The following is a 68,476-nucleotide window of genomic DNA, read 5'->3' on the forward strand; positions in this document are numbered from 1 at the left end:
TGAATGGGGGAAGAGAAAAATGAGAACATGCATGGAGAAAAAAAGGAAGTGCAACAGATGGGAACATGCCCCCCCACCCCCCACCCCAACCCCAGGCACAAGGAAGAAGGTGGCCTGGAGGGTGAGGATGCAGGAGGAGGGTGGACCTGGTGAGGTGACTGCGATTCTCTCAGGAAACAAGAAGGAGGTCACTGCTGAGAGTGAGGATGAGGAAGGAGCTCTCGCAGGTTTGAAGAGAAGGTCTGATATGTCATCTGGGAGAATCAAGGGACCAGGGACACCCGCAAAGTTGCTGAGCAGCACTGTGGGTCCACTCCAAGTGAGTGGGCATGAAGTTAAGGCGAGGCCAGTTGGCATGGGTGTGTATTTTTCTCCGCCCATATTCCACTGCACAGATGCAGGCATTCGATAGGTGGAAACTTAGATTTTATAAGGACTGTGGTTTTGCCAGATGAGTATGGTGGAGTGGGGAGGTGTGTCATGAATGTGTGTGAGGGGGTGATCGTAATGGTCGGTCGAGGAATTTGATCTGTGTGAAGACATGAGGGGGCTGAGGAGTAGAGGAATGGTGTTGGAGGAAATTGTTGGAGTTGAGGTTTTGGAGGGAATCAACTAGAAAGGCAGGATACAAGGGATGGTGAATGAGATGCTTGAAGCTGAGGTTCTAAGAGGCTGTGGTGTTCTAAGAGGTGTAGGTGTGCCCAAGGGAGGGAGTGGCTGCGAGGAGGACAAGTTCATTGGAGAAGAGGAGGTCTGGGAACCCAAAGGATGGCCCGAGGGTCACCTACCTGGGTATGGAAATCACTGAGGATGATGAGAGAGGCAGCATGAGAGACAGCGAGCCAGGAGCTAAAGTCCTGGAGAAGTGAGCAGTAGTGATCATCAACCGATGAATACAAATGTGCTATGTCCATGCAGCGGAATATTATTTGGCCACAAAAAGGGATGAAAGACATCCTATAACCTGGATGAACCCTGAACAAACTGGTCACATGTTTTATGATTCCATTGATATGAAATGTCCAGAATGGGCAAATCCATAGAGACTGAAAGTAGCTCAAGGGTTGCTGCTGGTTGAAGGCAGGTGATTGCTAAAGGATATGGAGTTTCTTTTGGGGTGATGAGAAAGTTCTGGAATTAGACAGTGGTGACCATCCCACAACCTTGTGAATAAAAACCACTAAGTTGTATGAATATATCTCAATAAAGATGTTACTTTAAAAAAAATCTGGGGACACCTGGGTGGTTCAGTTGGTTAAGCGTTTGCCTTTGGCTCAGGTCATGATCCCCCATGTAGGCTCCCTGCTCAGCAGGAAGTCAGCTTCTCCTTCTCCCTCTGCCCCTTGTGTGCACTCGCTCTTGCTCTCTCTTGCGCATGCACGCTCTATCTTAAATAAATAAATAAAATCTTAAAAAAAAAATTAAAATTATAGGTGCCTGGGTGGCTCAGTCAGTTAAGTGTCTGCCTTTGGCTCAGGTCATGATCCCAGGGTCCTGGGATCGAGTCCCACATGGGCTCCCTGCTCAGCAGGGAGTCTGCTTCACCCTCTGACCCTCCCCCACTCATGCTCACTCTCTCAAATAAATAAATTAAAAATATATATATTTTTTAAAGCAGCATCTCATAGTGGATAGAGCACCAAAAAGAGCTGGGGACCTTGGCCACCACTATGAGCCCTGCAGTTGGGATTTTGAATCATGGGGAGCTTTGACCCCTCAGCCTGTCCTGTGGGCTCTACTTTCTTTCTTTCTTTTTTTTTTTTTCATTTTTATTTTTTTTTATTTTATTATGTTATGTTAGTCACCATACAATACATCATTGGTTTTTGATGTGGTGATCCATGATCCGTTGTTTTCATATAACACCCAGTGCTCCATGCAGTAGTGCCCTCCTTAATACCCATCACCAGGCTAACCAATCCCCCCTCCCCCCTCCCCTCTAAAACCCTGGTTGTTTCTCAGAGTCCATAGTCTCTCATGGTTCATCTCTCCCTCCGATTCCCCCCTCCTCATTTTTCCCTTCCTTCTCCTAACACCTTCCATGCTATTCCTTATGTTCCACAAATAAGTGAAACCGTATGATAATTGACTTTCTCTGCTTGACTTATTTCACTTAGCATAATCTCCTCCAGTCCCATCCATGTTGATGTAAAAGTTTGGGTATTCATCCTTTCTGATGGCTGAGTAATATTCCATTGTATATATGGACCACATGTTCTTTATCCATTCATCTGTTGAAGGGCATCTCGGCTCTTTCCACAGTTTGGCTATTGCGGACATTGCTGCTATGAACATTGGGGTGCATATGGTCCTTCTTTTCACTACATCTGTGTCTTTGGGGTAAATACCCAGGAGTGCAATTGCTGGGTCATAGGGTAGCTCTATTTTTAAATTTTTGAGGCACCTCCACACTGTTTTCCAAAGTGGCTGTACCAACCTGCATTCCCACCAACAGTGTAAGAGGGTTCCCCTTTCTCCACAACCTCTCCAACATTTGTTGTTTCTTTCCCTGTCCATTTTTGCCATTCTAACTGGTGTAAGGTGGTATCTCAATGTGGTTTTGATTTGGATTTCCCTGATGGCTAATGATGAACATTTTTTCATGTATCTGTTAGCCATTTGTATGTCTTCTTCAGAGAAGTGTCTTTTCATATCTTCTGCCCACTTTTTGACTTGGTTATTTGTTTTTTGGGTGTTGAGTTTGAGAAGTTCTTTATAGATCTTGGATACCAGCCCTTTATCTGTAGTGTCATTTGCAAATATCTTCTCCCATTCTGTGGGTTGCCTCTTTGTTTTGTTGACTGTTTCCTTTGCTGTGCAGAGGCTTTTTATCTTGATGAAGTCCCAAAAGTTCATTTTTGCTTTTGTTTCACTAGCTTTTGGAGATGTATCTTGAAAGAAGTTGCTGTGGCCGATGTCAAAGAGGTTACTGCCTATGTTCTCCTCTAAGATTTTGACGGATTCCTGTCTCACATTGAGGTCTTTCATCCACTTTGAGTTTATCTTTGTGAATGGTGTTAGAGAATGGTCGAGTTTCATTCTTCTGCATGTGGCTGTCCAATTTTCCCAGCACCATTTATTGAAGAGACTGTCTTTTTTCCATCGCATGTTTTTTCCTGCTTTGTCAAAGATTATTTGACCATAGAGTTGAGGGTCCATATCTGGGTTCTCTATTCTGTTCCATTGGTCTATATGTCTGTTTTTGTTGGGCTCTACTTTCACCCAAAACAGATCCACAACTCGCCCTCTTCAACCCCTCCATGGCCTCCGCTCTGATCCGACCCACTTCTTCTCCAGACTGTTCCCCTGAATCAGCCTCCTCACTGTCTTCCTGGCTCCTGCCCCGCCTCCCACAGTCTGTTTCCCACACCCACACCATGCAGCCACAGGGCTCCTGTGAATACCTGAGCCAGATCAGGGAAGCCTCCAGGGGCTCCACCTCAGAGGAAAAGTCAAAGTCCTCCCCCAACCCTGGAGGCCCCTCCATCCCCTCTTGGACTGGACTGCGCCTTTTCCCATCTCTGACAGCATCACTTACCATTTACCACCCCCCTCATTCTACTCCAGCCACAAAGCCGGTTCCTGGAACACACCAGGCACATTTTCACCTCAAGGCCTTTGCATTGGCTGTTCCCTCTGCTTGGAATGGTTGTCCTTTGGTATCCACATGACTTCCTCTCTCCCCTCCTTCAGATCTTTGCAAGAATGACACCTTCTCAGTGAGGCTTCCTCTGAATACCCTCTTCTCAAGCAAACTGCCCTCATACATTCCTCATCTTCCTTCTCTGTTTTTGTTTTTGTTTTTAACAATTTCGTTTATTAGAGAGAGAGCGCGGGCGTGAGCAGGCACGAGGGGGTGGAGAGAGGAGAAGCAGACTCCCTGCTGAGCAGGGAGCCAGACTTGGGGCTCAGGGCTCCATCCCAGGATTCTGGGACCATGACCTGAGAGGAAGGCAGACACTTAACTGACCAAGCCACCCAGGCGCCCCTGTTTTAATCTCTGAATAGCAGTTCTCACCACCTGATACCATATGTTTTACTTAAGTATTTCACCAGATTATAAGTATTTCACTAGAAATTTTCAATATCTTGTTCACCATTTTATCCCAGGTGCCCCCACTAGTGTTGGCTCAATGAATGACCCTAGGGTAGATGCTTAAAGTGATAAACACATACCTACTTCCAGCCCCCAAAGGGCCCGGATTCTAGCCAAGAGACAGAAATTAAATAACTAGGTGTTTTCACATGGCAGTAAGAGCAAAGAGGGAGACAAATGGGGAGCCATGATTATAACAGTGCATGGGGGTAACTAGGCTTGGATGGTCAGGAAGTGACATCTGAGTCATGGCCCGGCTGATGAGGAGCAAAAAGATCTGGGAGAATATTCTAGGCGGGGGGGTGGGGGTGGGGGGGTGCGGAGGGAGCCAGTGCAAAGTCAGGAATGGGCTTTGGGCATTTGATGAAAGGAAGTCATTGTGCCATGTCAAAAACAGGTGGGAAAGGGGTAGGCATGGAGGTGCCTACAAGGGTCAGATTATGTCTTGTAAGGAGGGTAGCGACTAGGTCTTCTTGTGGTGTATTTCAACTGGGTTTTCCCTTCTCTGGGCCTCAATTTTACCTTATCTGCGAAATGGGGGTAGGCCTGAGGTCCCCTCTGCTTCCAGACATTCTCAGCATCTCTCAAGACCACCCTAGAAGGCAGGTGCTATTACCATTCCCCTGTTGGATGATTAAAAAAAGAGGCCCCAAAAGGCTAACTCACTTTCCAAGGCCACAGAGCTAGTAAGTGCAGGGTCTCTACTTGAACTCAGCAGTCTGGCCCCAGAGCCGGTGGGCCCTTAACCAGCACGGCATACTGCAGCCCCCATAACCACAACAGGTACTGCAGGGCGGTGCTTACACGTCGCCGGCGGCAGACAAATCCCGCTATGGCTACTTACAAGCTGGGGGATCCTGGATTAGCCCCTTGTGTCCTCTGAGCCCATCTTCCCATCTGTACAGTGTGCGCCCCAACATTAACCTCAACTAACACAACACTTGGCTGACCAGGAAGAACGAGGCGTGACTGCCAAACAACTGCGTGACTTTCCGAGAAGGAAGGGGGAGGGGGGGGTGGTGGAATGAGAGGTTGGCGTGTTTGGGGAAAAGGGACGCGGAGCCCTAACGCCACGGTGCATCAGTCTTTCCATTCCTTTCTGGCGTTGTTTCCTCCATTCAACTGCGGAGCCACTCTCGATCTCTCCCCCCACTCCACCCCCTATTTTTTTTCCAGGCTGAAAAGAGGTCGTGGTCCCTTTAAGGCCCGCCCCTCCCTCCCCCAAAACTTCCCAGTGTCTGCTCTCTTTTCGATCCCGGACGGCCGGCCAGGCTCGCCGCCGAGCTGGTAGGGGCTGGGGGCGAGGGGTCGGGGAGGGGGGTCGGGGGGTGGGTGGGAGGCGCCGCCCGCCGCCCGAGCGCGAGGGGTGGGGGAGGGGCGGAGGCCGGGAGCGCGACGGTGCAGATAACGCGACGGCCCGGGCGCCCGCCGTGGGTGCGAGCCGGAGGGCGAGCGACCCGGGACGCTCCACGCCGAGGACCGTTCCGCCGCGTCCCCGCAGCGCGCGTCGGCGCGAGGGGCGTACGGGCCGGGCGCGGGGGCGGGGAGGGGAGGGGCCCCTCTCCCCCCTCCCCCCACCGCATTCCTCTGACGTCGGGACCTCGCGACCCCGCCCTTCAGTGGGGCCCGCCCCGCCCCTCGGCGCACCGATCACGTGTTGAAGGCGCTGCGCCGCCCCCCCACCTATGTTCCGCCTGCCTTTTCGGATCTTCCCAGTGTGACCGGGAACTGATTTAAATCTCCGTCCCCCGCTCTCAACTTTATCTCCCCAAATCTGCGAACCCACCAATCCTGTCTCACTCTCTTCGCGCCCCTGACCCCCATTTCAAACTTAGTTTCCACGAGGGCTCCTAGTTCGGGAGCCCCCTTTCACCGTTGGGAAGATTCCGAAGCATCTTTGGGGGAGTCGCCCTTATTTCTCACGACTCAGTCCTCTCTAAGCGCAGTGTCTCCCCTCCCACCCCCAAGAAGCAGCCCCATAATGCGGGATCCTGGCTCAGCTCGCGGCCCCGCCCCTAGGTTCCGGCTATTGGGCGTCGTTGGACCGGTCCCCAAGGCAGGCAGGCCCGCCGGACACTTAGAACACCAGGACTCCCCTTTGCAGAGCGCGAGCGCTGTGCCGGGTTCTGTACCTGGTGCCTGGTAGGGGAGCCAGCCTAAGGCTTAGGCAGGGATCCCCGCTCCCTTACCCACACAGGACTTCCCCGCTGGAAAAGGGACAGTCACCAGACCGTGACGAGCCGCAGAGGTCAGGGCTGTCGCGCGAAAACCACGGGCCTGCGTGGTCAGGGGTTACCATAGAGCAGGCTCGGGGTCGGGCCTGGTTGGGACAAGGAACGCTTTTCAGAGTGGAGACTGCTGCACGGACAAGAGGAGTGATTCCCCCGGTAGGAGGGGTGGCGGACAAAGGTTCTAGATGGAAGGGCCTGCACGGGCAAAGATCGAAAAGTGCGTGAGGGGTCCTTCCCTTTGTGCAAACTGAAAGACGCTCTTATGGCTGAATTTAGAGGTGGGGCGGAGCGGTGAAAGGACGCCGGCGAACTTGACAGGGTCCGAAGACCGTCAGCAGCGGCAAATGGTTTTCTACCGAAAGGGTTAAGTTTGGGTTATTAAAATTCCTCCGGCGTTGTGGGGGCTCGAGGTGGAGAGGAATAGGGTATAGCGGTGCGGACAGAGCCGAACTAGCAGCTGCCTCTCCGTCTCGGTCTAGCCCTCGGGCACTACACAGCACGTCAATAAATACTGGGGGTACGCCAGGCCTTCGCCGGTTTAGAGGGTTGCCCCGCCTCCAGAGACGCCCGAAAGCCTATTCGCGCCTGCGCTCTCGCCTCCGATCCTTTCCTAGACTGCGCCAAAGAGCGCCTGCCGGCTTGGGGAGGGCTTTCCTTTTTCACCCAATCAAAGACCACCGGTGGTCCTACGACCCTTTCCACTCTTCATTGACTAATCGGGTAGAGACGTAGAAGATGGGCATCTGCAGTAACCACTGGAGAGAGGCAAAAGGGAGGGGTTTCCTTTCCTCCTTGCGGAGTGGCGCGGGAAGGTAGTCGTTTTGACTGGAGCACTAAGAATTTTCGGTTTGATGGATTAGTGAGGAAGCCAATGAAAGTGGGAAGAAGGCGGGGCTTTTCGGGCGAGTGGGGAGCCTCGTTCCTATCAGATGCTCCAAGGAAGGCCAGGCAGGGCCAGAAATCCGACCTATCAAATTGGAGTTTATTTTAAGGCGGCGGGGTCAGCCAGATGACTGGCAGAAAGCGCTCGCCTATAAGGAGTGTCCCAGACAAATGAGGGCGGGCCCGTCTGAAGAACGGCGTGGGCTGTACCCAATAGGCGCGCAGGGCAGGCGGAGGCTTCCCCTCCCCCCTTGACGGGACCAGTGGCTCCCCCTATCGGGTGGGGGCGGCGAGTGACGGGCGTGTCCCTCCCCCAATGAGAGGCGGGGGGAGGCGGGTTCTGCGCCGCCATGTCGCGGAGGCTGCTGCCCCGGGCGGAGAAGCGGCGTCGGCGGCTGGAGCAGAGGCAGCAGCCGGACGAGCAGCGGAGGCGGTCGGGAGCGATGGTGAAGATGGCGGCGGCGGGCGGCGGAGGCGGCGGTGGCCGCTACTACGGCGGCGGCAGTGAGGGCGGCCGAGCCCCTAAGCGGCTCAAGACGGACAACGCTGGCGACCAGCACGGAGGCGGCGGCGGCGGCGGTGGAGGAGCCGGGGCGGCGGGTGGCGGCGGCGGGGTGAGGCCAGGGCCCTAGGTGCCGGGGACGGCCGTGAAGGGACGGAAAAATTTCCACCTTGAGGGTATTCATTTGAGGGGGGCGCCTCTGCGCACGCGCCCAGGCCCTCACGCCGTGACGGGGTGGGGGAGGGGCAGGCGTTGGGCAAACGGCGGGGTTTGCGCGAGGACAGGAGCTTGCGCGTGCGCGCTATTCAGAGCGGTGGGGGGGTGTGGGAGGCGGAGGAAGGAGCTCGCGCTGCGGGTGGCGCAGTGCGCAGGCGCCGCGGGCTTGAGTGTGGGGGGCCGGGCCGTTTTTTTCCTTTATCGTTTAATTCACTGCCGTCACGCGCAAGCGCACTTCTGCTTGGGCCTCGTGGGCGGCGGGGAGTGGGGGGGGGGAAGCACCGCGTGGGCGGGAACGGGTGGGCGGTGGCCTTTCCGCGCCTGAGTGGGGAATTCTGGCCGATCGCTGTTTAATTTTTATAATGTCATGGTTTGTGTCGACACAGAAGTTAATCTAATTTGAGGATATCCCCCCAGAACAGAATATATCCCCATTTTTGTGGGCTTTGAAAACCGGAAGAAAGGGGCTTGTGAAGGTCTTTTATGCCGTTTGGGAATTGAACTAAATTTTGGAACCATCACAAGTTTTCTTAAAACTTTCTGGGGTTAACTGGGTGCAGTTGGTTTGGTGAACAAAATGTTCCTGAGGGTGGGCGTTTTGGAAGGGATTCGACGTCTTTGGTCTCCTTGTCGGAAAGGACCGCCATTTGTTCCTCCTGGCTTGGAGCCTGTTCCCTCCTCCCTGCAAGTTCATGAAGTCCTCTCCCGTTCAGCCATTTGCAGGATTTTCCAGGGTTTGGTGGTGATTTCTAGCTATGATTTCTAGTGGTTTAAATTGTGGCAGGACTTGTTGCACACATTTTAAAACTACTTGAACTAAATCTTCCAACAGTTTTGTATGAGGTACAGGATGGTATTACAATTCGGGACTTGTAGAGCTGAGGTAAATTTGTTTAGGTCATATAGCTAGTGGTGGGGGAGGGGCTGGGATTAGAATTTATGGGCTATGGAACTCCAAACCGCTGAGCTGGTAACCAGCAGGCGGGTGTGCCTCCTGTGGTTTGTGTGGTTCGTTCCTGAAATAGAATCCACTTCTGCCCCGTTCCATGGGCTTCTGCTTGGTGGCTCTCAAACAGGAGGTTGGGCCCAGAGCCCAGGAGACATGGAGAAAGTTACTTTCCTCCTGATTCCAGAGGCTTCTCTCTGTGTGGGTGGAAAGATACTTCTTGGGAGGGAACCGTCTTGGTTTTTAGTGATGTGGGTTGGAGTTTCTTTTTTTTCTGAAGGACCTTTCTCATCTTGATTTTCCATAGTCGAGCCTAGGCAGTATTTTCTACTACAGATTTTTGTGGGTGGTTATAAAGACTAGAAGTGGCTATCACAGCTTTTAGGGCATGGGCTGTTTTACCATGATTGATCCTGGGGGTGAGTGGTGGGAACAGCAATGCTTGGCTGGGCTTGTTGCACAAGGGAAAGGGCAAAGAAACATTCCAAGAGAATGGTGTGATTCAGACTGCAGCAAAAAGCTGTTTGAGCCCTTCCTGCCAATGCTGTCCCCTTTCCATCCCAATCTTTTCTCCCATTTCCTTGACCAGTGGGAAGAGAAAAATTCTAGGAGGAGTATAAGGTATGTGGCATGCCTTGTTTTCCATTCTGCCTTCCTCAGAAGCTACAGCAAGAGGTATAGGCAAGTGGCCACCCACTCAGGGCCTGAGCACTGCTGGGCCAAAATCTTTTTGGGGTCATTGGTTTGTATTGCCATCCTTTGTTGTCTGTTCTGTGTGACACTTCAGTGTCTTATCTGATTGGGTCCTCAAAAGCACAGAGGGCAGTGGGCTACCATCTTGTACAGCAGGAAATGAAGTTGCGTTCTTGCTTCTTTTCTCAGGAGAACTACGATGACCCACACAAAACCCCTGCCTCCCCAGTTGTCCACATCAGGGGCCTGATTGACGGCGTGGTGGAAGCTGACCTTGTAGAGGCCTTGCAGGAATTTGGACCCATCAGGTACTCCAGTCAGAGGCCCCGGGTTGGACATAGAATTCAACTCCTTGGTGTACTGTGCGTCCTTAGTTTCTGTTGGAAGTGACATGGCCAGTTTGGCCCAGGGTCCCTTGGCTAGGTCCTGGGACGACTCCACTCTTATGTTTGGCCCTTATACTTTGGTCAGGTTATAGCAAGTTTCATGTCTTTTTTTTTTTTCTTTCCCCTGCCTCTAGCTTCTAATCTGCATTCTTTCGTTTATGTTAGGTATTGGGAATAGAGTAGCAAATGAAGTTTTCGGGCTCCTCCCAGATAGCTGCCCACCCAGAGTGATCAGTACTGTAATAGGAAAGCCCAGGAGCCTGCGGGAGGCATCTGACTCAGGGGAGGACGCCTCAGGAAGGAAGGCTTTCCAGAGGAAGTGATGCCGCAGCTACATCTCTTTTGCCTATTGTGCCACTTAGGGTGAGGGTGTTCAGGTCAGGAAACCATGGTGGAGGTACAGAGGAGTCCAGAGAGATGAGTCCATTCAGGGAAAGTTGAATGTCATCCTCTTGTCTGTGTTCCCCCGAGAGGACTGAAACGTGTGTTCTCTCTGCCAGCTATGTGGTAGTAATGCCTAAAAAGAGACAAGCGTTGGTGGAGTTTGAAGACGTGTTGGGGGCTTGCAACGCTGTGAACTACGCAGCCGACAACCAAATCTACATTGCTGGCCACCCAGCTTTTGTCAATTACTCTACCAGCCAGAAGATCTCCCGCCCCGGGGACTCGGATGACTCCCGGAGCGTCAACAGTGTGCTTCTCTTTACCATCCTGAACCCGATTTATTCCATTACCACGGTGCGTGCCAACAGGCCTTCTTTTAGATGGTTTTGTGAGCTCTCTCTTCCTCCCATCCTCTCCCCTGAACCACACTGACCTGCCAGTGCCCTTTCATCTTGCCTGTGTGCTTTTTATAGGATGTTCTTTACACTATCTGCAACCCTTGCGGTCCAGTCCAGAGAATTGTTATTTTCCGGAAGAATGGAGTCCAGGCCATGGTGGAATATCCTTTGTTGGGAAAGGGGTGTTCTTTGAGGTGAGGGCTCTCACAAGGCTCGGCAGGGCCCCATCCGTTCAACCAGCACAGAGCCCTAATGGCTGCCAGGTGCCAGATCCCTTCCTAGAGCCCCTCGTCTGATGGGAGGGATCGTTAATGAACAGTAAGGCATGTCGTGAAAGGTCAGAGTCTAAAGTGCCGTGGAGGGGAGGAGCGACTGGCAGATATGGCAGGGTGATACTCTGTTGCCATGAGGAGATAGGAGCTGGTATTCAGGGCGGAAGAACGGTCTCTGTAAAGGTCCTCAGGTCCTTAGTGTTGGAGATAGCAAACGGCCTGATGGCTAATGAAGGACAGAAGGTTCCCTGTGGGCGTTGGAAGCAGTGAGCAGGGCTTCTCAGGCAGTGCTGTGAAGCATGGTCAGGGTGCAGTGGGAAGCCACTGATGGAGTTCCAGGCAAGAATGTCATCTGGTTGATGTTTCAGAGATTGTCCAGGCTTAGTCAAAGCACAAGGCACGAGAGGGAGAAGTTTGGGCAAAGGGAAAGTGGCTTGGCCTGGGGTGGTGGCAGAGGGAGTTGCTGCCACCTCTGGGCTGGTGGGGTTGGGAGTGCAGATGACAGAGGAACTAGACAGTGACTGCCCACCCAGGGCAGCATTCCAGCCCCTCTCTGTGTGAGCGGCTAGTGACTGGCCAGTGAACTAACCCCAGAGCTCACATGCAGTATGGTCTTTGGGTGCTTCCTCATCCTCCTCCCTTTCTGGGACCGCTTGAAGCCTTTTCCAAAGAGCACCTGTCTGGGGGCTTTCCTTAACTTTACCCACATTTGATTCTGTGCAGAGTGCCCAGCGGGCCAAGGCCTCGCTCAATGGGGCTGACATTTACTCAGGCTGTTGCACTCTGAAGATTGAATACGCGAAGGTAGGTCTAGGAAATGACTACCCTTTGTCAGCTTCCAGGTGAGCTGGGGCCTGGCTAATTTCAAGCTTTATCTTGTCCCTGCAGCCCACACGCTTGAATGTGTTCAAGAATGATCAGGATACTTGGGACTACACAAACCCCAATCTCAGTGGACAAGGTAATCCTGATGGCAACTTTGTTCTAAACACACCCGCCTTGCCTTCACTCGACTAGTGCACTTCATTGACCCGGGCTCAGGGTTATGTAATGCCATTGGGCTCCCTGTGGACATGGGAGGGTCTGGGGGGTGCGGTCAGCTCTCGGAAAAGATGCTTCAGTGGGAGAGGGTGAATGAGAGGGCCTCTGTAGGTTCTAGCTGCTGCCGGGGGGGGGGCCCTTTGACGTGGCTGAGGGTATAGAGCGAGGGCAGAGGCTTGAACAGGGTTGGGGAGCAGGGCCTCGCTGAGCACAGGGCGTGGCGATGGCTTATAAACCAGTAGCGGCTCCCAGATGGATTCTGCTGCTGCCCTTCTAGGAGCCTGCCTAGAGTCACTGACTCTCCATTCTCACTGGGGCCAGGAATGGTTCTCTTGCTTGTTACTATCAAGAGGGTCTGCTGGGGGAAGGGCGGGGGCAGACTGGGGAGGTAACGAGGGCGCGCAGACCCTTGGAGCAGAGCCTTTGAGCAAGTTGACTTGTGGAGGTGAGACACCCTGGATTGGAGCAGGGCGGACACGCCACACCTCCCTTGTAGCGGGGACTCAACATCTCTGCGGGGGGCCCAAACGGACAACCCCCTTCCTAGACTCTCTCAAGAATGGTTTGCCTTGGATAGGAGGGAGAGGTGGAGGAGGATTGCCTTTGGAAAAGCAGCGGCACCCCCTCAGCAAGACCGTCCATCTCTGTCTGTCTTGGTCTGATACGTCGGACTAGGCCACGGGCTGAGGGAGGAGGCTGGTTGCTGACCTCTCACGGGCCTTGGGAGGCCAAAGGCCCCCATTCCTAGGCGGGCCTGTCTTGCTTGCCCTCGCAGCCGGGAAGCAGTGGGCGGGGTGGGCTAGACTCTCCCCAGGACCCTCACGGTGGGCGCTGTGGGCCTGGCCGCCCCTCCAGAGGTCAGAGGCAAATTGGTGATCGAGTGAATGTACCAGAGCGGGCAATGGCATTACATGACCGCTAACAGAAACATGGCAACCAACCATTTCTTCTCCAAGGAACATAAATAGAAGATGTGCAGACCGGCAGGGGCTAGTGGCAGGGGCTGGCTGTGCATTGGTTTTGATGCCTCTCAGCTCTGGCCGCCCCAAGACTGGGGGGCAAAAACGAGAGCTGAGGAGGTGGCCTGGAGTGAGGGCGGTGCTTCGCCACCCCTCGGGAACCATACTTCAGCGGCTCTGCCCCTGCACATTGCTCACCAACACACAGGGTAGAAACCACTAGCTCTTCCTGGAGAGGACAGAACACGCAGCCTCCACCACGTCCCCAGAAACAGCCGCAGACTTGAGCTCACTACATCAAGAACACCACACCGCGCTCCAAGGAACAGCTACAAGCACAGAGACAGAGGCAGACAGAGACAAAGAGAGAAAGAGACGCAACATGGCAGCAGACACTGCTTTTTTATTAAACATTAAAAAAAAAAAGGCAAAATCCAAGCAAACTCGAACCCGAGAATGTACACAGAAGTAGGAAACACAGAGAACAGAGCTCTCCCAGCCAGCCAGCGGCGCTCTTTTTGGAGAACGTTTCATAGACCGAAGTAGATTCCATGGGCCTCCAAGACAATAGGATCCTCTCTCCATTCCTCGCCATATGGGTTGTTTTTTTGTTTTTTGTTTTTAAGTCCTTTGGTTTGGGGAGGGCCTTTTTTTTGTTTTCTGTTTTGATATTTTTATTTTTTCCGCAGTCATCGGCTGCCAACATAATCTGCACCAACCGGAGATCAGAGACCAAAAAAAAAAAAACTTAAACCACAACAAAAAAAAAAATCAAAAAAACCAAAACAGACCTAAAACCAGACAGCCAAACAGCTCAGAGGTACACAGTTACCTGCTGGTGGGTAAGCGGGCGCGCTCCCAAGGCCAAAAGCGCGGGCATAGTGGGGCCAGTGGCACACTCCATACCCAGGAGACACGCACATGGAGCGCTACACAGCCAGAAGCACCGCACTGCAGCACACAAGTGTGAGGAGCTGACAACACGGAGGGACACTACCCACTTCATACACCTTTATTTTCCACTTTTCTGGTATCTTCTGAGGACAGAACATCTGTGAGCCATTTTTGATTTAATCAAAAACATTGACTTTTAAGACAATTCTTAAAAAAAAAAAATTGTAGCGGATGTGTACCGTAACTTGTATTTATGACTGTAAAACCATGTGATGCAGGGTCGCAGTGTATGTTTGATGGGACGCCATCTTTCAGAACTGTGCTAACTCACTGTTGAAGCGTCCAATGGTAAGAGAAAATACAGATTTGTTTTTTGTGACAAATGGACATTGTACTCTGTACTTCTGCTGTAAGTAGCCCTTTTCCATCTTTGTAATGACTGTTGGAAACAAAACCCAGGCCGGGTGGCAGGAAAGGGCAGTGGTCCCGAGCCCTGGGTTTTGGAGTCAGCCAGACCTGGGTTCAAATCCTGGCTCGGCGGCTAATTTTTGCTTTGTGACCTTGGGCCAAAGTGTCTTTTAACTGCTCAGTTAAAAGTTGAGTGCTCAGGTTCCTTATCTGTAAAACGGGGCTAAAATAGTACCTACCTCATAGGGTTGTTGTGAGGAATTTCTGAAGCGGTGATGTCTGTAAAGCGCTTCGCACAGTGTCTGCCACTCAAGCGCTAAATTCATGTAGCGACTATGCATTGCAGCTGGGGTCTGGGGTGGATCTGCGCCATTGTCGGGGTCTGAGAATGTCAATGCCTTGTACATGACTGTTCAATTGAACTGGTTCTGATGTTGCCCTGCTTGTCCTTTCCCACAGTCCCTCTCCTTGGGTTGGATGTGACTTGGGGGAGGGGGTGGGGGGTGGCTGGGAGGACCAGGGTTGAGAAAGAAGGGCCTAGAGAGTGGGGCCTAGAGCTCCTAGAACCTTGGAACTCTGGGGGCCAGATTTTATCTTCTTTCTGTCCTGCCTTCCCTTGGTGGTTTTCCCACTCTTAACTCCTCTCCCTTTATTTGGGAGTTCTAGAAATCTGTTCTTGGTCCTCCATAATGTAACAACTTCCGTAGCATCTGCAGGTTCCCCAGAGGACCTGAGAGCTCGGCTTCTCATTTGGGCCAGGGCAGGGGAGAGCCCGGAAGCTGGCCTCATTCTTCCCAGAGAACGGAAACCAGCCGCTTGGCATGGGCAGGGGAAGGGAAGTGGGCTCCAGCCTTGAGGCTTGGCTTCATGCCACAGGAAGGGTCATGCCACTTGAGTCAGGCCACAGGAAGGAGGCCCCAGCAGCTCCGGTGAGCAAGGGAGGGTTTGCCTCAGGCTTGCAGGAACTGAAGGTCTTTGAGATTAGCCTCTAGTCAGGAGGGTGATCCCCTCTGTTCCAGGTTAGCCTCTGACTGTTTTTTCTGTCCGCAGGTGATCCTGGCAGCAACCCTAACAAACGCCAGAGACAGCCCCCTCTCCTGGGAGATCACCCCGCAGAATATGGTGAGGGCAGGGGGTTCCCCTCCGTGGACTCCCGTGGCTCATGTGCCCCTGCCCGCCGCCCGCCGCGCAAATTCTCACCCGTCCTCCCTCTCTTTCCTTCCCACCCCCCAGGAGGGCCCCACGGTGGGTACCACAGCCATTACCATGATGAGGGCTACGGGCCCCCCCCACCCCCACACCAAGGGGGGAAGGATGGGCCCCCCAGGGGGGGGGTCACCGTCGGGGCCCAAGTCGCTACGGCCCCCAGTATGGGCACCCCCCACCCCCTCCCCCACCACCCGAGTATGGCCCCCACGCCGACAGCCCTGTGCTCATGGTCTATGGCTTGGATCAATCTAAGATGAACTGTGATCGGGTCTTCAATGTCTTCTGCTTGTATGGCAATGTGGAGAAGGTGAGCCTCTCTTAGGTCCGTTGCTTCCTTTATAGACCTAGCGGGCCGAGCCGCGCGCGTCACGGTGGGGGAAGGAGCCTGGCTGGCAGCAGGCTGGTTCCGAGAGGGTGACTCGCTGAAGCAGGCGCCCGGCTGCAGACGTTTTGTTTGGTCTTCACCGTGGGTGTTTTGTTGTTTCTTAATCGGGGCCGTTAACCAGGACTTCTTCACGTGGAAGTACTAATACTTAACATCAGACGAACGTGATTATAAAACTGAAATCTATTGTGGCCGAAGATCATCGTGTGAGGATTTTTTCAGAAAACTTAAGATGATCTGGCCACCCTGGGCCTTCCTGCCTTGCCTACGGGACAGGTGGCTGTTCACCTCTGACCAGGTGGCTTGTTGCTCTTGAACCAGCGGAGTCCCGGGAGCCTGTGTGCTCGCAGCCCTTGGCTTAGCCCGGGAGTCACAGTGGTGGCAGCCATAGTGCAGGTTAAGCCTGCCTTCCGTGCATCAGGCGCTGTGGAAAGGACTGGGCGCGTAGCAACTTGCTTGTTACTAGAATCCCTGATGAGACAAGTCGGGGCAGTGAAGGCAGGGTGGGTGAATAACTTGCCCAGGTTCCCAGACGTTTATGTGGAAGCAGGACCTCGTGCTAGAGATTTGGCTTCAGCGCCTTTTGTCACGGGTTGTTCGCTGCTTCCAGTCTTGTCACCCACGGTGGTGTTAAATGTCATGCCCACTCCGTAGCCCGTGTGCGTCTGTGTGTTCCCAGACAGATGTCGGTGGCAGGATCTGCCTTGTTTTCTCACTGTGCGCCACCTCCCCCGTTTTTGTTGTGCTTCATTAAGCGATGCACTCACGGGTCGTGTCCCCAGGTGAGAAAAACCCTGCCCGGCACGCTGAGCCCTTCCTGTGGGCCACACGTGCTGCTCAGTGCTCCTGATTCCTCATTCACAAGTGAGGGGGTGGAAGCCTCGCTCTCGAGCCAGGAGTTCCTTCCTTTTAACTAAAGGGGTGGGAGAAGCGTCCCTGGCCGCCGGGCAGTGGCACTGATCACAACTGCTCTCCTCAAGGTGAAATTCATGAAAAGCAAGCCGGGGGCCGCCATGGTGGAGATGGCTGATGGCTATGCTGTGGACCGGGCCATTACTCACCTCAACAACAATTTCATGTTCGGGCAGAAGCTGAATGTCTGGTAGGTACTCCGTCTCCTCAGGCTTGCGGGTGTTGGAGAGGAGCCGCCGGAAGAAGCAAGTGGGTTGGGGCCGCTCTGGAAAGGGCCCCACAGAGGAGCACAAGGAGGCCGGGTGCTTGTTCGGGCAGGGGTTGGGTGTGGCGGGAACGCTCCCCGGCGTTTGACTGAAGCAGTGGGAACAAGTGAGTTGGCCTCGCCTCAGCTGTGGAGCGATGCCCCCTGAGGCACCCAGCACCTTCAGACAGGAACGGGGCCACCATGGAGGGCTTGTGCTCTGGCCTGACAAAGAGCTCCCCTCCCCTGGTACAGTGTCTCCAAGCAACCGGCCATCATGCCCGGGCAGTCCTACGGGCTAGAAGACGGGTCCTGCAGTTATAAAGACTTCAGCGAATCCAGGAACAATCGGTTCTCTACTCCAGAGCAGGCAGCCAAGAACCGCATCCAGCACCCTAGCAACGTGCTACACTTCTTCAATGCCCCTCTGGAGGTGACTGAGGAGAACTTCTTCGAGGTGGGTGCTGTGGAGTGGGTCCCTCACCACGGCCATCTGAACGAGCCATTTATTTTAGTCTTTTTGAGGACCTACTGAGCCACAGCTCTGCCAGGCCCTGGGTTGGGCCCCGGGAATGCAGCAGGGACCAGGATAGGCTGAGAATGGTTCCGGAGCCCTGGCTGCAGTGCAGATGGCTGTACCGTTTGTGTTACTGATAAAGTAGGATGGCTGCTGTTTGCTGGAAAAGGTTTCTCCGTGTCTGGGTGAGAGAGGTGATCAGAATCCAGTCTCAGAGCATCGACGGGGTCAGGCCCTTCCGTGTCTCGATAACATCAGAAGGGAGGCTCCTGTTCAAGCCTCGTCAGACGAAACTGGGACACTGAGCGGGAGGAGGGCTGACTGGCAGGGTTGGACTTGAGACCTTGCTCGGGCCTGAGATGTTGCTCTTCAGTTCAGCAAACATTTGTTTAGTGCCACTACACCCAGATGGGGATTTTAAAAAGCAGTTTCTACTATAATGGTGGTAGTTAATGGTAGTAGAAACATAGAGTGGTGTTTCTGAACTTTTTTTGGGGGTCATGGGCGGGGAGGGGGGACCTTAGAGTATGTTCTGTGATCGAAGTTTAGAAACTCCAGAAAATGTAGTACTATTGTTTTGGGCTGCTTGAATCCTGCCATGTGGTTACTCCTGCTTCTGAATCTTTTTTGTGTCTTGCAGATCTGCGACGAGCTGGGAGTGAAACGGCCATCTTCTGTGAAAGTATTCTCAGGCAAAAGTGAGTAAACTCCCCCGCTGCCTTTCCCCATTCCTCGGTTGTAGGTGGGTGGCCCCCTGCTTCCTGCTCAGCTCATCCTAAAACTGACTTCGCCTTCTGATCAGGTGAACGCAGCTCCTCTGGGCTGCTGGAGTGGGAATCCAAGAGCGATGCCCTGGAGACTTTGGGCTTCCTGAATCATTACCAGATGAAAAACCCAAGTGAGTATCTGTGTGTCCTGTAGTTGTCCCCCTCATGGCCTAACGGTGGGCTGGCTTCAGGCCAGAGCCGTCCTTCCTTGCCATCAACATAGGGCCCCAGAGATCTCTTCACTGGTGCTGACATAGGCAGGTGGGACCTGGTCGCCAGGAGATTAGCCCGATGGTCCCCATGGGAGGGAGGGCCAGCCTGGCTGCTTGCCGCCACTCTGCCAGCTTGAGGGACTGGCGTTCTGTGCGTCAGAGGCTGGCTCAGATGGTACCCCGGAAAGGGGCTGATCTGGCCAGCGGGGAACACCTGCCCACTTAGGCCCTGGGCCAGCTGAGGAGCTGGGGATGGGATTCCCCATGGAATCAAAGGCAGGGGAGGGGAAGTGCCTTCAGTATTGGGCTTCTTTGTAAGTCTCACGTTGGGCAGTGACCAGTTAGATCCTCGGAGGCGAACTGCAGAAACGGACAGGGGCTGGGTGGTTGGTGCCTCCAGAGAGGGGGGGGCCCAGCCAAACCTCCCTTTGTTCTCCTTTGCAGATGGTCCATACCCTTACACTCTGAAGTTGTGTTTCTCCACCGCTCAGCACGCCTCCTAATAGGTGCCCAGGAAGAGTCCCATCTGAGCAGGAAAACATTTCTCTTTCCTTTATGCTGTTTTGTTTTGTTTCTTTTTTTTTTTTTTTTTCTTTTGCAAAAGTTCCTGTATTCCTTTTTTTTAAATGCTAGGTTAGTGGGCTTAACCATAACGGAAACGCTGAAGTCTGGAGGGGGAGGGGAGGGGGACCTGATATCTCCCAAGATTAACCTTCACTTTTTAAAAAATTATTGTACATGTGATTTTTTTTTTCCTGTTCCTACATTTGTGCTACCCGTGTACTCTTGGCACATTTCAATAAAATTGTTTGGAAAACAAACATTGCGCTTACTGGGATTCCAGGTTGTGTCTGCTTACCTCCCACCTGGTCTCCTGCCGAGGAGCAGGCAGGCTGGGACACAGCTTCAGGCCTTCGGGAGATGCAGGCCCAGCCCGGGAACACTGCTAGGAATTAAGGAGTCTGTTGAGGAAAATCTGGGAGGGCTGGTGGCATTCTTCATGGGCCCTGCCCAAGCAAGCTGAATCTAGTTGGAGAGTCACTTAAAAAGTAAATGGTGCTGAAAAGATTAAGAACTTCAAGAATTAAAAAAATGAGCTTTCATCCTGCCAAGTAAATACTCGCTTTTTTATAAAGCTGGAAAATAAAACCTCAGATAAAAGTGAAGATCTGCTTCCCAGTCCCTTTAACAATTTTTGGTGTGTTTCCGCACCCCCATAAAGTTCTTTTAACAAAACGCTTTATGCCGTACAGTGTTCTATATCCTATCACGCACACAGCTGCTTATCTTCACCCCTGTACAGTATCTTCATGGATATGTCCTCCTTTCCCTGGTCCTAAAGGTAAAATCTAATTTCTTGATACTGTAAACAGTACTGCTATGCATGCAAATGCCTCAAGCCAACTTCCCTGATACTGATCTGGAGGTCAATTCCTAGCAGTGGAATTGTGGAGTTAAAAGATAATTTGGGGCGTGGGGTTAAGGCATCAATGGCACTAGATCTCAGCTCAGGCCTTGGTCTCAGGGTTGTGAGTTCAAGCCCAGGGTTGGGTTTCACGCTGGGTGTGGAGTCTACTTAAAGATAACAATTGCAATGTGATACTTAATTGTGGGTAGATGGGAACTTTGGGTAGATGGTTGGGGTGGGCATGGGGGCACTGTAGGTGGAAGGTGCCTCCTTTAAGGACCTTGACTCATGCTGGAAGGGAGAGGCAGTCTGCAGAGAACCAGTGAGGACTGTTTACAGTGCCTTGTTCATGCATGTGCACCTGAAAACTCACTGGGATGCCTGGCTGGCTCAGTCCGTGGAGCGGGCAACTCTTGAGCTCAGGGTTGTGAGAGACTTCTTAAAATCTTAGAAAAGAAAAAACCACTTGGGGAATTTACAGTGAAGTTTTTAAACTCCGATTATTCACATCCGAAGTCACATGGCATTTATGGAATGAAGAAACTGCTTCGCCAGGGTAAGTTTCAAACAACCTCTGGAAGGGAGAAACCACAGTTGCCTTGCAGCCATAAACTTCCAAATCCTCTAGCATTTGTTTTCAAGCCAATCGTGGGTGTAAGAAAATGTTCTCATTTTGCCTCCCAACACCCAGTTGTCATCCCTTGTCAGCAGTTTTGAATCTCCTTCCAGAGATCCTCTTATGTATGTACTGTATTCTATGCACAGAGGGCCATATATAAACCATCTTTTTTACACCAACTGATCATGCTAAATGTACATCCTTAAATTTTCTTTGGGCGCGTAGCTGGCTCAATTGGTAGAACGTGCGACTTTTGATCTCGGGGGTGAGTTGCACCCCATGTTGGGTGTAGAGGTTACTTAAAAAAAATCCTAGGGGCATGGGGTGACTGGGTGATAGACACTGGGGAGGGTATGTGCTCTGGTAAGCGCTGTGAATTGTGCAAGACTGTTGAATCTCAGATCTGTACCTCTGAAACAAATAATGCAATATATGTTAAGAAAAAAAAGATAGCGGGGGGGAAATCGGAGGGGGAGACAAACCACGAGACGATGGACTCTGAAAAACAAACAGGGTTCTAGAGGGGAGGGGGGTGGGAGGATGGGTTAGCCTGGTGATGGGTATTCAAGAGGGCACATTCTGTATGGAGCACTGGGTGTTATGCACAATGAATCATGGAACACTACATCTAAAATTAATGATGTATGGTGATTAACATAACAATAAATAAATAAAAATCCTAGGGGCGCCTGGGTGGCTCAGTCATTAAGCGTCTGCCTTCGGCTCAGGTCGTGATCCCAGGGTCCTGGGATTGAGCTCTGCAGGGAGCCTGCTTCTCCCTCTCCCACTCCCCCTGCTTGTGTTCCCTCTCTTGCTGTGTCTGTCAAATAAAAAATAAAACCTTAAAAAAAAAATGCTAAAGAAATGTAAAATTGTTCCTCATGTTGGCATCTGCACAGTGGCTTTAGAGCTTCCCAGTGTATAGATTTTATAAACAGTTCTCTCTTGATGGAACTTACTGGGTCTGTTTTCCAAAAGAGCTTACACGCCTATGACATACTAAGAAGGCAAGGTATTTCCTACAATCCCATTTGCCTGGAGGCCTCTGTTCACCTTGGTGCACATCTCCCTAAAGAGCATACTTCAACAAGTTTATGGCACTTTCGATGTTCTTGGGTTAGCTGGCTTTTTCCAAAGTGGTTTTGTTTTTTAAAGAAATTATTATTATTATTATTATTTTTAAAGATTTTATTTATTTATTTGAGACAGAATGAGAGAGAGCACGTGAGAGGGGGGGAAGGTCAGAGGGAGAAGCAGGCTCCCTGCCCAGCAGGAAGCCCGATGCGGGACTAAAGAAATTATTTTAAGAACATGATCTTCAGGGGCGCCTCTCCCACTTCCCCTGCTCATGTTCCCTCTCTCGCTATGTCTCTCTCTTTCAAATAAATAAATAAAATCTTAAAAAAAAAAAAATCTTCAGAGCCACATAAATCCCCTCTTCAGCACTCCTGAAGCCCAGATAACCTTGAGCTAGTGACTTTCCCTTCCCCAAGCTCCAGTTTCCTCCGTGTAGGATCAAAAATAGTGCGACCTCTTGGTGGTGTGAGAGTTCAGATTATACGGAGAGCGCGCAATGTTGGCTCATCTATATTTTCATTCCCTTACAGGGATAAGCTCAGTACTAGCGAATTTTTTTCTTTTCAGTTAACAGGGTACAAGTGCATGATGACAAAACTGCGGTGTCTGCAGTTATTCTGCCATTATGTCCTTGAACATTGCAGCTGTTTTCAATTTTTCCACCATTATAAAACAGCGCTGTGATGAAACGTCCAGCAGCAATAATGGGCCAGGTTCCTACTGGGGCAAAGGCCCGGTTGCTAAGGGGGAGGTCGGCGAACCAAGAAGGCTATTTCCGGTTGCCCTTAGTAAAGATGGCGGGAAGACGGGCGTCACCGCTATCGGGCTGCGGCGTCGGTGCCCTCGCCAAACATGGTGGCGTCGTGCCCGCCCCCTTAGCTGCTTCCTGTCTGTTGGGTTAGTCCCCCTACCTACTAGTTTGCGATGGCGGCAGCGATGGCGGCTTTTCGCAGTCTCCGGAACCTGCTGATACGGCGTGAGTGACCTCGACCCCTGGAAGCCCGTTGCTCTGGCGTGCTGTCCTAGCCTCCGTAGGATGGGGTCCCGGTCTGAGCACCTTAAACACAGGGGTGCATATGCTCCCAACCGAAGAGCTCCCTAATTCTTTAAGCCTGTGTCTTGCAATTGGGTCGCTGACAGCTTGGTGTTCCCAATGTGGAGTCAGTCCCATGATCAAGGGTCTGAAGGAGGCCTCACACTGAGGCCACTGATAAGTGCACTCCTAATCTGAAAGTTTGTATCTCCCTAAACTGAGGTTTCTTAAGGACCTGTGTTCCCCAGTCTAACACCACTGAGATGAAATGTGTGCCTTATGATCTTGAAGGCACTGTGTCCCCAACTTGGGGTCATCAAAGGCTCTTCTTTCCTTTGCCTCCCCAGGAGTGATGGCTCCCACCCCCCAGGGTCTCAGCCTTAGCCTTCGCCCCATGAGCTCCATTGCTCAAGATGAGGCCTCCACAGCAGCCCCCAGAGAAGCGCCAGACCACAACTATGAGTCCCTTCAGGTGACAGTTGCTCAGAAACACATCCTGCATGTGCAGCTAAACCGGCCTGAGAAGAGGAATGCCATGAACAGAGCCTTCTGGAGGTAGGGCCTGCAGATCATGGAGGCCTGCCTGCAGGAGGAGGCAGGGGCTGAGGGAGTGGGCAGGGGTGGGATGTGGGCGACAGGTGACATGAGGGCAGGGGTACCCTTCCAAGACACAGCCTTTTTCTCCTTGCCCCTCCCAGAGAGATGGTGGAGTGCTTCAACAAGATAGCACAAGACCCTGACTGTCGGGCTGTGGTGATCTCTGGTGCAGGAAAATTGTTCACTGCAGGTACCGGGTACTCTCCACCCCTTCCAGTCTCCCCTGCTCCTGGCGATAGAGCAAGGCTTCTTCATTAGGGTTTCAACCAGCTCCTAACTTCCACTTTTATCTTTTTTTTTTTAATTTTTAAAAAATATTTTATTTATTTATTTGATAGAGAGGACACAGCGAGAGAGGGAACACAAGCAGGGGGAGTGGGAGAGGGAGAAGCGGGCTTCCCGCTGAGCAGGGAGCCCAATGCAGGCGGGGCTCAATCCCAGGACCCTGGGATCATGACCTGAGCCGAAGGCAGACCCCCAACGAACTGAGCCACCCAGGTGCCCTTTTTTTTTTTAATTTAAAACATTCAAGGGGCGATTGGGTGGCTCAGTCGTTAAGCGCCTGCCTTCGGCTCAGGTCATGATGCCAGGGTCCTGGGATCAAGCCCCACATCGGGCTCCCTGCTCAGTGGGGAGCCTGCTTCTGCCTCTCCCACTCCCCCTACTTGTGTTCCCTCTCTCGCTGTCTCTCTCTGTCCAATAAATAAAATCTTTAAAAAAAAAAGTTAAAAAAAACCCAAAACACTCAAATGCCAAAATGAGTCCAACAGAACATGACAGGATGATGGACTTTGAAGTCTGACCCATGGCCTTGACCAAGGCCCTTAACCTCTCAGTCTGTTTTGTTTTTGTTTTTAAGATGTATTTATTTATTTGAGAGAAAGAGAAGGCACAGAGGGAGAGGGAGAAGCAGACTCCCCGCTAAGCAGGGAGCCCAGTGCAGGCAGGGCTCAATCCCAGGACCCTGGGATCATGACCTGAGCCGAAGGCAGATGCTTAACGACTGAGCCACCCAGGCACCCCACCTAGTTTGTTTGTTTGTTTTTAATGTCACTAAAGTGTACTGTAACATGCTTTCATGTAATTACTCAACACACACAAACTGATTTCCAATTACATGTCTGTTAGAACTTTTAATTGTCCTACAGGTCTGTTCTTCAGACTGGATAGTTTCCATTGACCACATTCACTGAATCCTTTGTCATCTCTATTCTGCTGTGAAGCCCATCCAGTGATTTTTAAAATTTCAGATACTGTAGTTTTCGGTTCTCAAATTTCCATTTGGTTCTTTTTTTATATTTGCCATTTCTCTCCTGAAGTTTCATAGCTTGTTATTTGTCACAAGCATATTTTTCTTTGCACTGTTGATCATCATTCTATCCACTGCTTTAAAACTCTTGTCTCCTGATTCCAGCATCTGGGTCACCTTGGGGTCAGTTTCTGTTCATTATCTTTTCTCTTGAAAGACTGGGTCTCATTCTCCTGTTTGTTTGCATTTGGAATAAGTTTGGACTGTATTCCAGATACTGGGATATGGAAAGATGTTGTGGAAACTCTGGGTCCTATGTTGTACCTCCAAAGAATGTTGAGTTTCCTGTTTTAGCAGCTTAGTTGGAATCAGTTTTTAAATCTCTTGCTGGTCTGCATGCATGGTTCATGGGTCAGCAAGAGACTTGGGCAGAGGTTGTCCACAGAATTTGGGGCTCCCCTCTCTGGCTCTCTCTTTTCTGGAATTTCCCCCCTCACTTTCCAGCAGCGAGGGTCACCCTGGACTCTCTTTTCTGGTTCTTCAAGCACAACTTCCAGCCTCCCCTCAGTCTAGAATTTTTTTTTTTTTTAAGATTTTGTTTATTTATTTATTTGACAGAGAGAGACACAGCAAGAGAGGGAAAACAAGCAGGGGGAGTGGGAGAGGGAGAAGCAGGCTTCCCGCTGAGCTGGGAGCCCGATGCGGGGCTCCATCCCAGGACCCTGGGACCATGAGCTGAGCCGAAGGCAGACGCTTAACTGACTGAGCCACCCAGGTGCCCTAGATTTTTTAAAAACAGCTAACTCACGGAGCACCTGGGTGGCATAGTCAGTTAGGGGTCCGACTCTTGGTTTCAGCTTGGGTCTGATCTCAGGGTCGTGAGATCGAGCCCCACATTGGGCTCCAAGCTCAGCGCAGAGTCTGCTTGAGATTTCTTTCTCCCTCTCCCTCTGCCCCTTGAGCTCATGCTCTTTCTCCCTCTCTCTCTCTAAAATAAATAAATGAATCTTTTTTTCTTAAGATTTTATTCATTTATTTGGGAGGGAGTGAGCAAGAGAGAGCACAAGCCGGGGGAGAGGCAGAGGGAGAAGGAGGCTCCCCGTTGAGCAGGGAGCCCGATGCAGGGCTTGAAATCCCAGGATCCTGGGATCATGACCTGAGCCAAAGGCACTAACTGAGCCACCCAGACGCCCAATGAATGAATCTTTTTAAAAAAATTTTTTTAAAGGGGCACCTGGGTGGCTCTGTAGGTTGGGCATCTGCCTTCGGCTCAGGTCGTGATCCTGGGGTCCTGGGATCAAGCCCCACGTAGAGCTCCTTGTTCAGTGGGGAGCCTGCTTCTCCCTCCGCTTGTGCTCTCTCTGTAAAAAAAAAATTTTAAAAGAACCTCTAGCTAACTCACTTGGTGCCAGTCCCTTCTTTCAAGTGATAACTTCCTCCAGAGTCTGCCCCGTTCCATCAGGTGGTGGTTTATATCTTGTTGGCCCAGAACACACGTCATTGTCATAGGTGGGCAGGTCCATACCAGAAGGGAAACACCATATACCCTGATTGCCTGCACAGAGGGACTCAGTGGTGACCGAGGCAGCCCAGGGCCCTGGCGGCACAGAGTTGCCAGCCCAGTGGGGAAGATAGACGGTAAACAGTCTATTTCTGGTTGTTTCCCCTGTTAGCTTCTTTTTTCTTTTTCTTTTTTTTAAAGATTTTATTTATTTATTACAGAGAGAGAGAGAGAGCATGAGAGGGGGGAGGGTCAGAGGGAGAAGCAGGCTCCTCGCTGAGCAGGGAGCCTGATGCGGGGCTCGATCCCAGGACCCCGGGATCATGACCTGAGCCGAAGGCAGACGCGTAACTGACTGAGCCACCCAGGCGCCCCCCTGTTAACTTCTTTACGTGTCCCTTGTTTACTTTCTACCCCTCTCTCCATTCTCCTTTTGTTGATTTTGTTCGTTCGTACAACAAACACCCAGTGCCAACCCCTTCCTGGGTGTCAGGGACCTAGAAGCAGGCAGGGAGGCCCTCGTTCTCGGCCCTCGTCCTCATGGAGCTCGTGCCTGAGAAGCGAAAGATGAGGCTTCATCGTGGTGGTGCCAGGCCTGGGGGCCTCACCTTCCAGCTCCCGGCTGACCATAGCTGTCTGGTCCCATTTTCAATAGCAAGACTCTCAAGGCCAGAAAGAGGAAAATGTAATTAGTAGTTCCACCGATAGAATGAGAATTAAGAAAAAAGAAAAAGAAAAAAAGAGGGACGTGCCCACACTTACTTCCTATCTGCAGGGTGTCTGGACACTGTACACATATTAATTGATTCTCCCCGGAACCCTTCCGGACGGGTGCAGTTATCATCCCCCATTTTATGTGTGAAGAAACAGACGCCCAGAGAGAGGAAGAAACTTGCCCAGTTCCCACAGATGGGAAATGGCAGAGCTGGGATTATTATTTTTTTTTGAGAGGGGGAGAGAGAGCGTGCATGTGAGAGCAGGAGATGTGGGGGCAGTGGAAGAGAGAGAATCCCCACAGAGCACGGAGCCCAATGCAGGGCTTGACCTCATGATCCTGAGATCATGACCTGAGTTGAAATCAAGAGTCAGATGCTTGGGGCCCTGGGTGGCTCAGTCGGTTGAGCATCCGACTCTTGGTTTCGGCTCAAGTCAAGATCCTGGGGTACTGGGATCGAGCCCCGCGTTGGGCTGTGTGCTCAGTGCGGAGTCTGCTTGTCCCTCTCCCTTGCCCCTCTCCCTGCTCACTTTCTCTCAAATAAATAAATAAATCTTAAAAAAAAAAGTCAGATGCTTAACCGACTGAGTCCCTCAGGTGCCCCTAAAACGTGTAGGACTTTTGTTGATGTATCCGATGCTATTTTGAATAATGAATAACGGAGCTAGGATTATGAATGAGATGTGGAGAATTTAGAGGTTCCCAGGGGAGCCAGATGGGGGCCTTATCTGTAGTGAGCAGTTCTTTTTTTTTTTTTGAGAGAGAGAGGGAGAGAAAGCGCACAAGCAGGGGTGAGAGGCAGAGGGAGAAGCAGGCTCCCCGCTGAGCGGGGAGCCAGACACAGGACTCGATCTGGGATCGTGACCTGAGCCAAAGGCAGAAGCTTAACCTTCTGAGCCACCCAGGCGCCCTGCAGTGAGCAATTCTTACATGGGAGAGAGGACACCTTGGACCATGGTCTGGTCCTTTATCTCAAGGGGTTGCAAAACGGTGTGTGCAGGGCCAAGTGGGGTAGGTAAACCAGAAAAGCCAGTGAAAGGAGGTGTCGCAAGGTGCCAAGCTGGGCTTGTTCTGGGAGGCCACGTGGGTTCCGTTGAGTCACACAGGCTTCGCATACGTGCTGGCAGGCTGAGTAGTCAGGTGAAGGGCCTCTGGGGTTCTGTCTCCTCCCATCCTTGCATCCCAATCAGCTCTAGGGAGGGTTTTACCCTCACTTTCTGGAGAAGAAACCAAAGGCCCAGAGGATGAAGTCGCCCCGCCAAGGTCACACAGGGGAGTCCTGTCTTACCGATATTTACCTTGCAGAAATTCAGCTCTACCCTGAGTCAAAAATCCTCAGGTCTCTCTTATTTAAACAAGCTGAGGAGGCGGCAGAGCCCCAGAGGGCCGGGGGTGTGGCCACATGTGGGAATGGTTTTTCAGGTTTGTCTGATAGCATTCTTCAGAGGCAAAAGGATGAGAATGATTAACCCCAGGAGGAAGAAAGTGAGGGATGATTCTGCTCAGAACTGCCTCATAGCAAGGTCTCCCTCAGAGTAAAAGCCGAAGTCCACCCCCTGGCCCGCGAGGCCCCGCACAGTCTGCCCCGTCACCTAGATTCCCGCCTCCTCCATGTTCCTCACACAGATCAGGGGCATTCCTACCACAGGGCCTTTGCACTGGCTCTTCCTGACATTTGGAACTCTGATCCCAGACATCCCTATAGCTCCCTCCCTCTTCTTCTTCAGATTTTTACACAAAAGTCACTTTTTCAGGAGCGCCTGAGTGGCTCAGTTGGTTAAGCATCCGACTCTCGAATTTGTCTCAGGTCATGATCTCAGGGTTGTGAGATGGCTCCATGCTAAGTATGGAGCCTGCTTAAGATTCTCTCCCTCTCCCTCTGCCCCTCCACCTCCCCCATCCTACCCCCCACCCCTGCTCATGTAAGCTCTCTCTAAAAAAAGTCACTTTTTCAGTGAGAGGGTCCCTGACCACCCCATTTATTATTATTATTTTTTAGATTTATTTATTTTAGAGAGAGAGCAAGAGGGGGGGCAGAGGGAGAGAGAGTCCCAAGCAGACTCCACTCTCAGCACCCAGCCCAACGCAGGGCTGGATCTCATGACCCTGAGATCATGACCTGAGCTAAAACCAGGAGTCAGTTGTTTAACTGACTGAGCCACCCAGGCGCCCCCCTGACCACCCCATTTAATGCCAAAACAGCCCTCACTGCAGGCACGCACCCCAACACACTCCATTCCATGTCCCTGCTGTAATTTTCTTTCAGCCCTTGTCACCACCAGACAAAATGTATTTACTTATTCATCCATCTTCCCCATTGAAGGGCAGCTCAGTGTTGTCTGTATTGTCCACTTATTGAGCACCTGCTGCATACTAGGCTCTGTTGAGGCACTGGGAATGCAGTAGTGGACAGAAAGCACTCCACTCCTGGAGCCGTCTTAGAGGGGGAGACAGGCACTAAATGAGATAAGCACACAATTGTGTGATAAGGAGAGGGCAGTGACTGAGATAAGACAGAGAGGGAGGTAGAGGGTGATGGGGCTCTCAGAGGAGGTGACCTTTGATCTGTGGCCTGAACAGAAAGATGGAGCCAGTCTTTCTTTCTTTCTTTTTTTTTTTTTAAAGATTTTATTTATTCATTTGAGACACAGAGATACAGAGAGAGAGAGAGCATGAGCAGTGGGGGAGGCAGAGGGAGAGGAAGAAACAGACTCCCCGCTGAGTCAGGAGCCCGATGTGGGGCTCGATCCCAGGACCCTGGGATCATGACCTGAGCCGAAGGCAGACGCTTAACCATCTGAGCCACCCAGCCGCCCACTTTTTTTTTTTTTTTTAAGATTTTATTTATTTGACAGAGAGAGTGAACACAAGCAGGTGGGGAGAGGCAGAGGGAGAGGGAAAAGCAGACTCCCTGCTCAGCGAGGAGCCTGCTTCTCCCTCTAACCCTTCCCCTTCTCATGTACTCTCTCTCTCTGATTCTCACTCTCTCAAATAAATAAATAAATCTTTAAAAAAAAAAAAGAAAAAGAAAAACAAGGCCCTGGGAAGGGACTGGGTGGTGGTGTTGGCGCAGCTACCGGAGGCCTGTGTTCCCACAGGAACAGGCTGGAAACGGTGTTCAGGAGGGCTGGTGAGGTCTTGGCACATACCTTGTATTCTCTTCCAAATAAGTGAGATGGGAGGGAAGAGAAGGAGGCCCTGACGTGCTCACGAGTTCGTTTGGCTGCGTGTGGGTTGGAACGGCCAGGGCAGGGCTGGGAGCAGGGAGACCAGGGGAAACTATTTTAGCCAGAGTGCGGGGTCCGGGAGAGTGATTAGTGGAGGACAGGTTAGATTTGGGATCGTCTTGCAGTTGGAGCCCACAGAAATTGCTTCATCGCGAGTCTTCCTGAGGAAATGTTACCGCCATTGACTCATGCCAAAACCCTTGTCTCTTCTACCACCTGGCATGATGGTGAAAAGCATGACGTCTGGAGCCAATGCATGGGTCTGGGCTTAAAATCCCATTGCCACCACTCACAAGCCAGCGTGACCTTGGGCAAGTGACTTAAACGTCACGTGCCTCAGTTTACCCCCCCCAGTAAAATGGAGATAGTAAGAGGACCCAGCTCTATAAATGTTAGCTTTCATTTATTTCACACCCCATATGCAATCCATCGATAGATCTTGCATGAGCAGCTTTTCCACTGTGGTGGTTTGGGGGTTTGAATCTGCTAAGTCTGAGTTCTGACCTCTAGTTGGGGCAGTGGGGGCGGGCAGGGGAAGGGGGTGCCTGGGAGGCTACATGAGCCTCCTCATGCCTCCCCACCAGGCATTGACCTTATGGACATGGCTTCAGAAATCCTTCAGCCCCAAGGAGATGATGTGGCCCGCATCAGCTGGTACCTCCGGAGCCTCATCAGCAGATACCAAGAGACCTTCAGCGTCATTGAGAAGGTTCTCTGGGGGGCTGGCAGGGCACCCCCCCCCACCCTGTCCATCCCTCCTGGACCAACCCTGACCCCACCCTTCCTGTTCCCTTGCAGTGCCCGAAGCCGGTGATCGCCGCCATCCATGGGGCCTGCATTGGTGCGGGTGAGTCTGAGCTACCCACCATCCATCCGGGCACTCACTCTAGCTGCTGCTGCCTCCCCACCTCAACCAGTGACCTCCAGCCTCAGATCAGTTGCTAGTTAAACCCTGCCCAGAGGCACAACCCCATCACCTGGGAGGAGGGGTCGGTCCTTGTGGTGGTTTGATGCGCCTGGCCTCCCCCTCGCAGGCGTGGACCTCATCACTGCTTGTGACATCCGGTATTGTGCCCAGGATGCTTTCTTCCAGGTGAAGGTGAGCCATCCTGAGCTGCTTCCTCAGATCCTGCTTAGAGGTGGGCGACGCATGGCAAGGCAGGGGCAGAGCGGCGACAGAGCAGGTTAAAGGGGTGGGGTGAGAGTGAGAAGGGAGGGCTTCATGGAAGTTAGTCAGAATTGAACCTTAAAAAGTAACACTTCGGGGGCCCCTGGGGAGCTCAGTTAGTTAAGCATCCAACTCTTGATTTTGGCTCAGGGTCATGAGATTGAGCTCCATGCATTGGGCTCCATGGTCAGCGGGGAGTCTGCTGGGGATTCTCCCTCTCCCTCTGCCCTTCCCCCTGCTCTCTCTCTCTCAAATAAATAAATAAATCTTAAAAAAAAAAAAAACCAAGGTAACACTTGGGCCATGAAGGAAGTCAAGGGTAGGCCATTGCAATCCATTTGGGGTTTGGAGTGAGTAAAGGTATGGGGGTGAGGAGGAGGCTGGGGTTGCTGCTGGGATCAGTGCTGGAGAGGACCCGAGGCAGGATGGAGCAGGGGGTCAGATGGGCAGGGTTTGAGGGCTTCCCTCTGCAGATAGATGTGACCAACCTCGACGAGTTGGCAAGGCAGAGGAATTGGGAGGTGGGCTGTGTTCTAGGTGGAAGGAACCAAGTACTGACATGATGGCTCCTCCCAGGAGGTGGACATAGGTTTGGCGGCTGATGTGGGAACGCTGCAGCGACTGCCCAAAGTCATCGGAAACCAGAGGTGGGTGGAGGAGCCCGGGAGGGGACCGCAGGGCATCTCCTGGACCCAGGATGACTGCGGTCCCCTGATCCGCCCTGCCCTCTTGCAGCCTGGTCAACGAGCTGGCCTTCACTTCCCGCAGAATGATGGCTGATGAGGCCCTGAGCAGTGGGCTGGTCAGGTAGGAGCCACGGCCTGTGCGGGTTAAGAGCTCAGGGACAACCTGGGCAGGGCCCTTTGGGTCCGGGTGTATCCTCGCAGCGTTACAGGGGGGCTTACTTTCTCTGGGTGGTCAGTTCTTGAGGCTGCAGTCCAGTGCCCTGCTCTGATTGGTTCATTTCACTGGGCGGTTTTCTGCTTTCTGCTGTGATTGGCCACTTACTCCTCCGTGGGCGAGACTCCCTCGCACACTGCCGCTTCCCCGCCCTCCCCAGTGACTGGTTCCCTTCATCCGCAGCCGGGTGTTCCCAGACAAGGTGGGTATGCTTGATGCGGCCTTCACCCTGGCGGCCGAGATTTCCACCAAGAGCCCCGTGGCAGTGCAGGGCACCAAGATCAACCTGGTCTACTCCCGCAATCATTCGGTGGCCGACGGCCTCAACTACACGGTAAGGCTCTGTGGCCAGCCAACCACAGCCCTTTCCTGATCCCAGAGAGGCCAATCAGGGCCCAGCAACCTGCTGCAGGCCTTGTCCTCTGATTGGTGCACTGCTGTCCCTTCCCTGTTTTTCATTGGCCCAACTACAATCTTTCCCCGCCCCTGCCATTACACTCCACCCTCTTTATCCAGGCCACCTGGAACATGAGCATGCTGCAAACCCAGGACATTGTTAAGTCCGTCCAGGCTGCCATGGAGAAGCAGGAACTGAAGAACGTCACCTTCTCCAAGCTCTGAGAGCTGCCGAGGCCCAGGGCCTGGCCTTGTCCCACCTCATGCCCATTTCCCCATCCACAGAGAAGGAGAATTAGTAAAGATGGTCGCCTGGTGGCTTCTCCCTTGGTCTCCCCCGTTTCTAACCTTATAACCCTGATTTCCTCATGCCCAGGGCCTTATCTTCACCCGAACAATAAAGCAACTTAATGCACGCGGTGTGTTTATTGGAAAGAAAGGAGAGGCAGAAAGGAGCTAGGACATCCTTGAGGGCTCCCAGGACTGCCTGCTGTGCTGAAGGTTGGGGATGGAAATTTGACCAATGGGAACTGGAGCCGTGCAGGCGCTGCCCATTCAGAGCTGGCGGTAGACGGGCCAGGGCCCATAAAAAGTCTGGCGGGCTTGAGCAAGCAAAAGTCATGTGGCTTCCTCTGGGCTGGAAAGCTCCAGATGGTCTCCCTGCCTGCTCCAGGCTTGAGGGCGGTGTTCACTCTACCAGGCACCCACTCACTGCACAGCCTAGTGGGATCTGATGCCCCAGTCTGGCTGGAGTTCAGTTGCTACCCAATCTTGGGCCAACTGCTTCATTTTATTTTATTTTATTTTTTATTTTAAGTAGGCTCCAGCCTCAAGGTGGGGCTTGAACTCACCATCCTGAGGTTAAGGGGTCACATGCTCTACCAACTGAGCCAGCCAGGTACCCCTGCCTCATTTCTTTTAAACTTCAGGTTTTCATGTCCACATATAATCCCAACCTCCTGGGTTTATGTTTGGAATGAGTGCCAGAGGCCAAGGATGAATTTAGTGCCTTCTCTTCTCCAAGTCCTGTTCTGAGCATTTATTATCTTAGTGATTCCTTCCCAGGCTTCTATGAGGTTGATACTATTAAAATCCCCATTTTACAGATGGGCAAAGGGGGAAATTGAGGTTAAGGCCCTGAGCCAAGACAAAACAGCCAGGAAGTGGCCGACGCAAGAACCTCTGGCTCCAGAAATCATGACTGAAACCACTATAGCTACAGTCTAATGTACATGGGTCGGGCACATAGTGGGCATGCAATAAATATAGGCCCTTGGGGCACCTGGGTGGCTTGGTCGTTAAGCCTCTGCCTTTGGCTCAGGTCATGATCCCAGGGTCCTGGGATCGAGCCCCGCATCGGGCTCCCTGCTCCACGGGGAGCCTGCTTCTCCCTCTCCCACTGCCCCACTTGTGTTCCCGCTCTCGCTGTGTCTTTCTCTCTCTGTCAAAATAAATTAAATAATAAAAAAAATAAACAAGTGTAGGCCCTTTCCTAGTTCCTAGGGGTGTCCAGAGCACCCCGTTCCTCCCTGCTTTAATTTCCTTCCGTTGCCCATCTGTCATGGGCCACTCCTGCAGCCTTGCCCTGCCCAACCCTCCTGGTCTTATCCTCCCTCTGCTAACAAAGGTCTGGGCAGGCTTTTATGGGCTCTGATAAGGCCCTGGCAGGGCCAAAGTTCATTAGCACTTCCTCTTTGCAGAAGGGCCTAAAGTATCCCCCGCTCCGGCCTGATCTGGGTGTGTCTCCCCACCCCAACCCCCAGCCTAGCCCAGCTGATCTGGATTCTGGCTGGTGACCAGTGAAGCTAGCAAGAGAAGGGACACAAGGGGGTGCCCGAAAAAGACGTGAGCCTGGGATACCCAGAAGAGGGACCCCACAGACCCTGCCTAGCCAGCCACTCCCTTTTCCTCAGGTATAAGAGCCACCCGCCACCTGCCACCATTACCTGCTTTACATCTCTTCTCACTGGACAAGCCACCAGCCCAGCCTCTCAAGATGGCCTATATCCCTGCACCTGGCTACCAGCCCACTTACAATCCGGTAAGATGGTGACCCAGGACCTAACCGCGGGTCCCGGTTAGCTCCACCCTGACCCCCCCCCCACACACCAATTTACTCTCACCCTGATCCTTGGAGGCGCCCTCCCCACCCTGGAGTCTGATTTCACCAGTACTCACCCTGAAGCTTGATTTGCTCCTACCCTGACCCTCGGGCTATTTATGTCCATCCCTGACTCGTGGCCCTCTTCCCCTTCACGCTGACCCCTCACCCCTGGTGTCCCCTCCCTCGCTAATGAGAGCGGGGGGCTTCTCGATGAGGGGTAAAGGCTTACCAGTCTCCTTCCACAGACTCTGCCCTACAGCAAGCCCATCCCGGGTGGTCTCAGTGTGGGAATGTCTGTGTACATCCAAGGAGTGGCCAGCGAACACATGAAGAGGTAAGGTACTCCCCCCCATGCCAGATGAGGCTGGGGGGGGCCACAAAGAGGGGCTTCCATCCCTAATGCAGGAGGCCTTCTCCCCTTCCTCCACCGTGCTTGGGAAGTCGGCTCTGGGTCACTGTACCCAATAGCCAAAGACCATCCCGAGCCTGGGACGTCCAGGGCATGGTGACAGGAGGGGGGAGCCTGGGGGCTGGGGGGGGCGGAAGGGCAGTCAGGGAGGCTCACCACCAGAGGCAGTCCAGGAGTTGGAATGTCGGATTGGAACTGCTGGTTCTGATAGCAAGAATTCAGATCACAGGCTCGGAGCCAGCCAGCTCTGTGACGGCCCAACTGTGTGACTGGGAAACCTCTCTGTGCTTTCTTTTCCCATCTGTGAGATGGGATTGCTTTGATTCAGTGTGTAAAACATGTAGAACTGCAAAGGAAGCATTAAAATAAGTCTTAGCATTTTTTTATGGCCTTAAGATGGTGATGACAATTGAACTGACCTCAAGGCACTGTTGGGGTTTTTGTTTTGTTTCTTTTTTCTTTCTTTCTTTTTTTTTTTTTCTAAGATTTTATTTATTTGAGAGAGAAAGATAGAGCACAAGCAGGGGAAGGGGCAGAGGGAGAAGCAGATTCCCTGCTGAGCCCGGAGCCTGATGCGGGGCTCGATCCCAGGACCCTGGGATCATGACCTGAGCTGAAGGCAGATGCTTAACGACTGAGCCACCCAGCACCCTGGCACTGTTGTTTCTTTATTCATCGTTTTTTTTTTTGCTCACTGAATGCTCACTATGTGCCTAGCCACTGGGGACAGAGCAGTCCCCAGGACCAAGATCTCTGCTCACATGGAGCTGACATCCTAGTAGAAAGGAGAGACGAAAGATAAAAATCAAATGTGCGGGGTCCAGTGGTGCTAAGTGCTATGGAGATAAATAAATAGGGAAAGGAGATGGGGAATGGATGTAGGGGGGAGAGGGGCGTGGCATTGTCCCTTTAAATAGGGTAGCCGGGGAAGGCCTCTCTGGGAAGGGAACACTTTCGCAAAGACCCAAAGGAGGGGAGGGAGGGAGCCTGGGAGTAGAGACCAGCAGAAAGAACAGCCGGTACAAAGGCCCTGAGGCAGGTGTGTGGTTGCCCAGTTAGAATAACTTCAGGGGTGCTGGCATGAGCGGAGGCGTGGGTGGTGCTCTGACTTGGCTGTTCATTGGGTCCCCCTGGCTGCAGGTGGGGAGTGGCCTGGGGGGGGCAGGGTGGCAGCAGAGAGACCTGAACAGATATGTGTAAGGTTCCTAGGACAGTGTCTGGCCCATAGTGAACGAGGAAATGCAGGAGTCTAAATTGCCAAGTTGGGAGAGGCGGGGGGGGGGGGGGGGGGGCGGGGCGGTGGCCTGGTAAGGAAAGGGAGAGAGGGAATGCGTTGCCAAGGGAATCTGCCTCCTGGACTTCAGGGGCACTGCCCACCCCCTCCTCTCTAGTGCCAACAGTGGCCAAGTGTGTTGTCCCGTTTTGTCCTCATCCCCCAACCCCCTCCCGCCCAGTTCAGGGACGTGTTCCAGGACCTTGGAACAGGGTAGGTTAGGGAGGGCTTCCCGGAGGAGGGCCCCATGCGCGGGCAGGTGGGACCAGGGGGAACAGACCTTCCTGTCCCGCCAGGTTCTCCGTGAACTTCGTGGCGGGGCAGCACGCGGGAGCGGACATTGCCTTGCACTTCAATCCCCGCTTTGATGGCTGGGACAAGGTGGTCTTCAACTCGCAACAGGGCGGCAAGTGGGGCAGCGAGGAGAAGAAGCGGAGCATGCCTTTCCGCAAGGGCGCGGCCTTCGAGCTGGTGTTCATGGTCATGGCGGAGCACTACAAGGTCTGAACTCGGGGGCGGGGCCTCCCCTCCTCCCTCCCCTCTTCCTTTCTTCCATCTGTCCCTGCCCCTCCTCCCTCTCCCCACCACCCTTCCTACCTCATTTTTTTTTCCTTCCTTTCTTCCTTCCTGCCTAGTAAAACATTTTTCTCCTAAAAAACATTCTTTTTCCTCTTGTTTCTCATTCCTATTCCTCCACGGGGGACAGCCTTCTAATGTTTCATGTGTCTCACCTTGTTCCTCTGTGTTCTTGCAAAATGCGTATTTTTGCTATTTTTTTTTAAAGGTTTTATTTATTTATTTGGGAGAGAGAGAGAGCGCACACACGAGCAGGGGGGAGGGGCAGAGGGAGAGGGAGAAGCAGGCTCCCCGCTGAGCAAGGAGCCCCACGGCTTGATCCTGGAACCCTGGCTGGGATCATGACCTGAAACACCCAGGCGCCCCTATTTTTGCTATTTCTTCTGGTGAACTCTGAGCACACACAGAAGGAAGAGGGGGCACAGCCACCCCCTGGTCTCCTTGGCCAGTTCCGGATCGCTCTGCTGTCACCCTTCCCTCACACTTCCCCTTGCATAGGATGTAAGAGCAAATCCCAGATATCATGTTATTCATAAATATCTCGAGTTCCAGGAGCACATGATGCCATTGCGCCACGGAAAACACTGACCGTTCTTCCTCAGCGCCCCCACATCCAGTCAGAGGTCCGGTCACCTCATAAATACCTTAACGTTTCTACACTTGGAACCAGGCCGTGGATAAGGCCCACATGTTGTGACTGATTACTATTATGCAAGCATTTTTTTTTTAATGTGTTATTGAAGAGTGCGGGTCATGTGTACCCAGCTCACTGGTTCTTCATAGAAAGAACACACCCGTGAAACCAGCACCTACGTCCAGAAACAAAAGCCCTCTAGCCCCAGAAGCCCCCTCGTGTCCCTTCCAGTCCCCTTGTCCCCAGGGGTGGCCTTTATCCTGACTTCTCTTGGCCTGGATCTGTTCCTGTGTCTTTATTTTAAATTATTATTATTATTTATTTTATTTTACTGCGTGGAGCCCAGAGCAGAGCTTGAACTCGCAACCCTGAGATCAAGACCTGAGCTGAGGGGTGCCTGGATGGCTCAAGTCGTTGAGCGTCTGCCTTCAGCTCAGGTCATGATCCCGGGGTCCTGGGATGGAGTCCCACATTGGGCTCTTTGCTCAGCGGGGAGTCTGCTTCTCCCTCTCCTCTGCCCCTGCCCATGCTTTCTCTCTCTCTCTCTCTCAAAAATAAATAAAATCTTTAAAAAAAAAAAAAAAAGATAATTAGGCAAGGCTCGACAGAGGATTTCCAGAAAGCCTTTGACATGCCTGGCTGGGTTTTAATGTTCCCAACAATCCCAGAGCCAGCCTCCATTTTACAGATGAGGAAACAGGCTCAGGGAGGGGAAGTGACTTCCCTGAAGTCAGACAGCCCACACGTCATCCCTGAGGTCGGACAGTCCACACGTCAGAGCTAGACTCAGGCCCAACTCATTTGGTGCCAAAACCAGGACTCAGACCGGATCCTCTCCGGATGGCTATCCTGACTAAATTCTCTGTTCTCTTCCATCCGCCAGTCTGTGAGCTGACTTTTGACCCTGGCTTGACCTCTGACCTGTGGACTCCAAGATTCCCCATTCCCTGGCTATCTAGCTCCCCTCCAAGACTGGAGTCCAAGTTAAAATGATCGTTGCTCCCTACTTTCTATGTCTGCCTTCCCAAGGTCCTGGGTGCTGACTCTGACCTTACCCCTGCCCCCCAGGTGGTGGTAAATGGAAATCCCTTCTACGAGTTCGGGCATCGGCTGCCCCTACAGATGGTCACTCACCTGCAAGTGGATGGGGACCTGGAGCTTCAATCAATCAACTTCATTGGTGGCAACCCGCCCCCAGGCCAGGTGTGTGGCATCTTCCTCGCTTGTACGCCCCGCTTCCTTCCTTAGTCCAGGCCCACATTCATCTGCGTCCCGAGCCCGTGCTCTGTGCCAGGGGCCGCAGACCCAGAGGCAACCGACCCCGGCCACTGGGAAGACGTTTCACCAGACGGCGTTGGCTGCAAGCAGTCAGGGCAGGGATGGGAGACAGACCCGAGATGTGGGGGGGCCAAGGGAAGGGCTTCCTGGAGGAGGAGGAAAGGCGTAAGCTGAGTCAGGAAGTCAACATAAGAAGGGACAAAAGCCACAGGAACCACAGGCAAGTTCACAAGCAACTGCCTAACACGGCTAGTCACCAAGAAAGTCACTTCGAATCACAAGGAGCTGCCGTCCACACCCGCGGGAAGCGCTGTGCGGAGAAAAGCGCACAACAACAATTGTGGGCGAGCCTGGGGACCGGCCCACACTCCCCTGGAAATGGCCGGGGGCAGACACGCCCCCGGCGACCTAGAAGCCCCACCCCCAGGGCCACGGTGAACAAACAGCCACCAAAACAGCCACTGCAGCCCTAGACTCCCGCTGGGCGCTACACTCCCCAACCCGTCAGGCCCCTCACCTCCACGCTTGATGATCCTCGGGCCCATTGGACAGATGTGGGAACTGAGGCACAGAGAGCTTAAGTAACTTGCCCGAGGTCACAGAGCTGGTGAGTGGCCGGCGGGGGTCTGTGCCCAGATGAGGGACCTGCAGGAGTGGAATGTCTTCATCTGCGAGGGGCCACGGTCCTGCGGGTGTTCATTTTACCATGGTACTTCATCCATGCATTTGAACAAGAAAAACGACAATAAGGCTATTTTGGAAGGGCCTTCAGAATCGCTGGCTTAAAATGGAAGTCAAGGCAGAAAGGCGATCACTGGGAAGAGGAGGGAACCAAGAGAAGGAGTGGATATAACTTACGGGGGCGGGGGAAGCTTTCCAGCCCGCACCTGTGAGAAAGTGCGGACAAGAGAGACACAGAGACAAAGACAGGAAGAGACAGAGACTGAGAAACAGGAACAGAGACACACGCAGACTTGAGAGAACCCGAGGCCGGCAGGGGAGAGGCACGACTGCTCGGTGCCCCAGCGCTGGGCACCAAGAGTGAGGGCCACATCCTGACTGGGGGTGAGGTGAGCAGGGGTATCTGTGGTGTGGGCTGGGAGGATGTTCTGAAGAGCGTTGACTTTATGGAAGCTTCCAGGCTGAGGGGGACGAGGGGGCGGATGAGGACTCCGGGACAGGAGGAAGCAGGATAAGGGAGGTAAATAGAATTTACCAGGCCTGCCCTAAAGGGGTGGAGTGTCACTGCTCACTGGAGTTCATGGCAAGTTCCTAAACATGGCAAGTTCTTCTCCACTCATAAGCCACTAGGTGCCACTCTTTGACCCCAGAGTTCCCTCGGACGGGGGTGGTGGGCCTGCCCTGGGCACGCATCCTTGACACCCTCCAGGCCCTAATTTGGGGTCTCCCTCATTGCCTGCCTGCCTTCACACATTGCCTTTTTGTCCACAGACACCCATGGGAACTCCAGCATACCCAGTAAGTACCTGCTGATGGGCGGTGGGTTTCTCCTTATGGTGGGGGTTTGGTGGCATGAGGAGGTCTTGGGGCAGCCCAAAGACCCCCAGCCCCCCTCACCATTTCTGCCTTCTATCCGTCTGTCGGGTCCTGGACACACCCACCAACAGCCAAGTCAGCTGCCTGTAAGTGGGAGGGTTGTGGGGCCATTTGGTGGGGGGGAGGGGTGGAGAGAAATGCGGGGGCCAAGGAGGTTGGGCCCCCAGTCATACCCATCCAGCACCCAGAGATATGCCTACATGTAGTCAGTGTGCCATAAATATTTGTGGAATGTTATAGACGAATATCTCTCCTTCCTCACTTTGCAGACCATGGAGGGACCCCCGATCTTCAACCCGGTAAAGTGTCCTGTGGGAGTTTAGGGCTCTGTGGCAGGCAGTTTGTGGGGAAGCAGGAACTGATGGTGGGTAGGGGGCCCTGACCACTGGGGCCCTGAGAGGGTGGGAAATAGAGTGGGCAGAGGTTGTTGGGTTGGGAGGTAGGGAGAGGATGGAGTTGGTGGCCGGAGTGGGGAGCGGGTGGGGGTTGGGGACATTTCCTAGGAATGGGCACCCCTCTCTGAAAATTTGTCCCTGCCTGGCCTCTGGTGACCTGAGAGATAATAGGACCTCATGTTCTCTTCCTACAGCCTGTGCCATTTAGGAAGAGATTGCAAGGAGGTCTTACAGCCCGAAGAACCGTCATAATCAAGGGCTCCATACCCCCCATGGGCAAGAGGTACACAATCTAGACTGAGGTGGGAATCCTCAGCACCCTTCCTCCCTCAGACCCGGGAGTCTGGGCCCCAATCCCCTTCTCCCTTGGAGAACCAGGCACTGACCCCCATCTGACTCCCACCTCCGGCCCTCTCTGCCTTCAGCTTTGTCATCAACTTCATGGTGGGATCCTCAGGGGACCTGGCTCTGCACATTAACCCTCGTCTGACTGAGGGTCTCGTGATTCGGAACAGCTATCTGAATGGTTCATGGGGATCCGAGGACAGGAAGATCTCCTACAACCCATTTGGTCCTGGGCAATTCTTTGATGTGAGTCTGGGGTCCCCTTCCCACCCCCCTTCCCTCCAAAGCCTCTGTCCTGGCCCTGGCCTCAAGCCTGCCCTCTCCCTGCAGCTGTCCATTCGCTGTGGCATAGATCGTTTCAAGGTTTACGCCAACGGCCAGCACCTCTTCGACTTTTCCCATCGCCTTTCGGCCTTCCAGAATGTGGACATGCTGGAGATCCAGGGTGATATCACCTTGTCCTATGTCCAAGTCTGATCTATTCCCTGGGCCATAACTCTTGGGAACACAGAGTGAAAGATCCCACAGGACTCCCTTCTAAGCCCCTAATAAAATGCCTGTGCGTGTCTCATGAGTGTCTGTGACTCCATTCACCTCCCTCACTGGTTCCTTCCTTCCTTGATTCAATCATACACTGTCCATTCAGCCATACAGTCAACTGTCCATCCATCCTCCCATCACAATAAATCTATGAATATCCCAGACCCAGATCTTGGGATTTATGTGTATCAGCTTGTTCAGTCCTCACAAAAACACCAGGAGGTGGGAACTATTATTATTGTCCCTCTGGAAAAGATGAGGAAACAGGCAAATTAAAATAAAGCAAATTGCCCAAGGTCACACAGCCCATCAATGGCAGAACGAGGTTTCAAATCAAGGTGGTCTGGCTACATACTTAATCGCTATACAGTCCGTTTTTCCATCCATCCATGCATCCGCCTCTCCATTCATCCATCTCAACATCCATCAATCTCTCTAAATATCCATCCAAGTATATGTTCATCCATCCATCTAAACATCCAACCAGGGGCACCTGGCCGGCTTGGTTGGTGAAGCAAGAAACCCTTGATCTCAGGGTTGTGAGTTTGAGCCCCACGTTGTGTAGAGATTACTTTAAAAAATTTTTTAAATCTAAAACATAAAAAATTAAAAAAAAAAAAACAACCATTCATCCACTCACCTGTCCGTCTAGCTCTCCACCTATCCAACTATTTGTCCACTCATTCGCCAGCCAACCCTTCAACCATCCATCTGACCATCCAGCCATTCAAATTTCTAACCATTGATTTATTTACTCATCTATCTGTCTATCCATTCAGCCATCCTTACACCCAACTCATGCATTCATCTCTTCATCCCTCCATTTGTCCATGCAATTCTCTGCCTTCCATCACATCCATCCATCGATCCATCCATCGATCCATCCATCCATCCATCCATCCATCCTCCATATGCCCGTTCATCCCACTGTTTGGCCATCCATTTCTTCATTCTCTATCCTGTCATCCATCCATCTCTTTAGGATCTATTCTTCCATCCATTTCCAACTGTTTGTCCATTCGTTTATCATTTCATCTCTCCATCTGTCCACTAACCGTCTGCCATCCATCCAATTGTCTTCTTACCAAGTCAGTCTTGGTTGATTCAATCATGTGTTCATTTATTTACACTTTCATTCACCCATTCATACATTCCTTTATTCATTCACTCACTCATTCACATATCCATTATTCAGGCATTTTTCAGTGTCCATTCATTCGTTCATTCATTCTGTTTATTGTCTCATTTATTCTTCTAATCTACTTCTCAAACTTGCCTGTACATTCCAATCATCTGGGGAGCTTTTAAAAAATATTGATACATGACCCCAATCCAGACCATTGTTAGGTTAAACCATATGCACATGCCATTTTTTGTAGGGTAAAAGCCAATAATTTTGTATGTTCTAGCCTGGTAAATCAGTAGTGGGTCCTAGGCACCAATATTTTTCTTAAGCTCTCCAGATGAGAGAATCAAAGCGAGTTGACAAAGCGGTAGAACCACTTTGGCAAACACTGATCAAGGATGTTCTGTGGACCCTCAGACATGGGGTGGATGCTGGGGAGGTTGGGAATGGAAGAGGGCTGACCTGGGCAGCCTCCAGTCTGAGATGTTCTTTTCCTCCTTCTCGGCCACATGGGAGTGGAGACTACTTCTTCCTTTTGCTCCCCTCTCTCCCTGGGCAGTCACTGCCCAGGGTGACATGTCCCAGGGATAGCAGTGGAGAGGCAAATCAGTAGCAGAGCCTTGAGGGGCTCAGGGAGAGGGGCTGAGACTGGAAGAGCCGGAGAGGTCATGTTTAGTTTTCTATCGATGCTGCAACATGTTTGAAGAAATAATGGCTGCAAACTTACTAAAGCTCATGAAAGCCATTAATTTATAGATCCAAGAAGCTCAATGAACTGCAAGTAGGATAAATACAAAGAGAGCCACACCTAGACCCATCATAGACAAACTGCTGGAATAAAATAAAAGAGAAGGCTTTGAAAGCAGGAAGTGAAAACAGCGCATCATGTAGAGGGGAACAGCAGTACAATTAACAGCTAACTTTTTGTAGAAACAGTGAAGATCAGAAAGCTGTTGAATGATTCAGTCAAAGTGCTGCTAAGAGAAAAATAAAACTGTCAACAAATAATTCTATACTCAACAAAACTGTATTTCAAAACAAAAGCAAAATAAAGACATTCCCAGATGAACAAAAGCTGAGAATTCATTGCTACCAGAGCTGCTGTCTAGGGAATGCTAAAGGAAGTCCTTCACGATGAAAGAAACTGACCTCAAGCAGAAACTCAAATCCACAGGAAGAAATAAAGAGCCCCAGGAATTATAAGTATGTAGATGAATATTTTTTAATTGTATAAATATATTTTTTCTGTTTACTTCTTTTGATTTCTCCCCCCCACCTTTTTTTTTAGTTTTTAGTTGTTATTTTGTTTTTCTTAGTAATCTCTACACCCAACATGGGGCTCGAGCTCATGACCCGAAGGTCAAGAGTTACATGCTCTCCTGACTGAGCCAGCCAGGTGCTCATCTTTTGATTTCTTTTAAAATATTTTATAAAGAAGATTATAACACTATATTGTCAAGTATATAGCATATCTGTATGTGATAATATTTGACAATAATAGCACACGGTGGAGTAGGAAATAGAGGTTTATGGAGCAAAGCTGCTACATTTTACTGGAATTCAATCAGTATTAACTTAAACTTGACTGTGGTAAGTGGGGCATCTGAGATTACTTAAAAATAAAATCTTCATTTTTTAAAAATAAAATCTTGGGTGCCTGGCTGGCTTAGTTGGTTGGGTGTCTACCTTTGGCTCAGGTCATGATCCCAGGGTCCTGGGATCAAGTCCCTGAGCAGGGAGCCTGCTTCTCCCTCTGCCTGCTGCTTCCCCCACTTGTGCTCTCTCTCTCTCTCTGTCAAATAAATAAAATCTTTAAAAAATAATAATAAAATAAAATCTCTAAAAATAAATAAAGTTGACTGTGATAAGTTAAGATATATATTGTAATCCCTAGAGTGACCACTTAAAAAACTACTTTCAAAAAAATACTGCTAAAAAAAATCAGTAGAGGAATTTAAACGATTCATTAAAAATTGTTTGACACAAAAGAAAGTAGTGAAGGATTAACAGAGAGCAAAACCAAATAGCAAACAAGGCAGCCGGAAAGGCAATTATCTCAATGATTACATCAAGTGTAAATGATATAAACATTCCAATCAAAAGGCAGAGACTGATGTCGTGGTCAGCCACCAAGGTGGCCTCCAATGGTGCTCACACCCTTGTGAACTCTCCTCCCAAGCTGTACCTGGGTTGCTGTGTGTGACTAGGAATATGGCAGAAAATTAGGTTCTAAGAGACACTCCAGCTTCTCTCACTCCTGGATCGCTCCTCTAGGAGGAGTCAAGATGCTCCTCCAACAGTCGTGTGTAATGGCCCATGTAACGAGAAACTGAAAACTGCTGCCAACAGCAAAGTGTGTGAGCCTCCCCAGAAGAGGCTCCTCTCGTCCAAGTCAAGGCTTCCGCGCAGAGGTTGCAAACCTTTTCTGTAACAGCCGCATGGTGAATATGTTAGGCATTGGGGGTGATCTGAACTCCACCGACCAAGCACAAAAGCAGCCATTGGGCAGGATGGACATGCAAGAGGCTCGCTGTGTTCCCATAAAACCTGAGTTATGGACACTGAGATTTGAATTCCATATACTTTTTAGTGGTAGGAAATACTCTCCTTTTTATTGTTTTCAGCTATTTATTTATTTATTTTAATTTTTTTAAAGTTTTATTTACTTATTTGTCAGAGAGAGAGAGCACAAGCAGAGGGAGAAGCAGGCTTTCCGCTGAGCAGGAAGCCCGGTGCGGGACTCGATCCCGGGACTCCAGGATCATGACCTGAGCCAAAGGCAGTCGTTTAACCAACTGAGCCACCCAGGCGCCCCTGTTTTCAGCTATTTAAAAATGTACAACCTGGGCGCCTGGGTGGCTCAGTTGGTAAAGCGACTGCCTTCGGCTCAGGTCATGATCCTGGAGTCCCAGGATCGAGTCCCGCATCGGGCTCCCTGCTCGGCAGGGAGCCTGCTTCTGCCTCTGACCCTCCCCCCTCTCATGTGCTCTCTGTCTCTCTCATTCTCTCTCTCAAATAAATAAATAAAATCTTTAAAAAAAAAATTAAAAAAAATAAAAAATAAAAAATAAAAATGTACAACCTATTCTTAGCCTGGGAGCCATACTCAACAGGGCAATGAGTTGGTCTGGCCACAGCTGGAGTTTGCGAAAGCTTCTTTCTGATGATGGCAACTCCACAGATGGTTTGAGCGTAACTCCGTGGAAAATCAGAGCCACAACCACCTGGATCCTAACTTCAGAAACTGTGTAAGATCATAAAAATGTTATGGTGCTAAGTTATGGGGGTAATTGATTAGGAAGCAATCCATTAGTAACATACGGTCGGACTGAATTAGAAAGCAAGATCCAAGTAAATGCTGTCTATAAAAGACACACTTTAGATCTTAGACACCAATAAGTTGAAAGTAAAAGGATGAGAAAAGATATACCATGGGGGCGCCTGGCTGACCCTGTTCGAGGAGCATGGGACTCTTGATCTCGGGGTCATGAGTTTGAGCCCCACGTCAGGTATGGACAATACTTAAATAAATAAATAAACTTAAGAAAAGATACACCATGCCAACAATAACCATAAGAGAGTAAGAAGGACAGCATTACTATCAGACGCAATAGATATTAAAAGAAATTATAATAGGGATGCCTGGGTGGCTCAGGTGGTTGAGCATCTAACTTAGTTTCAGCTCAGGTCATGATACCACAGTGGAGGGCTCCAGCCAGAGTCAGGCTGCTACTCAGCAGTAGACTGGGAGTCTTCTTCAAATTCTCTCTCCCTCTCCCTCCCCCACTGCCTCTCCCCTGGCTCGTGTATGGACTTGTACGCCAACCCCCCCAGCCCAAATAAATAAATAAATAAAATCTTTAAAAAAATAAAAATAATAAATTGTACAGAGGGGTGCCTGGCTGGCTCAAGTCAGTAGAGCATGTGACTTTTGATCTCAGGGTCATGAGTTCAAGCCCCATATTGGGCATGGAGCCTACTTAAAGAAATTGTACTAGAGACAAAGAAGGACATTTCATGGTGATAAAAGGGGCAAGACATCAGATATATACACACATATACATATATAGTAAATATATGTATCAAATAAAAATGTATACTAACAACAGACCCCAAAACACATGACAAATAGACCACTGAACAATTATAAGTTGCAATACCCCTCTTTCAGTAACTGATAGAACAACCAGACAGAAATTAGTAAGGATGGAAAAGACATAGACATGATCAACCAGTTTGAACTACAAGCTAACATTCCACCTAACAAAAGCAGAACATACACTATTTTCAAGCATACTTGGAAAATTCTCCAGAGTAGATCATAAAATAAGGCCATAAAAAAAGTTGTAATAAATTTACACAAATTGGAATCATACCTATTCTCCAGACTTAATGGAATTAAGTTAGAAACCAACCATAAAAAAAATTTAGGAAATCTCCAAAAATGTGGAAATTAAACAACACCCTTCTAGATGGCCCATGTGTTAAAAAAGAAATCAATAGGGCGCTTGGGTGGCTCAGTTGGTTAAGCAACTGCCTTCGGCTCAGGTCATGATCCTGGAGTCCCGGGATCGAGTCCCATATCAGGCTCCCCGCTGAGCAGGGAGTCTGCTTCTCCCTCTGACCCTCCCGACCCTCCCCCCTCTCATGCTCTCTCTCTGTCTCTCTCTCTCAAATAAATAAAAAAATTAAAAAAAAATCTTAAAAAAAAAAAATTAACAGAGATGGATCACACCATCTAATCCGAGGACCCCCACCACCTTTAAAGTGCCAGTAACTGCTCTTTCTTCAAACTGTATATGTTTGAAATTTGTTCCCTACCAATGTGTTATCGCTAAACAAATTTTTGTGTGTGTGTGGTTTTTTTTGAAAACAAAGATTTTTATTCACATACCTAAGTGGGCCTTCGCAGATTCACAAATTTTTGTTAATTACAACTAGTTGACACAGACCAATAAAAATAAATACTAAGTCATGCCAACAATGAGCACTGGGGAACTAGGGAATTCAGATTTTCTCCAGTCCGCAACTGCGAGAGGGGACCCTTCCTTACACGGCGCACCCAGACAGAGAGTCTCAAGGGCTCAGTAGTGGGGTGGTTCCCCCAAAGGATCTCAAGGGGGAAGAAAATGGGTGTTGAAAAGACTCAGACCCTACGCTCTGCTTCATGTGATGTCGGGAACAGTCCGAACTTACTGTGCATTTGCTTGTGAGGATAGCACGGGCCGAGCGGGCCAGGGAGGGGCAGGTCTGTCACCTTGGCGCGGGCTCTGGACGAGGCACATCTGGCTGGGGTGTGGCTCCGGACTGTCCCGAGCCCGGAACCCAAGCCCAACGCCCCGCGCTGGAACGCAGTCGTTCCTCCCCCCGCCGGAGGAGCCTCTGTGTGATCTTCCCCGTGAACAACAAGCTGATGCTAGCAGAGCCTGGGATTTTCAGTGCCCACCACCACGGTGGGGACAAAGAGTTCCTTTTCATCGACCTGACTTATGTCCCAAGGGAGGGCGAGGTCAGCCCACTCAGCCTGCTGGCCCCCCCTCTTCTTCCCGTTCATGCGAAATGAATTCTGTAGCCACAAGATGCCGAGGGATGGCGGTGGCTTCCTGGGCAGGGGGAGGGGGGCTGGCTGTTTCTGGGGCTCGAGGACTCTTGATGGGGGTGGTGGTTGCTCGCATCTGTACGTTTGTCAAAACTCATCATCATTCTGTGACACCCTGCATATTTTAGGACAGAAGAGTATAGTTCAGGAAATAGGAAGAGTATTGAGAAATGAACACATTCAGTACTTATTTGGAAATGAAAAAAATGCTCCAGAAAATATTCCAGAACTGCTATGAAGAATCTCAACACGGGAGAATAAGGAGCCTTCAAGGTTGCGCATCTCTGAGCTCTGAGAAATGAGACCGCGACCACAGTGATAACAGATCGAATGCAAACACTGGGCCAAACACCAGAGTCGAGTTGGGACTTGCAGGCTGGCGGTGTGTGAAGAAATACCCAGCCACAAGGAAGAGCTCCGGAGAAGGATGAGTCGCTGGCAGCCATAGCACCAGACAGGGAGGCCGAGAGAGTGGACACCCTGCTCTGGGAGTAGCGGACCCATCATTCTGGGACCCGTTCAGGGGCTGGTGCTCCAGCCTCAGGCCCCCTGTCCCCTCTGATGGAAGTCCTGATGCCCAGCCCTGGGCCACCCCCGGGCCCCTGCCTAGCCCCAGGCGGCTGCCCTGCTGTGTGGCCTTGACTGAGAGGCTGCCCCTTTCCAGACCTCAGTGTTCTCCTCTGCAAAATGGGGTTGCTTCAGCCAACACCCCCCCAGGCCAAATGCAACTGCCCAGCCTCCCTCTCAGGCCCTAGCTCCCAAACTGCGCCCCCACCTGGGTGCCTCGTGTGGTGGGGAGATGGAGAGTCTGGGAGGCCTGGGGGACAGTCGGGTGGTGGATCAGGTTCTGAGTCTGGGTGTCTCCACCCAAAGGTTCCATTCTCTTCTCTGCCCCAGGCCTCTTCCCCCTGAGGGGTGGGGCAGGAGTGGGCGCTGGGAGTGGGGTGGTGCAGGTGGGGAGGAGGGCTGCTGGGCTGCTAGGAGGGGTTTCTGCTCAGCTGCCTCACCTTGCCTCTTCCCTGCCTTCCAGAACCATCTTTCAGCATTCTCCCTCTGCACCCCCCCCCACCTTTCCTATCTTGGATTCCTCTTCTGGAGTCTTGGGCTATGGGGGTTGGCAATGAGCCTGGGTGGAGGAGGGCCCCACGGTGCTCTCCTCCACCTGGGTCTGGGTGTGGGTGGGTCCTAGGACACCCCTCCCCCACCCTCCCTACACCTGAGAGCTAGCTGGGAGAGTGACAGCAGTTCAGGGAGGTGGAACAGGACAGAGCTTTAGAGGAGAGAGGCAGACAGGGACACCTGGGAGAGAGAGGGGGAGCCAGAGGGCCCGGGAGAGGGACCAGGGCACTCACAGGAACAGAAGACACGAGACAGAAACTGCCCAAGAGGAGGGAAGGCAGAGCCCCAGTGAGATGGGAGCGCCAGCTTGGTGGCTTTGGGCCAAAGGCCTCCCCTCCCTGAGCCTCAGTGTCCTTGGCTGTAGAATGGGGGTGACCAACGCCCCTGGCGGCTGGGCTCCAGCTGAGCGTGCAGGGAAGTCTCATGTGCGCAGGCCCGCCCAGAGGCCTCCGAAATGGCACGTGTGGGCATTTTCTATTCCTTCTTTCCCCCGCATTCTCGGAGGGCTTCCTGCATGCCAGGCACTGCCCTAGGCCAGGGACGCAGCACCGCCCAGCAGGCGAACCTGCTGCCCCTCAGAGCCCCTCTCCTGCAGCTGCGGATGCTGCCAGGGTCGGGGGTCTGAACAGGCATGTCGGGGGTCGCAGCCTCAGCCCTGGGCCGCAGGTCCCAGCCTGGGAGGGGGGCCCGGACACCCAGCCCGCGGCGAGGCCTCTCGGGGCCGAGTCTCCCAAGATAAAATGGGAAAATCCTCTTTTCTTGCTGCCAGGCAGCAGGAAGACAGGACTGGATGGACCCTGGCTCCCCCAGTCCCCTCTGTTCCCCGTATTTCCTTAGGAACTGTTTTTAGGATTATTAGCTCAAAGGAGAGGGGACAGCGCACCTGGGAACCCTCGGGAGTGGAGGGAAGGTACGGGCCCCAGAAAGAAGTTTCTGGGCCAGGTGGCCCCAGGGCCAGGGTCTGTGCCAGGTGTGGGCGGTGGGTGTGGAAATGGGGGGGGTGAGTCAGCCTGGCCTGCCACGCCCTGCTTTTATTTAAGGTCCCAGCAGCATCCCCAGCAGCGCCATTGCCCACTGTCCCAGCCATGGCAGGAAGCTCTGTGAGTGGGGCCCTGGGGCTGGGGGGTCTTGGACCCAAGGGTGCACCAGACTCGGGGAGGGGTTGGGCCCGCCTGATGTCCCCTATTTGAAAGGAGAAAGTGGGTGCTAGGGCGTGCTAGGAAATGTCTGGGCTGTGGCTCTTGGGTTGACCCAACCCAACCCAATGCTCCCATCTGCTCTTGGATTCTCTCTCTGTGTGTCTGTTGATTCTGTTTCTCTCCCCACCTCTGCCTGGCTCGGGCTCTCCTCTCTCTCCGTGGCCTTTCTTAGTGATTCAGTTGGTCTGGGTCCTGGTCGTTTTCTCTCTGGGGCTGACCCATCTGTCTCTCTCCCCCGCGTCCCTGGGTCCCTTGGACCCCGCACCACTGGTCCTGCAGAATGTGCCCCACAAGACCTCGCTGCCCGAGGGCATCCGAGTCGGCACCGTGATGAGGATTCGTGGTGTCGTCCCAGACAAGGCTGGCAGGTGAGACCCCAGGCCCCGGCGGTAAGGGTTGGACGTGTGACCCCGACTTTTTCCAGCTCAGACGGGAGAGTGCCAGAGCCACCTATGTCCACCAGGGTCTTGGAGTCCCCAGGCCATCACTGACTTTCTGGAATCCCATGTCTTCACTTACTTGTCCCATGGCTGTGTACAAGCTGGGGTGTCTATGTGGCCCTAGGAATCTGGGGGTTCCAGGGCAATCTCAGGATTCCTGCCTATAGCCCTATGACTCCCAGTCTGAATCCCCAGGAGCTCTGGAAATATGTCCTGTGATCTGGAGGTGGCCTGGGCATCAGGGAAACCCAAGCAATCAGTCCTGAGACTTCCTGGGCCCGGGAACTCTGGGATTTCTGGGAATCTCCAGTGCCTGGAATAATGGGGTCTGTGGTATTGTTCCTAGCCCTCTAGGAATGGGGATACCCTGGGAATGGGGAGCACCCTGGCCATGGGCACCATGACTCATGGCAACTCTTATTAGAGGCTTTGGATATTGAGGGGACCCAAGCCATAGCAGCGTGACCCTCGTGTAGGTGGATGTGTCCAGGGTCCCTCTAAGTTTTTGGATGCCCCGGAATCTGGGTCCTGGCCACCAGTCCACAGCCCTCCTTCTGTGGTGTGTGACATTTCTGGTCTTTTAAATTTGTATGTGCACTGGCAACCCTGAGTCAGGCCCTTTGGCCCCTGAGGTCTATCTGAACCTCCTCCCCACCCCCAACCCCCAGGTTCTATGTGAATCTGCTGTGCAGCGAGGCCCCGGGGAGTGAGGCCGCCCTGCATTTCAATCCCCGCCTGGATGAGTCAGCTGTGGTCTTCAACACTCTGGAGCAGGGCACCTGGGGCCAAGAGGAGCGCGGCTCAGGCATTCCCTTCCAGCACGGGCATCCCTTCGATATGCTCCTCATTGCCACGGAAGAAGGCTTCAAGGTGGGTCCCTGCCATCCCCAGGCGTGGAAGCCAGGGAGGCTGTTTGTGGAGGAGGGGAGCAAAGGCGAGGCCATGCTGGGCAGGGGCTTCCAGCGTCCCCCTGCTTCCCCTGGTGCATCCCCACTGGTGTCCGAAGGCAGGGGTGCGGCAGCGGCAAGGCCCAGCGCTTAAGAGCCAAGTGCCCAGAGGGTGGGGGTCCCCTAGCGGGGCGGCGGGGCCCCGGTTTTCTCCCCGACAGTGTGTGAGGCCGAGGCTCTGGGGCGGGGGCGGGGCGGGAGACCCGCCCAGAAACACGCGCCAGCGGGTGGCGGGCGCTGCAGACCCTCCAGCGCCCAGGCCGTGCACCGCTGTCAGCAGCCTGAAAACGCACGTCGGGGCCACCGGTCAGCCCATGGAACGTTCCCGACAGGCGGTTGGAACGATCCTGAGCCCATTTCGCCACCGGGGAGCTCGGGGCCCGGCGTGGTGAGGGAGGGCCCAGGGCCCAGGGCGCGGGTCCGAGTCGGGACGGAGCCCCGCAGCGGCCTCGGGCACTCCAGCGCGGACCCCCCGCCCCCCCTGTCCCCGCAGACGGTGGTCGGCGACTCGGAGTACCACCACTTCCGCTACCGGATCCCGCCGGCGCGCGTGCGCCTCTTGGAGGTGGGCGGGGACCTGCAACTGGATTCCGTGAAGATCTTCTGAGACCCGCGGGAGGGCTGGGGCGCCGGGGTCCCAGCAGTGGCAAATAAAGTTTCAGCCCCCGTCTGTGCGCCTCTGTGTGTCTGCGCCTCCCGCGTGGAGACGCGGAAAGCGGGTGCAGAGGAGCGAAGACGCTGGCGGAGGGTCCCACCGCGATTGCGCGGCCGCGGCGGGCTGCGGGACCCGCTCTGCGAGGCCCGTGCGGGTCGGGGTGTGTCTTGGCTCGTCTTCCAGCCGCACTTTGCAGAGCAGCCCGGCGGTGTGCGGGTGGGGGGACCCGATGGGGTTCGGAGCGGGCTCGAGCTCCCCTTGGCGCCCCCTGTACGGAACAACAGAGCTCCATGTGGGTGCATCTGCAAACGGGGGAGCGAGTCCCCACACGCCGGGTCCCCTGGAGAGCCCAAGCTGGCGGAGACGGGGCGAGGACCCGTGTGGGTGCCGGGAGCCGGCTGGCGCGGGGTGGGGCCAGGCCGCGGGTGGGGCGTCGCCCGCCTCCCAGCTGTCCCCGAGTCGGGACAGGCCCCCGCTCGTGCGCCCCGGGGCAGACGCGCACGGGAGCGGCATCTCCCCGTGGAGCGGACGGGGGACACGACGATCAGGCCTCTGGGTCCCCGCTGCGGGCACGCGCCCCACTCCCACACGTCTTCCACCTGGGCTCATGGACGGCGCCGGCCCCCGGCTTCCTGCCCGAGTGCCAACGAGGGGGATCGGGGTATTGGGCACCCACACACAGACGCGCAGTTGCCCCCACCGCTAGGCGGTGCCTTTCTGATCGGTAGGTGGCTGCTCGTCACTTAATGGCTGTGGTTGGAGAGAGGTCGTGACTCCGTGAGCGCGACACTCTTCAGTGGCCGTGTTCCTAATTTTGAGATGGATCGGGTCGGCTGGCAAGGTTCCCTCACTGCGGTTTGGGCCCTGGCGGGGAGTCTCAGGAAAGTCGGAAGCCACGCCCCTGGAGGGATTTGCTTGGCGTTCCGGGCCTGGGAGCCCTGCGAGATGTAGGACACGTCGCCTCCCCGTGGCCTCTGCCGATGCTGCAATTTCGGCAGTTGGCGTGGGGTCGAGGGTGCATTATCTTGTTTTCCTCTGAAGATGCAAAATTATGTGTGACCTCGAAATCTGGGCGAATTCGAATCCTTCCAAGACTGAACTTTCTCTACACTTCCGAGCTTCAACCCAGAGAAGCCCCTCTTCATTCTGGGCTCTTCTTTGTATATTTCTGGGTGGGCCGTGGCATGAGGGGTCTTCCTCTCCCGGTGGGAGGCCTGAGAGAGAAATCTAACATCCATTGCTATACCAGGGCTCTTTGTTAAATGAATTAATTTTTATTTCACTTGTCTGTGTCATGTACTTTTTGAACATTTAAAAAAAAATTGTACCTACCCACAGGGTACAAATTTGGAAAAGGACAGTGAAAGGTAAGACAGTGTTGGCACAACTGGTAAACTAGGTTGGATGATAGTGATTCATCCGTGTTAATTTCCTGATTTTCACTTCTGTCTTACCGTGTATATTGTGGAGACTGTTCATGTTTATACAAAATATTACTACATATTGAGAAAGTATTTGAAGGGCGCCTGGGTGGCTCAGTCGGTTAAGCATCTGTCTTCCGGTCAGGTCATGATCCCAGAGTCCTGGGATGGAGTCCTACTTTCCATCTCCGGGCTCAGAGGGGAGCCTGCTTCTCCCTCTTCCTCTGCTGCGCCCCCTGCTTGTGCTCTCTATCTCCTTCTCTCACTCTCTGTCAAATAAAATCTTTTTTTAAACATTTAATATGCCTCAGCTTAACTCTTTAAAAAAAAAAGTTTATTTATTTGCCAGAGAGAGAAAGAGAGCACAAGCAGGGGGAGTTGTAGGCAGAGGGAGAAGCAGGCTCCCTGCTGAGCAAGGACCCTGGGATCTGGACCAGAGCTGAAGGCAGAGGCTTAACCAACTGAGCCACCCAGGCATCTCTAAATAAATAAAATAAAATAGAGAGAGAAGAGAGAAAAGAAAGAAAGAAAGAAAGAAAGAAAGAAAGAAAGAAAGAAAAAAGAAAGAAAGAAAGAAAGAAAGAAAGAAAGAAAGAAAGAAAGAAAAGAAAGAGAAAGAGAAAGAAAGAAAGGAGAAAGAAAAGAAAAGAAGGAAGGAAGGAAGAAAAGAAAAGAAAGAGAAAGAAAGAAAAAGAAAGAAGAAAGAATTTGGAAGTGAAGAGGCAGCATGTTGGCAACTTACTCATAAGCAGCTCAGGAAAAATTAAACTTTGTGTTGTACTTAAAACTTCCTGTTTGTCATTTCAAATAAATATAGATAAACCATTTGAGTTCATTTTTGTGTATGTTGTGAAATTGGGGCTCAACTTTATTTTTTTGCACATGGATTTCCAGTTGAAAGGACTGTTCTTTCCTCATTGCATTGTCTTGACACACTCATCGATATTTAATTGATCATAGGTGTATGTATTTATTTCTGGACCTTCAATTCTATTCCATTTATCTACATGTCTGGCTTATCCCAATATCACCGTCTTGATTACTGTGATTTTGAAATTGGAAACTTTGAGTCCTTTAACTTTTTTCTTTTTCAAAATTGTTTTGTATATTTTTCCAAATAAATTTCAGAATTACCTTGTCAGCTTCTCAAAAAAAAAAAAAAATCAGCTGTGATTTTGATAGGTATTGTATTGAAACAGTAGATTAATTTGGGGAGTATTGCCATCTTAACAATATAAAGTCTTTGAATCCATGAACATGGGATATCTTCCCATTTACTGAGATCTTCTTTAATTTCTTTCAATAATAGTTTGTAATTTTCAGTGTACAACAGTGCCTGTATCCATTTTATTGCTTCTCTAAGTCTCTAATTTATTTACTTTTGTGTTTATTTTTTTCCACCTATTTTGTTTTATTTAAAAACTTACATATGGGGCGCCTGGGTGGCTCAGTTGTTAGGCGTCTGCCTTCGGCTCGGATCATGATCCCAGGTTCCTGGGATCCTGCTTGGCGGGGAGCCTGCTTCTCCTTCTCCCACTCCCCCTGTTTGTGTTCCCTCTCTCGCTGTGTCTCTGTCAAATAAATAAATAAAATCTTTAAAAAAAAAACAAGCTTACATATATTTAGTTTACTGCTTCATGCTTTCTTATTTAATAACAAAATAATTTAAGTCTATTAACATATCTCTGAGTATAATATATTCTGACAATAGTGTTTTAATTATATGCATTGTTTTGTAGATAGTCTGTAATTATTCTCTCTTCACCTATGGAAGTTATAAGTGTTTTTAAATTTCTGAATCTGGGGGCCCCTGGATGGCTCAGTTGTTAAGCGTCTGCCTTCGGCTCAGGTCCTGATCCCGGCATCCTGGGATCGAGCCCTGCATCAGGTTCCCTGTTCCACAGGAAGCCTGCTTCTCCCTCTCCCACTCCCCCTGCTTGTGTTCCCTCTCTCGCTGTGTCTCTCTCTGTCAAATAAAGAGAATCTTTAAAATAATAATAATAAATAAAAAATAAAATAAATTTCTGAATTTTGTCAGATTTCTGCTTTTCTAATTTTTGCTAATTTCTAATTCTATTGCAATCACTATATGTGTTACGTCTCCTTTATATCTTATTACAATGTCTAATATTTCCAGAATGATAGTGAGGGTAGCCATATTGTCTTTTCCTGATTGGAATTGGAATTTATCTATTGTTAACAAATCCCTATACAATGCTTGATCTTTTCTTTTTTTTTTTTTTTTTTTTTCTTTTTTAAAGTAATCTCTGCACCCAACTTGGGCTCGAACTCATGGCCCCGAGATCAAGAGTCACATGTTCCACTGACTGAGCCAGCCAGGTGCCCCTGCTTATTTTATTTTATTTTTTTATTTGAGATAGAGAGAGCACAGGCAAGCAGGGGGAGGGGCAGAGGGAGAGGGAGAGAGAATCTTGAGCAGACTCCCTGCTGAGCACGGAGCCTGGAGCCCACATGGGGCTCAATCTATCAACCCTGAGATCTTGACCTAAGCGGAAACCAAGAGTCAGCCACCCAACAGATTGAACCACCCAGGCGCCTCTGCTTGTTATTTTTAAAATTGAGTTTTTGTAAGTGTTTGATAGATGCTTGAAAAAATATATATAGCTATTAAATTAATCTTATTAATTTATACTATTCAAAACCTCTATTTTCAGCAAAGAAAAAGAAAACATTTTTCTTGAAAAGATGGGTTGCAAGGGAGTTCAGATTTTAGAAGGACTGGCTTGCCAAATGAAATATACAACACGCTTTCAAAAGAAAGCACACACAGGGTTACCAAGTTTAGAGTTACTATATTTATCACTGTGGGGGGAAAAACAAAGGTGTTTTTCTCACATAGGTGTTATAACCTCAAAAACTGTGTCATCTTTTTTTTTTAAGGTTTTATTTATTTAAGTAATCTCTACACCCAATGTGTAGTCATGACCCCAAGATCAAGAATCACTAGAGCTCCACCAACTGAGCCAGCCAGGCACCCCTGTGTCATTATCTTTAGATATCAGCATTGCAGAAGTCAATAAAGTTGCAAAACAATAGTCATTTTTTATTTTTTTTAAGATTTTTAAAATTAATTTATTTTTTTTTAGAGAGCGAGCGAGAGAGAAACAGCATGAGAGGGGAGAGGGTCAGAGGGAGAAGCAGGCTCCCCGCTGAGCCGGGAGCCCGATGCGGCACTCGATCCTAGGACCCTGGGATCATGACCTGAGCCAAAGGCAGATGCTTAACCATCTGAGCCACCCAGGTGCCCAACAATAGTCATTTTTTAAAAAGATTTATTTATTTATTTTAGAGAGAGAGTGCACATGAGCAGAGTGGAGGGGCTGAGGGAGAGGGAGAGAAGCTGACTCCCCAGTGAGCCAGAGCCCCACTTGGGCTCCATCTCCTGACCCTGAGATCAATACCCTGAGGTCATCACCCCACAGAAATCAAGAGTTGGAGGCTTAACCAACTGAGCCACCCAGGAGCCCCTAAGATTTACTTTCTTAAGAACTTACAAATAGGCAATAAATATCATTAACTACAGTCACTGTGCTGTGCATTACACCCCCAGGACTTAACTTATTTTATAACTGGAAGTTTGTACCTTTTGACCCCCTTCACCTATTTTGCCCACCCCTCCCACTCCCCACCTCAGGCCAGCACCAATCTGTTCTCTATGAGCTTGGGTTTTTAAACATTTTTTTGTTTGTTTAAAGATTTTGATTTATTTGAGAGGGAGAGAAAACACAAGCAGGGTAGGGGCAGAGGGAGAAGCAGACTCCCCGCTGAGCAGGAGCCTGATGCAGGCTCGATCCCGGGACTCTGGGATCATGACCTGAATGAATATGGGGGTGCAGATATCTTTTTGAGTTAGTGTTTTCATTATCTTTTTTTTTAAAGATTTTATTTATTTATTTGAGAGAGAGAGAATGAGAGAGAGCACATGAGAGGGGGGAGGGTCAGAGGGAGAAGCAGACTCCCCGCTGAGCAGGGAGCCCGATGCAGGACTCGATCCCGGGACTCCAGGATCATGACCTGAGCCGAAGGCAGTCGCTTAACCAACTGAGCCACCCAGGCGCCCCATTATCTTTTTTTTTTAAGATTTTATTTATTGGGGCAGATAAAATTGTAAAAATTTTTATCTTATTATTTTAATTATTTTATTGGGGATAAAAATCTTAAAAATAAAAATATTTTATTTATTTATTTGAGAGAGTGAGAGCGTGCACAAGCGGGGGAGGAACAGAGAGAGAGGGAGAAGCAGACTCCCTGCTGAGCAGGGAGCCTGACTTGGGGCTCTGTCCTAGGACCCCAGAATCATGACCTGAGCCGAAGGCAGACGCTTAACCAATTGAGCCACCCAGGCGCCCCATTATCTTTGGATAAATACCCAGAGGTGGAATTCCTGGATCAATGGTATTTCTATTTTTAATTTTTTGAGGAACCTCCATACTGTTTTCCACAGTAGCTGTACCAGTTTGCATTCCCACCAACAGCGCATGAGGGTTTCTTTTCTCCACATTCTCGCCAACACCTGTTGTTTCTTGTGTTGTTGATTTTGGCCATTCTGTCAAGTGTGAGGTGACATCTCATTGTGGTTTTGATCTGCATCCTGATGAGGAGTGATGGTGAGCATCTTTTCATGTGTCTGTTGGCCATCTGTCTTCTTTGGAAAAATGTCTATTCAGGTCCTGTATCCATTTTTTAATCAGATTGTTTTTTTGGAGAATGTTCTGATGCAAGTACATAGAATTAAGTTGGTCTGTTTACTTGCTCTAGTAAGTTTTACACGTTTGCATAACTTTGTTAGAACTGGTAGACTTGGCTTTACTTTGGTCATTGTCTTATCCTTTCTGTTTTTATTTTGTATGATTTCCTGCGTTTTCCTTTGTTTTTTGACCTTTGCCAATGGATTGTATTTTCTTTCTTTTTAAACTATTCTACTCATTTGAAAGTTATATGTCCTGTTTTTATCCCACTAATGATTACAGATTTTTCTCTTTCTTTTCTTTTTTCTTTTTTTTTTTTAAAGATTTTATTTATTTATTTTTTTGACAGAGAGAGACATAGCGAGAGCAGTAACACAAGCAGGGGGAGTGGGAGAGGGAGAAGCAGGTTTCCCGCAGAGCAGGGAGCCCGATGTGGGACTCGATCCCAGGACCCTGGGATCATGACCCGAGCCGAAGCGCTCGGCTTGACTGAGCCACCCAGGCGCCCTCTTTTTTTTTTAAGATTTTATTTTTGGGGTGCCTGGGTGGCTCAGTCAGTTAAGTGTTTGCCTTCCACAGGTCCTGGGATCAAGCCCCACATCAGGCTCCCTGCTCAGTGGGGAGCCTGGTTCTCCCTCTCCCTCTGCCGTTCCCCCTGCTTGTGCTCTCTCACTCTCTCTGTCAAATAAATAAATAAAAATTTTAAAAAAGATTTTATTTTTAAGTAATCTCTATACCCAACATGGGGCTTAAACCCAGAATTCCAAGATCAAGAGTCGCTCCTTCTACCGACTGAGCCAGCCAGGTGTCCCTCTTTCTCTTTATTTGAAGTATAGTTGACACATACAGATTTTTTTAAGCCCATACTTGAACCTGTGGTTATTTAATTAACGATGTCAAGAATTAAATGTTATCTGTTAATTCTCCCCAGGTAATACGAGGGAGATGATATAATTATTCTTTCTTCCCAGTAACTCATTCCAGTTTTTGTTGATACAATTTTGGGTTTTATTATTATTCTTTATTATTATTCTTTGCCTCTCCTTTCCCAGTATTTGGGCTCTATTAGGCCACCAAAGCAGCGTGGAAAGGACAAAGACCAGCCCTCTCTATAATCAATGCAATTGTTTTACTATTTGTTCTGATTTGGAAATAATCACAAACCAATGGAGAAGTTCCCCATACGGGCCCTTCAGTGGACAGAGCTAGAAAATGCTGGGCTTTGGGCTGCTGTGTCTTGCAGCTGTGTCCCTCCCTGGATGTGCCCTCTGTCACAGAGAACAGCCTCACCTCATGTCATGCCCTTTCCAGGGAGTGGCCCACACCAGTGACCAGATGCTAACTGGGATCCAAAGCCCTGACCGCCTTGCTTCCACTGGGGACAAGGCTGGGCGGCTACCCCAGCTCCAAATCTCCTCATAGCATTGTCTGAGGCTTGTCTCAACCAAGTTGTGTGTCACCTTTTCCCGCAGCCCAATCCTGCCCCCTTCACTTCCCTTTGGGGGTGTCGCCTGAGGCCATTCCGCAATAGCCCTTCTGCATGCAGCCCTTTGTCTCTGGGTTTCTTTCTTTCTTTTTTTTTTTTTAAAGGTTCTTTTATTTGATAGAGACACAGTGAGAGAAGGAACACAAGCAAGGGGAGTGGGAGAGGGAGAAGCAGGCTTCCCGCTGAGCAGGGAGCCCGATGCGGGGCTCGATCCCAGGACTCCAGGATCATGACCTGAGCCGAAGGCAGACGCTTAACGACTGAGCCACCCAGGCGCCCCATGTCTCTGGGTTTCTAAGGACCTCAACCTAAGACACAGGACGATACAAAGATGTGAGGCATTAGGTACACTCCAGGAGCCCGTCGGGCAGCCTAAGCTGGAAGACACTTCCAGAATAGTCAGCCAGCATCTGATGAAAAGCCAAATAGGCAATTACTACAAGAGCTTCAACTAGTTACCTTTGAGAAACACCAGAGACTTCATTCATTAGTATGATGAATGTGAGAAATGGGTTTTGAGGGCGCCTGGGTGGCTCGGTTCGTTAAGTGTGTTAACCAACTCTGGATCTCAGCTCAGGTTTTGATCTCAGGATCGTGAGTTCAAGCCCTGTGTTGGGCTCCATGCTGGGTGTGGAGCCTACTTAAGAAAAAAAAAAAGAGAGAGAAGTGAGTTTTCATTTGTATGTTGAATGGCTTATTAACAATTAGCTCAGTGGGGTGCGTGGCTGGCTCAGTTGGTAGTGCATACGACTCTTGGTCTCAGGGTCGTGAGTTCAAGCCCCATATTGGACATAGAGTTTACTTAAAAAAATTATTGGGGTGCCTGGGTGGCTCAGTCGGTTAAGCATTTGAGTCCTGGTTTCGGCTCAGGACGTGATCTCAGGTTATGAGATTGGCCTCGTCTGGGGCTCCTCGGTCAGCGGGGAGTCTGCTGGAGATTCTCTCTCCTTCTCCCTCTGCTCCTCCCCCTCAAGTGCATACGTGTGCTCTCTCTCTCTCTTTAAAATAAATAAATCTTTTTATGGGGCGCCTGGGTGGCTCAGTCGTTAAGCGTCTGCCTTCGGCTCAGGTCATGATCCTGGGGTCCTGGGATCGAGTCCCGCAGTGGGCTCCTTGCTCCGCGGGAAGCCTGCTTCTCCCTCTCCCACTCCCCCTGCTTGTGTTCCCTCTCTCGCTGTGTCCCTCTCTGTCAAATAAATAAATAAAATCTTTTAAAAATTAAAAAAAAATAAATCTTTTTAAAAATTAGCATAATGTGTGTTAAAAATGGGCTGTTATTGGTGAAATTGGTGACATGCAATGTTGGTTAAAATATTTCAGATACTTCCCACCCTCGTTTGAACAGTGTATAAGAATCTAGTGATCTTTCATTGCTCACCTTCAGGAATGGTGCCCAAGGCATGAGTTCTAAATGATCCTATGATAGTCCATGATTAGTCCATGACTCCAGAAGGACTCTGATTGCTTGACACCAGCCAAAAGGCTAATTGAATATGATCCTCGAGGATGTGGTCAGGTGCACCTCAAATGAACCTTTCATGAAAGGTTGAGTTCAGAGCATCTAGAAGGATGTAGCCTGCTGGGACTTCGTCAAACCTACAAGACAGGTTGGGAGGCCATTCTCGTCCCTGCCTGCTATGAGTCATCATTGGCGACTGCTTTGTCTCTAGCGAGTCTAGGCTGGGCAAAGTCTCAGCTCTGCTTCCCTCGGTGTGGGCTTCGTTCTCCGGCACACTCGCCTCTGGGCGCTTATTGACGTAAGCCAATACGTCATGTTCACATATCAGTTCTTTGGGGGAGGTATCAGTAGCTGCCAAGAATTGGAGGTAAGGCTTTCCCCTCACACAACCTCACTACTCAGTAATTTGTTACAACAAAACCTCTCAAAAGGAATTCTGACAAATATTTTTTTTAAAAAGCCGTGCTCTAATAACTGGTAAATAAAAGGAAAAAATCAAGGAAACATCCTCTTTTTTATTTTTTTAAATTTTTTCAAAGATTTTATTTATTTATTTGAGAGAGAGCCAGAGAGCACACTGGAGAACACAAGCTGGGCGGGGCAGCGGGAGAGGGATTAGCAGAGGGAGAGGGAGAAGCAGAGAGAGAGGGAGAAGCAGGCTCCCGGCTGATCAGGGAGCCTGACTCAACTAGGGGCTCGATCCCAGGACCCCGGGACCATGACCTGAGCCGAAGGCAGTCTGTTAAGACTGAGCCACCCGGGCAGCCCCTATCTCTCTTTTATGAACTGTCCCTCAGCAGATAAGGGAAAGTGTCCTTTATTTCATATTCCAGCTACCACAGGAAAATGAAATGACAGAAGTAGAATGTCACCATTTCACAATCCCCATCTGGCATCCGCACCCGTAGGCAGCAAGCACCTGCTGCTTGGCATCACGAATGCAGAGACAACCAGACGGAAAAGCCAAACACCTCCCAGGCTGTCATTTGCCGAAAAACGGAGCCTGCAACCGATAAGCATCTAGATTTCATGCCCAGTTACAGGGATTACAGGAGAGAGAGGCACATGGGAAATGCCACTAGGGGGCACATCAGCCACACCCAGACCTTGGCAAAGTCTCCAGGACAATCGAGGTGTTCAGCCAAAAACTGTAAGAAAAAAAAGAGAGAGCTGAAAGAAGGAACTCGTAGATTAAAGGAGATTTAAGAGACATGTCAGTCAATTGCAGTAAATCCATCTTATTTGGGTCCTGACTCAAAGACATTACTAACAATTTTATGACATTCATGAGAGAGAAATGTGCATACCAACTGGATATTTGGTGATATTAAGGAATTATTGTTAATTTTCTTGGTGTGACAATGGTATTTGGGTTATGGTGTTCTTTAAGAGTTCAAGAACCTGGGGAGCCTGGGTGGCTCAGCTGTTAAGCGTCTGCCTTCGGCTCAGGTCATGATCCCAGGGTCCTGGGATTGAGTCCCGCAGTGGGCTCCTTGCTCCGCGGGAAGCCTACTTCTCCCTCTCCCACTCCCCCTGTTTGTGTTCCCTCTCTCGCTGTGTCTCTCTCTGTCAAATAAATAAATAAAATCTTAAAAAAAAAAAAAAGAGTTCAAGAATCTTTTAGAGCGATGTATTGAAACATTTACTGAGGGAGGGGCACCTGGGTGGCTCAGTCGGTCCAGCGTCTGCCTCCTGGCCCAGGTGGTGATCTCAGGGTCCTGGGTTGGGCAACCTGCTCAGCAGGGAGTCTGCTTCTCCCTCTCCCTCTCAAAAAGAAATATTTACTGAAGGAATGAAATGAAGTCTGGGATTTGCTTCAAATTTATACAAGAGGGGCGGGGAGGGGTGGGGTATAAGTGAAGCTGGATTTCCATGAGTTAATAATTATTGAAGCTGGGGCGCCTGGGTGGCTCAGTTGGTTAAGCGACTGCCTTCAGCTCAGGTCATGATCCTGGAGTCCCTGGATCGAGTCCCGCATCGGGCTCCCTGCTCGGCAGGGAGTCTGCTTCTCCCTCTCCCACTCCCCGTTTGTGTTCCCTCTCTCGCTGTGTCTTTCTCTGTCAAATAAATAAATAAAATCTTTAAAAAAAATAATTATTGAAGCTGGGTGATAGGGATGTGGGGTTCATCATACCATTCTGTCTGCTTTTGTTGATGTTTTCAATTTTCCGTAACAAAAAGTACTTTTTTAGTGAATAGTATAACGTGGGTATCCTTCCGAGGCTTGCTTTTTCTTTTTCTTTTTTTCTTTTTTTAAGATTTTTTTTTTTTTTTAATTCATGAGAGACAGAGCGAGAGAGAAAGGCAGAGGGAGAAGCAGGCTCCCAAGGAGCAGGGAGCCCGATGCGGGACTCGATCCCAGGACCCTGAGATCATGACCTGAGCCGAAGGCAGACGCTTAACCATCTGAGCCACCCAGGCGCCCTTCTTTTTCTTTTTTTAAGATTTTATTTATTTATTTGCCCAGGAGAGAGAAAGCGCAAGCAGGGGAAACAGCAGGCTCCCCACCAAGCAGAGAGCCGGACATGGGACTCGATCCCAGGACCCCGGGATCATGACCTGAGCCGAAGGCAGATGCTTTACCAACTGAGCCACCCAAGCATCCCCTGAGGCTTGCTTTTTCATTCAATGGTACATTTCCAAGATTCACCCACGTTGTAACTGTAGTTCATCCAATACTCACTTCTGTGTAATCTTCCCTTGTATGAATATAACATGACTTTCTCATTTTGTTGACAATGGATATTTTGAGTTGTTTTTGTTTTGTTTTGTTTTGTTTTTTTGCTATTACAAACCATGGTGCTGTGACCATTTTTGTACAGGTCTCCTGGGACAAGTGTGCATGCATTTATTTTTTTTAAGATTTATTTATTTATTTGAGAGAGAGAGAGAGCAAGTGACGGGAGGGACAAAGAGAGAGGGAGAGAGAGAATCCCAAGCAGACTCGCTGCCGAGCACCAAGCCTGACGCAGGGTTCGATCTCATGACCCATGAGATCAGGACCCGATTGAAAATCATGAGTCAGAAGCTTAACTGACTGAGTCAGCCAGCGCCCCCGTGCATGTCCTTAGTAGATACGTAACTGGGAGTGGGATCGCTGTGTCACGGGGTAGGTATTTACCAGGAATTGCCAGTTTGCCTTCCAAAGTGGACCAAGTTACAACTCTGCGTCTGTGTCTGTTGCTCCCCGTCCCTGCCAACCCTGGCTATTTTCAGGTTTCTTAACTTTCTTCCTAATGTAGTGGACGTGGTGGTATTTCAGGTGGTCTTAATTAGGAGCAGGTTTTTCATATGCTTATTGGACACTGATTCTGTGATTGCTTATTCATGTCTTCTGCCCATTTTCTATAGAGTCAACTGTGGTTTGTTTATCAGAGCTCTTTATATATTCCGAATACTAATCTTTTCTTTTTAAGATTTTATTTATTTATTTGAGAGAGAGAGCGAGAGAGCGAGAGAGCATGAGTGGGGGGAGGGGCAGAGGGAGAAGCAGGCTTCCCGCTGAGCAGGGAGCCTGATGCGGGGCTCGATCCCGGGACTCCAGGATCATGACCCGAGCCGAGGGCAGATGCTTAACCCAGATGAGCCACCCAGGTGCCCCCCGAATACTAATCTTTTGAGGGGCAATATAGTATAATCGGTAAGCCAGACCCTCAGATTCAAATCCTGATTCTGTAACTGTAAAGTGCAGAAGAAGCACCCCAATTTTCTGTGCCTCAGCATTCTCATCTGTAAACCTTACCACTTGCTATGGACTGGGTTTGTGTCCCCCCAGAATCGCTGTGTTGAAGCCCTAACCCCCCATATGATGGTATTAAGGGGTGGGGCCTTTAAGGAGGTGATTAGGCTTGGATGAGACCTTGAGGGCGGGACCTCCCCTCCCCCTCAAGATGGGATTAGTACCTTTATAAGAAGGGGAAGAGTCCAGAGCGCCCCCTCCCTCTCTCTCTTCCCCCCCTTTCCCTCTCCCTCTCTCCTGCGCCCCGACCCTGGGAAGACACAGCAGGAAGGTGGCCACTGGCCCACCTGGAAGCGAGCTCTCTCCGGAACCTAACCTCGCTGACGCCGGGATCTGGAACTCTCCGGCTCCATCGGACGGAAACGTCTGCCCCCATCCATCGTACTTCCTACAGCAGCTAGAGCTGACTGAGGTCCCTCTCAAGGTTCACGGGAAAATGAGATATTTGTGAAGCACCAAGCATGGTGCCTGGTGCAAAGTGCCCCGTACATAGCAAGCATTTGCTGTTTATTATCTGTGTAACATCTGTTGTCCCCAGGAGTGGGGTTTTTCATTTTCATAATAGTGTTTTTATTTTTTAAGATTTATTTATTTGAGGGCGCCTGGGTGGCTCAGTTGGTTAAGCGACTGCCTTCGGCTCAGGTCATGATCCTGGAGTCCCTGGATCGAGTCCCACATCGGGCTCCCTGCTCAGCGGGGAGCCTGCTTCTCCCTCTGACCTTCCCCCCTCTCATGTGCTCTCTGTCTCTCTCATTCTCTCTGTCTCAGAGAAATAAATAAAATCTTAAAAAAGAAAAAAAGATTTATTTATTTGAGAGAGCGCGCAAGAGCGGAGGGGAGCAGGAGAGGGAGAGAAGCAGACTCCCTGCTGGGCCTGGAGCCCAATGTGGAGCTCGGTCCCATGACCCCGAGATCACCTCCTGAGCTGAAATCAAGTCTGCCGCTCAGCTGACTGAGCCACCCAGGGGCCCCTCATGCTAGTGTTTTAGGGAGATAGTTTTTTAAATGACTCAGGCGCAGCCTTACTTGGTGAAGCAGGAACACTCTATCCTTTGCGGCTTAGGTGAGGAGGCAGGGGAGGCCCAGAGTAAATGGGCAGCTTGTTTTATAACCCCTTTTTGGTGGCCACACAGCCGGGGGCTCAGACAATATCTCTTGGTCCATTTGGAGGGAAGGATGCCAGAGGACTAAAGGACATCTCTTGCCACAGAGGTGACAAGGTTCTGCTGGTGCAGGGGACCCCCACCTCCGCCAAGGATGGAAGTCTCCTGGGACCCAAACTGGTGAGTTTCTGGCCTCTCAGAACCGACTTCTATCATTTCTTCCGATGGCTCCCACTTCCTCTGGGGGAAACACTGCTCCCTTGGGCCCTGAGCTGCGTGGGGGTAGGGTCGGGGGTCACGGTCACTGGTGGGCCCGGCTCCCAACGCAGGGCAGGTAGGTGCAGAGTGGACCCTGCCCAGTCAGCAGGCTGAGGTCTGCCTTGTCGGGGAAAGGGGAGACAGGGTCCTGGCGGCTCAGGAGGAGTGAGCCAGATGGGCCCCGGGGGACCGGTGTGGGGGCCTGAGTAGCTACAGGGCACCCAGAAAAGGGTGCAGGGGGACAGACAGGGAGGCATGCATTAGACAGAAGGTGCAGGGCGAGACAGCCACGCAGAAAGAGCTGCAGAGAGAGGGATGGAGACAGAGAGACATAGAGCGACAAAACCCAAAACGTACCCGAGGAAGGCCAAAGGAGACAAGAGAGATGGACAGAGACAGAGACAGTGAGGCCGAGACCAGAAGAGAGACACGATGGGAAAGAGAGAAACTGGCAGACGGAGAGACAAGGAGAGATGGAGACACAGGGTAAATGTGCTGCCCTGCCCCCCCCCCCCCCGCAGCACCCCCAAGCCCGACAGAGGGAGGGGCAGGGGCAAGATGGCAGAAACACACCTCCACACTGACCTGCTTCCAGGCGCCCTCACGGGGGCAGCCAGTCCTCCTCAGCTCTGCCCACCTTCTCTCTTGATGTTGGCCAAGCCCATTAAGCTGCTACCCTGGCCACAACTGAAGGCCCCACGCCCTGGGGAGGAAACCACCGAGAAGGCGTCCCTTGTCCCGTGGCACCCCAAACCATCAATTAGTATTAACAAGGGAAGGCTCCTCGCGGCCTAAAGGCCCCCATCGGGGCTCAGATGGAGGGGAAGCCCCACCCCCGTGAGCCAGGAGGTTGAAGAGCCGGGGGCCAGCCTGTGAGCCCAGAGTGTCCCGATGGCGTGTGGTAGCAGGCGGGTCACCATCCAGCTGGTGGGAGAAGAGGCAGGGCCTGGAACCGGAGGCCCAAAGCCCTTTCGGGGCCAGAGATACGAGGCCATCCGAACAGCCTGCCTGGATGAGGGGATCCTGTTCCAAGACCCCTACTTCCCTGCTGGCCCTGATGCCCTTGGCTATGACGAGCTGGGGCCGAACTCCGAGAAGGCGAAAGGGGTGGAATGGATGAGACCCCATGTAATGTGTGGCTGGGGGCTGGGGGGGGGGGTCTGGGAGGGGGGGGGGGGGGGGGGGGGGGCTGGACTCCTCGGTCTGAGGGCAGAGGGGCTGGCAGTTCCGACTGCCGGGTCTGGGGAGGCCCAGATGCCTGCCCACAGGCTTTAGAAGCCTCCCCCGGGGTTGGAGGCGCTCATTACTCTAGAGCAGTGAGGGCAGGAGGGGACCCAGGCATCGGATGTCTCAGTCGCTCCTTCCCTCCCTTTCCTGGCTGAGGCCTGGAATCCCCCGTGCCCCCTAGGAGTTTTGCGCTGAGCCCCAGTTCATCTGTGAGGACATGAGCCGAACAGACGTGTGTCAGGGGCGCCTAGGTAAGACCACCGAACTCCTGGGCTCCCAGATCTGGCAGGCTGTGGCTGGGACCCTGCAGCTCGGCCCCTGGGTCCGCCCCGCAGTCTCCCCTCTCCCTACACCTCAGTCTCCCCCTTTCCATCCTCACCCCGTCCTCGCCTTTCCTCCCAGGGAACTGCTGGTTTCTTGCGGCCGCTGCCTCC

The 68,476-nt window shown here is 51.3% G+C and overlaps 5 protein-coding genes across 7 annotated transcripts in view; all 5 read left to right on the top strand.

Annotated features, from left to right (window-relative positions):
• The first annotated feature begins 7,544 nt into the window (after positions 1-7,544).
• On the top strand, positions 7,545-19,371 carry HNRNPL (heterogeneous nuclear ribonucleoprotein L). Its single transcript, XM_021701116.2, is given in 14 exon segments — positions 7,545-7,823; positions 9,756-9,874; positions 10,453-10,690; positions 10,810-10,895; positions 11,714-11,810; positions 11,895-11,967; positions 15,359-15,430; positions 15,542-15,633; positions 15,636-15,824; positions 16,883-17,004; positions 17,314-17,515; positions 18,216-18,273; positions 18,378-18,473; positions 18,999-19,371. Coding segments are annotated over 14 exon segments (1,767 nt in total). The 5' UTR covers positions 7,545-7,559; the 3' UTR covers positions 19,058-19,371.
• A 3,086-nt stretch (positions 19,372-22,457) lies between these two features.
• Positions 22,458-32,862, top strand: ECH1 (enoyl-CoA hydratase 1). Its single transcript, XM_021701112.2, has 10 exons — positions 22,458-22,634; positions 23,039-23,246; positions 23,390-23,478; positions 30,565-30,689; positions 30,779-30,827; positions 31,015-31,079; positions 31,725-31,795; positions 31,884-31,955; positions 32,232-32,382; positions 32,565-32,862. The coding sequence occupies exons 1-10, from the start codon at positions 22,583-22,585 to the stop codon at positions 32,667-32,669; spliced, it is 987 nt and encodes a 328-aa protein (XP_021556787.1). The 5' UTR covers positions 22,458-22,582; the 3' UTR covers positions 32,670-32,862.
• A 1,011-nt stretch (positions 32,863-33,873) lies between these two features.
• LGALS4 (galectin 4) lies at positions 33,874-41,579 on the top strand. Of its 3 annotated transcripts, none has more exons than XM_021701113.1 (9): positions 33,874-34,485; positions 34,794-34,882; positions 36,527-36,731; positions 38,509-38,643; positions 40,171-40,197; positions 40,545-40,574; positions 40,865-40,953; positions 41,096-41,261; positions 41,346-41,579. In XM_021701113.1, the coding sequence occupies exons 1-9, from the start codon at positions 34,441-34,443 to the stop codon at positions 41,490-41,492; spliced, it is 933 nt and encodes a 310-aa protein (XP_021556788.1). In that variant the 5' UTR covers positions 33,874-34,440; the 3' UTR covers positions 41,493-41,579. The 3 variants fall into 3 exon arrangements, with proteins under 3 accessions (XP_021556788.1, XP_021556789.1, XP_044767302.1); XM_021701114.1 differs by lacking the exon at positions 40,171-40,197 and adding an exon at positions 40,322-40,361 and having other exon boundaries at positions 34,441-34,485; positions 38,509-38,642; XM_044911367.1 differs by lacking the exon at positions 40,171-40,197 and adding an exon at positions 40,257-40,350 and having other exon boundaries at positions 34,441-34,485; positions 38,509-38,620; positions 40,535-40,574.
• An 8,866-nt stretch (positions 41,580-50,445) lies between these two features.
• Positions 50,446-52,655, top strand: LGALS7 (galectin 7). The gene is made up of 4 exons (XM_021701022.1): positions 50,446-50,499; positions 50,878-50,966; positions 51,707-51,908; positions 52,479-52,655. The coding sequence occupies exons 1-4, from the start codon at positions 50,485-50,487 to the stop codon at positions 52,590-52,592; spliced, it is 420 nt and encodes a 139-aa protein (XP_021556697.1). The 5' UTR covers positions 50,446-50,484; the 3' UTR covers positions 52,593-52,655.
• A 15,051-nt stretch (positions 52,656-67,706) lies between these two features.
• The window catches only part of CAPN12 (calpain 12), an 11,343-nt gene continuing 10,573 nt past the window's right edge, over positions 67,707-68,476 (top strand). The window contains exons 1-3 of the mRNA XM_021701121.2: positions 67,707-67,943; positions 68,224-68,293; positions 68,445-68,476. The exon at positions 68,445-68,476 is cut by the window's right edge and continues 87 nt beyond it. Coding sequence (XP_021556796.1) covers positions 67,707-67,943; positions 68,224-68,293; positions 68,445-68,476 — 339 coding nt within the window. The remainder of the gene's footprint in view (positions 67,944-68,223; positions 68,294-68,444) is intronic.

This window comes from Neomonachus schauinslandi, chromosome 16 (assembly GCF_002201575.2).
Source record: "Neomonachus schauinslandi chromosome 16, ASM220157v2, whole genome shotgun sequence".
Lineage (NCBI taxonomy): Eukaryota > Metazoa > Chordata > Mammalia > Carnivora > Phocidae > Neomonachus > Neomonachus schauinslandi.

Coding starts and splice junctions, on each gene's coding strand:
- ECH1 (XM_021701112.2), top strand. CDS start 22,583: ATGGCGGCAGCGATGGCGGCTTTTCGCAGTCTCCGGAACCTGCTGATA. Junction 22,635..23,038: donor CCGGAACCTGCTGATACGGC/GTGAGTGACCTC, acceptor TTGCCTCCCCAG/GAGTGATGGCTCCCACCCCC. Junction 30,690..30,778: donor CCTTCAGCGTCATTGAGAAG/GTTCTCTGGGGG, acceptor GTTCCCTTGCAG/TGCCCGAAGCCGGTGATCGC.
- LGALS4 (XM_044911367.1), top strand. CDS start 34,441: ATGGCCTATATCCCTGCACCTGGCTACCAGCCCACTTACAATCCG. Junction 36,732..38,508: donor TCATGGCGGAGCACTACAAG/GTCTGAACTCGG, acceptor CCTGCCCCCCAG/GTGGTGGTAAATGGAAATCC. Junction 40,954..41,095: donor ATACCCCCCATGGGCAAGAG/GTACACAATCTA, acceptor CTCTGCCTTCAG/CTTTGTCATCAACTTCATGG.
- LGALS7 (XM_021701022.1), top strand. Junction 50,967..51,706: donor GTCCCAGACAAGGCTGGCAG/GTGAGACCCCAG, acceptor CCCAACCCCCAG/GTTCTATGTGAATCTGCTGT. Junction 51,909..52,478: donor CCACGGAAGAAGGCTTCAAG/GTGGGTCCCTGC, acceptor CTGTCCCCGCAG/ACGGTGGTCGGCGACTCGGA.